The sequence below is a fragment of the Nothobranchius furzeri genome, chromosome 5 (genome assembly GCF_043380555.1).
Source record: "Nothobranchius furzeri strain GRZ-AD chromosome 5, NfurGRZ-RIMD1, whole genome shotgun sequence".
Taxonomy (NCBI): domain Eukaryota; kingdom Metazoa; phylum Chordata; class Actinopteri; order Cyprinodontiformes; family Nothobranchiidae; genus Nothobranchius; species Nothobranchius furzeri.
The window spans coordinates 47,361,837-47,433,194 of record NC_091745.1 but is presented as its reverse complement, the minus strand read 5'-3'; the positions used below and the strand labels follow the sequence as shown (position 1 = coordinate 47,433,194).

The 71,358-nt window shown below is 43.3% G+C and overlaps 3 protein-coding genes and 1 long non-coding RNA gene across 7 annotated transcripts; 3 read left to right on the top strand and 1 right to left on the bottom strand.

Annotated features, from left to right (window-relative positions):
• Positions 1 to 3,321: 3,321 nt before the first annotated feature.
• LOC139070114 (nuclear receptor coactivator 7-like) lies at positions 3,322 to 8,251 on the top strand. The gene is made up of 7 exons (XM_070551776.1): positions 3,322 to 3,481; positions 4,650 to 4,833; positions 6,253 to 6,405; positions 6,509 to 6,661; positions 6,745 to 6,840; positions 7,052 to 7,125; positions 7,199 to 8,251. The coding sequence occupies exons 1-7, from the start codon at positions 3,456 to 3,458 to the stop codon at positions 7,335 to 7,337; spliced, it is 825 nt and encodes a 274-aa protein (XP_070407877.1). The 5' UTR covers positions 3,322 to 3,455; the 3' UTR covers positions 7,338 to 8,251.
• Positions 8,252 to 12,377: 4,126 nt separating this feature from the next.
• LOC139070113 (uncharacterized) lies at positions 12,378 to 16,186 on the bottom strand. The gene is made up of 3 exons (XR_011520754.1): positions 15,186 to 16,186; positions 14,910 to 15,078; positions 12,378 to 14,837 (listed from the first exon to the last, which is right to left on the bottom strand). It is a non-coding gene; the product is annotated as an uncharacterized lncRNA (long non-coding RNA).
• A 3,242-nt stretch (positions 16,187 to 19,428) lies between these two features.
• On the top strand, positions 19,429 to 21,950 carry LOC107378795 (nuclear receptor coactivator 7). The gene is made up of 6 exons (XM_015949202.3): positions 19,429 to 19,662; positions 19,766 to 19,918; positions 20,022 to 20,174; positions 20,258 to 20,353; positions 20,565 to 20,638; positions 20,712 to 21,950. Exons 1-6 carry the CDS (start codon positions 19,594 to 19,596, stop codon positions 20,848 to 20,850), a joined length of 684 nt encoding a protein of 227 aa, XP_015804688.3. The 5' UTR covers positions 19,429 to 19,593; the 3' UTR covers positions 20,851 to 21,950.
• Positions 21,951 to 37,918: 15,968 nt separating this feature from the next.
• On the top strand, positions 37,919 to 53,815 carry LOC139069836 (nuclear receptor coactivator 7-like). Of its 4 annotated transcripts, none has more exons than XM_070550830.1 (8): positions 37,919 to 38,089; positions 38,882 to 39,053; positions 41,114 to 41,275; positions 51,925 to 52,077; positions 52,172 to 52,324; positions 52,408 to 52,503; positions 52,715 to 52,788; positions 52,862 to 53,815. In XM_070550830.1, exons 1-8 carry the CDS (start codon positions 38,064 to 38,066, stop codon positions 52,998 to 53,000), a joined length of 975 nt encoding a protein of 324 aa, XP_070406931.1. In that variant the 5' UTR covers positions 37,919 to 38,063; the 3' UTR covers positions 53,001 to 53,815. The 4 variants fall into 4 exon arrangements, with proteins under 4 accessions (XP_070406931.1, XP_070406933.1, XP_070406934.1 ...); XM_070550832.1 differs by having other exon boundaries at positions 37,921 to 38,089; positions 41,210 to 41,275; XM_070550831.1 differs by having other exon boundaries at positions 37,985 to 38,125.
• Positions 53,816 to 71,358: the final 17,543 nt, after the last annotated feature.

Sequence of the window (71,358 nt, the reverse complement as noted above, 5' to 3'; positions counted from 1 at the left end):
TTCACACACATACACCCATACATACATACATACATACAAATATTAAGAGATATAAGTACACTTTAATGCATATAATAATTTGTTTTTTTCCATGATTAGTGTAATGGGTGAATGTAATCTCACGACAGTCAGGGCATATGCAGTGTCGGGGTTTGTGCAATATAATTGATGTGTTTCCGTTATTGTTATCTATGCTGTCCTCTGTGTCCACTTTCCTTGACATTTGTTTGTGTTAGTATAATCGGATGGCTGTTTTTGTCTCTGTCACGTGACTTGTAAATACTATCTCTGTATGTTTCCACTACTTTGTGTCTAACATCAACCTGCCGGAGGGTCTGCAGATGGAAATTAGCCCAAGGCTATAATCTGGCATATTTACATTTATTGAAATGTTCATTAATATGTATTGCCCCTCTTCCTAAAAATAAATAAATAAATAAATAAATAAATGATTGAACTGGTAAAAGATAAAAAAAAACTACTTTTATTTGGGTTTTGAATTCTTTACATATGCATCTGAGTAACAAGACGATGCCGTTCTGAGCAGAATTTGTGATACCATCTTGGTAGTCTAAAGAAAAGTTATTGATCCCTGTCAGTGTGTGTGTGTCTCTCTCCCTCGTAGCGCTGACGCAGAAGCATAAACTAGACTTTAGTGATAGCTGCTAATTATTCTCTTCCATCTCTCTGGAGGATATTCGTCCAACTCTTCTTTACAAAATAGGTTAAGTCATCCATGTTGGAGGGTTGTCCAACATGAACGGCCTGTTTAAGGTCAAGAGTCGGACAGCCACCTTCAGGATTTTCTGCTACAGTCCAGAATTCATGTTTTCATCAGTTCCATCAAGTCAGCGGAACTCACTCCTGGTCCTAAAGAGCCGGTATCCAGCATGTTTTAGTTTTAACCCTGCTTCAACACACCTGATTTCAATCAGCAGGCGATTAACAGGCTTCTGCAGGGCCTGATGAGCTGCTGCACAGGTGATTCAACCACTGAACCAGGGTGTTGGAGCAGAGAAACAATGAAACATGCTGGCCCTCCAGGACCTGGAGTGAGTACCACTGCATCAAGTGGTCCTGATGCATCAAAGCGGTCCCAGACCACCACACTACCACCACCACATCTGACTGTTGGTATGATGTTATTTTTCATAAATACATTTTTTCTCTAGATGTTACGGGACACGCCTACCTGGAACTTATTTTGTTTGCTCAATCCGCAGAATACATTCCCAAAAATCTTGGGGTTCATAAATGTTCTGGCATTTATTTACAGTTGTCTCCTTCTTATTATCATATCAGGAGTTGTGATCTTCAACAGCTGAGGCCCAAAGGGCTCTAGAGGAAGTTCCGAGTGGTCATGAATTAGTTTATGAACAGCAGGATGTGTGTGATCGTTTAGCCCACTTCATTATACTGCTGAAGCGACACTTCATCTCCACAGGTCTGGCAGTAATCAGGTGTGGGTGTGGCTGGTGTAAATGAGCTCTGAATAATGGGACTCATCAAGGAGAACAATCACTTGTGATGTTGTTGCTTTGATTGGCTTTTTTTTCTCCTAATAAATAAAGTTGAAACTGAATTCTGGCTTTACTCGGGTTTTCTGTCCTTTGCACTTTGATTGTGACAAAGTAATTGTAAGAAGGTGTGACAGAGTGGGTGTCCTGCCACTGTATCCCGATTGATCATGCGTCCTGGCTACTTGGCCAAGGGCATGTCCCTTTGGATGACTGGTTGGTGGGCATGACTCTCACCCGGGAGTCTGGGGATTGAATCCCACCTGGGCCCTCTTACCTCCACCCTGCCACCAAGGCAAATGCATTTTTAAAACAACTTATATTAAATTAGAATGTTCTCTTCGCATTATTACAGGAGAACTGCACTTATCACATTTATGTTGGCAACGCTAAAACATCTCAAAATGTCAGCAAACTCAGAGTGAAAAGACACAGATCTTCTTTCAAAAAAGTTCTGTCTCCGTTGGTGAAGTCTTCACCCACCAACTGTACGTGACATCTACATGTTCAGGACGTTTTTGTGTCTTTGTGTGTGTATGTACGTGCATCTTCAATTTATTGATCTGGTCTGTGTGATGGAATAAACTCAGTCTCAAATTGATCTTCTCTCCTTTTCTCTTGTGTAAGAATATCAAGGCTGACTGTTGACCTCTCAGCGGCCTTATTGTATTCCCCAGGTCAGATACAGGTGTACATACATGTGTTCAAGCCCCGATAACATTATCTCAGGCCTGAATACAATCCCAACTTATCGACTCTGACGTCTTATCAACACAACACAGTATTTTATCGATTCGTTCAAAAGGTCTCTGAATTAGCAGAGATGACTTGAACCTAAAGCTGGTTATGAAAAACAAAAAGGACTAATTAAGTTTATCTTTTGTGTCCTAACAGAATAATCCTGTGGTTGAGGGTAAAATGACAAAAATTCAAACTAAGGCTGATTGTGTCTGAGCAGCTGAAACTGATCATTGATCCGTCAAACAGTAATCAGGACTCGGTGTGTTGATTTAATCTTCAGGTTGGAAATGAAAGCTTTTGTCTAGATTCTACCAAAAGCTTCAACAGAGTATTTCTGAGCACAGCAACATCTCGTAGGTTTTTTGTTTCTGTAAATGAGGGAAATTTGATCGTCTTTGGTTCAATCTAAAGTAAATTGGAGAGGAACAGGTCAGAAAAAAGAAAGTAGGTGTGATGGTGCCATGCTGGGTGTTGCTAGAAGGTATGTTTGGTCCCAAATTAGTCCCCGATGTGAGAAAGTCTAGGAATAAGGAGCTGGTCCAGAACCAATCAGCTCTTTCAGATGGCTGTTTGCACTTTGTTATTTCAACTTTCTTCTTCATTTAAAGGATTTTTCTCTCATTTAAAATGAAACTTCTTTAGAAATTATAAAATAGAAAAGTATTTATCTCTATTCAGTCATTGTGGCTGTGAGGTGGAAGGTGCTGAGTAAAGTAAAAACTCCTGTTCTGTCCACGTTTATTCAGTGAGAGAAAATCTTCCAGACTCATCAAGTCTGATGGGACGATGAGCTCCAGCAGACGACCCGTGAGACTGAACCTCCCAGTAAAAAGGACCTGACACACTTCCAGACCTTCATCTTTCTGCCTAGTCACCTTTTTTCTGTCACTCAGCCTTTAGTTTGACACAATTACTGCAGGATCCAAACTGGAGGACAGAGACCCAGAGCAGGTCAAGTTAATATTTGACCAGTTTTAGCTGTCAAACTGCTCCACATGAGCTGGAGAATACGTGTGGGCCGTGTGGAGCTTTCAGCTGAGAGAGGGAGGGCTAACGCTCAGAGAGGCTTATCTCAGCGATTGATCCGCTCTCATAAATACAGGGATGGTAGTCTCTGAGTGGGAAATCTTTCTTCAGCACTGAGCCTGTAAGGTCACAATTAAGTTTTAGCATCAACATTTTGATCTCCAGTCAGTCATGGGAGTCGCCTACAGCGTTGGAGAGTAAGTAAAACGATCATCTTGGCAGATTTAAATAATGTGAGTTTGGTTTTTATACAGACATGATTGTAAGTAAATCCGTTCAGATGAGCATTTAATGCTTTTATGTACCAGAAGGTGTGAGTGAAAAAAACACCAGCAGCGTATAAAATGCATTGTGTGTTGATTACGGCAAATAATACTTGCACTTATGTAGAAATAGGGTTACTCCAATCAAGGTTACAGCTGTAAATTACAAAATCAACATTTTAGTCCAAAGAAACATGTTGTTGTGTAGCTTTGAACACAGAAGAATCTGATATTCACAGAAACAAAAGCAGAACCTAAAAGTGATTTTTTAAGTGGAAAACTCCAGAAGGCAGACATTAAAGCCCAGATCTTCATCCCATGACTTAAATCATCAAAACATCTTGAACCTTTGGTGTTTCATGCACTGGCATAATAGGATGTCTTCATCCAGCCTTGTCCAGGTGGACGAAAACTTTTCTGGAACAAGACTATTCATGGATTTTCTTTGTGTCACAGCCACCCTAGCCTTTACAGTAAGTGCTGTGAGTCCGTTCCGCTGATACAGCCCAGAGGAAACAACGCTGTCTCTGCAGTTCTTTTTATTTTAGTTTTATTCTTCCTATGGAGAAAAAAAGGTGCTTTTTCACATTCAGCTGGTTAAGACCCACTAAAATGTCACAGCTGAATTAAAAGACCAATATATAAAATGCGTTTTATATAAAAAATACCATTTATGTGAGCAGCTGTTCCCACTAAAGTCTGAACTGAGAGTTTAGACGATAAATGATCTAAAGATCCAGGATGACAGATCCCCAGAGGCATGACTAGGTCACAGACCTGATGTTGAGTCAACAGAGAAATCCTCCTCTCTGCAGGAGCTGAAGAGAGAAGGACTATGCATTTGGTGTTTGCTGAGATGGTTTGAAACAGAATAAAAACAAACTGTGTGTCTAAAATAGACAAACATTCTATTTTCAAGTTTTTCACTTTTAAATTCCTCTTTTATTTCACTAAAAAGGTAGAAAAAAGGTTCTTTAAATATTGTGATATGAAATTCTTTAATGATAATCTATAATTTTGGGCCTGTGCTTTGGCTGAATCTCCTTTTGTATTTAAAACAATAATTTATGAGTAATGGAATGTTCAATGTGTTTTCCTGCAGGGTCGATCACCTCTACACCTTCTTTGTGGAATGGTCCCCAGATATGTACGGTAAAGGCAAGAAGAAGCCTTGTAAGTCCTGCTCTCTCAAGAGGAAGAAGAACTGTCTGGTGGACAAAGACGCGGCTGCGGTGAACAAGCTCCACAAGAAGCCCGTCAACCCCCAAAATGCAGCAAAATGGAAGGTGAGTTCAAACGCTAGGGCAAAAACATCAAACGTGTCGTTGATTTGGTAAAACACACAAATTTATGGCAAGTTGTTTTAACATTTATCAAGGAGATGAGAATTCCAGATATCTATGAATCTATAGTTCCTAGTAAAAAAACAACATTCCAGAAATCCAAAGTAACTAACTGTGCAGAGGGAACATTTTGGATGTCTGAAACCGAATTATCCGTCGAACAAATGATGTCACATTTCCTGATCATGTGTATCGGGTTTGCAGCACCTCCTATCCACAAACACATTCCTCCTATCAAGTACACACCTAAATCCTTGCAAGCAAGCATTGTTTTTGTGTTCAAGTAAAGCCTTAGCAACCGATGGCCATTAGGGTCAAAAATTCCTGAGAGCAACCTCCAGCAAAATAACAACAAGCGCATCAGACTCCCTTTCGTCACTGGCGACGAGCAAAGAGGTAAATGTGTAAAACAAAGTTTATTAACGGCGAAAACTTTATAATCGCTTGTTACAAATCAGTAAATGCATTCTGTCCTCACGGCTCCCATAGGAGGAAACATGTTAGCTAATATGGCGTCGCCCAGAGACTTAGACCCACTCCAAGTATTATAGACCCAATTTTTATGGTTATATGTTACAAAGCAGCCACTATTTTTCAACAACCAGTTAATTAATCATTTAATTAATTTTCAACAACATTTTGATGTAAATTTCTAGAGATTAACGGAAAAATCTACACATTGCCTTTTTAATAAATGATCTGTCAGCCATTTTGGGGTTTTGGGGACTTCATTCCCACTGTAGCACTTGTTATTATGGATATCCTTAAATATAACTTCTGCTAGTGTCAACATAGCTGTTGATACATGTCTTCATTTTCAATTTTGATTATGAGTGCAGTTAGCACTAGGATAAATTAAGTTATTACAGAGACGTCAGGTTGCTGATTAAATGTTTAAAAGGCTTGCCCTTTTCCGTTTGCCTAACATGGAACATAGCTGTTCTGGCTCAGTCAAGAGTGCAGCTAGGGTTGTGGGAGACCCCTCTATCCTAATATGGGCATCCTGTTTCCTCCTCTTCTGTAGCTTCAACCATATTATTTGAGTTCAAAACGATGGAAGGAAACCGTAATGGGCGGAGACCTAACAACATGCAGCAACGTGCTCGAGTCTCAGACCAATGAACGTCTCTGAAGTATAAAGGTAGCAGACAGGTCTTAAAGAGCAGAACTAAACTCTGACATCAGGAGCCATGAGGAAAGCACAGGAGAACTTGAGGGTGTTTTATTTTGCCAGCGACTGTGTGGAGCCGTATGTAGAGGTGAGAGGACTCCATGAGCTGTAATTATGATTTAAAAACAGGAAGAGGGAAGATCTTAAACAGAGTTTCTCACCAGTTTGTTGCATCTTGTGTCCTGTTCCAGGTCATAACGGTGAAGGACTCCAAGCGCCGCCTGAGTTTGTGTAGCTCAGTGGAATCCGAGGAAGAGGAGAACGAGGAATACCAGGAGGAGAATGAAGACTCCCCCGTCCTCAGTGATCAGAGTCAGCTGCTGGATGAATACCAGCTTCAAAAAGTAAGTTAAGCACATCTGTGTTTCTCTCTTCTAATCATTGATACCAGCAACAACATTCTTCATATCTAATGCAGGATTTAATCACAAAGTTGTTTCCCAACAGCTCGCTGCTCACATGCCGGCACGGACTCAAGGATATCCGTGGAATCTGGTCTACAGCACAGCCATCCATGGGAGCAGCCTGAAGACGCTTTACAGAAACATGGCTGACCTGGACAGCCCTGTGCTGCTGGTCATCAGAGACATGCACAACAAGGTTTGTGTCTCACGTCTGCAAGACCTTTGACCTAAAACCAGATGTCCACCAGAGACACAGACTAACAAGCTGGTGTCTTCCAGGTGTTTGGAGCTTTTTCCTCTGATCCCTTCAAAGTCAGTCAGTATTGTTACGGCACCGGAGAGACCTTCCTGTTCACCTTTCAGCCGGACTTCCAGGTGAGAATCAAATCATCCTTTAGATTTCTGCTTGTCAATCATTTACCTACACGTCCTCACGTTACCTTGTGAATAGACATAAACAATAACATCATCACGCTAAAATGTCACCTAAAAACCCACAAATGTGGTGAGATGTTTATGGAAAATGAATGTTGAAAACGTAGCTCAGCGGTTGACTTGAAATCTTCATGGTTTGTGTTTTCTGTAGCATTACAGGTGGAGCGGAGAGAACTCCTACTTTGTGAGCGGCAACATGGAATCTCTGCAGATCGGTGGAGGAGGGTGAGTTTTAGTCCCACTGAGTTATGGTCATACACGCACAGACCGGAAGTTAACATGGATGTCTGTGTTTTAGGGGCGGCTTTGCCCTGTGGCTGGATGCTGATCTGTACCATGGAGCCAGCTTTTCCTGTCCTACTTTTAATAATCCGCCTCTTTCCACACATCAAGACTTTATCGTACAAGACGTAGAGGTGTGGACGGTTCGAGGCTGAACCACGACACCAGGAACACGAGCTGTCCAATCGTGAAGCAGAACACTGGAAGCAGTTAAGCCTCTGCTTGGTCCCGATGGAGCGTTTGCTCCTGCAGACGACCCCACCTACTGGAGACAGTTTAATGGACTGGTTCTCTGACTGGGATTCCTGCTTGGTTGAACTGTGAGTGTTAAAGATGTGTAGCTGCATCAAGTCCTGAGCTTCAGGTTCCTGCTGATCAGAACTTCTGCTGTCATATTTAAGCTGCTCCTCTGTGATCATGGAGAATATTATGACTCAAAGTTCTTGGTAAAAGTTGGTGAAAGACAAGTTTGTCAACACTGAAAACACATTCCAGGGCAAACATTTGTGTTTATTGAAAAGGCAGACATGTGTGGTGTGTTCATTAATGCATCTATGATGCTAAGCTGTCTGTGTTTGATTCTGTCATGGTTGAATTGTTTTATGGTGATAACACTAGTGTGATAGGACCCCAAGGAAACTACTGAAGCCTGCGGTTGGCTGCAGGTCTGCTTGTACTCACCTTGACCTTCATTGTACTTCCTCTTTTGTTTGTACCCAGTTCAACACGTTTGAATTAATAACGATGAGGTTAAGCCGTGGAAATGTTGACTGAATAATGCACAGTTTAACTCATGGAGCTACTGCCTTAATACTACATGCATGAGTGCATGTCAGGTTGCAAGCATGCATGTGGTAAATACATGGATGGTAACAGTTTTACACCTTGTTTGTACAAAATGTTAACCACTGTGTTTGAAAAACCCTTTGTGCACAATTCAGCAGCTGGGTCTGGGTGGAGGTGTGAGCTGACCAGTACCTGGTTGGGTTTTAATTTCTGACTCCATTTTGAGAGAAAAATCTATTTGAATAATTTGAATCTTTTTCATACTTAAAGAAAATTCCCTTAAGATTTGCTTATTGGTATTTTTTTCAAACAAAATTTGTGACAAGAGCACAAAAACCCTATATTATTACTGTTTGGTGTGTGTGTGTGTGTGTGTTTCTTTTAGTAAATCAGAATTCCTTGGCAGTGCAGGCGCTGCCACTAGTAATTTGATCTATTTTATCTATTTTTGTAAAACAGAATAAAAACATATTTTTCTATGAGAAATTGCTGAATCACAGTTTTATCTTTGACTAATCCTCGCCTTCAGCAAAAGAAGAGAGGAGTTTTAACCCTCATTATTCTTTATGATGTTCAAAGCTTAAAGGAGCAGTATATAATGATTCTACAGTGAAGTCATCACAAAACTGTTTCATGTCTCCATAGTGTTGGAAGGAAGGTCACACTGAAACAGATTTAAATCTCAGCCAGCTGGAGGGTTGTCAGTTGTTTTCCTTTAAAACAAATTCAAGAGGGACGTATAGTTACTGTTTACGATCTGTGAGCCCGTGAGGTTGCCAAATCTGCACTAATCTAATGTTGCAGCACTGGCATTTGTAATGTAACATTTGCAGGCGAAAACTCCAGAGTTGAAAGCTAGCCAACAGGAGCGACCCAGAAGTTAGTCCTTGCAGCCCTAAGCAGCCCTGGCATCCTGTTGTTTTACTTCAATATCAGATGAAGCATGCAAGAGGCTAATGTTGAGCTAACAATGCTAACAATGAATTAGAAGCAAATAGTCAGCTGTTACGTATTCAAATGATCAATTTTGCACCGTCTAATTCACCACAGGAAAACCATTCATTTGCAGACATAAACCCACTATCCAACTGGCCTCCAAATCCAGAAACTTCTGCTAAATTCTTGTTTGCATACAAGAAGACATAAGAAAATTGTCAAGGTCTCCTGCAAAGGTCCTGTTGTCTCTGTTTAAAGCCAGACTGCTCATTCCTCACCCTGAATAAAAATCAAACCTACTTGAAGCTCCTACAGGACTTTACGACTCATAAGCTTAAATAATCATATGTGTTGAATGAACAAGATGTTTAAATCAAATGTTTGAATAATCTGTGCTAAAAGCAATGATGGCTTTAAAAAGAATACTGTTCTTACAATGATTCATTTCAGATCTCATCTACACCAGATCAGTATGTGTTTTATTTAATGAGTTAATCAATATCTACACTCATACACATTACAATAAGATACTTATTAATGGTAATATTTACTTCACATAAGTGTTTTAAAACATTCTCATTCACAAAGAGTTAAACACCTTTGTCTCTGAACAAGGCGTGGCTTCTGAGTGTAGCAGTGTGAGCGTCCTGTCACAGTGTCACAGTGTCCCAATTTATCATGCAACCTGACTACTTGGCCACGGGGATGTCCCTTTGGCTGACTGGTTAGCGCACTACTCTCACCTGGAAGTCTGGGGATCAAATCCCGCCCGGGCCCTCGTTTCTCCACCATGCCACACGAGGAATGTTTGGTAAAGCCCTCAAGACTTGGCACATTCTGATTTACCAGAATGCACCAGACTTTCTAAACAATGAGTTTATTAAAACAAGAATCACTTCCTGATTAGTTCAGTTTCTAGCTGACTCCCGATTCGGCCAAATCGGGAATGAAACAATTTTGAAACCATCTTCTCCTTTGAGCTCCAGTCAAAGCCTCTCTGCAATGCTGTGGCTGATATCAGACAACCGGCTCTTCTGAGCCAAGAAAACATCAAGCTTAGACGCAAATAAGCCTTCCAGCTTCCTGCCATCACCTGGAGAGATCTCAGATTAGATGGGTCCTATCGGAGCTAATCTACAGGTTCCTGATATCAGAGGTTGACTCCACCAGCAGTGACCATCAACACCCTGGATCGCACAAGAATCTCCTCACAAAGGGTGCGTAGACTTGGCACAGATTGCGTCGGATGGTTTTTAACAAACAACCAGTGGCGGCTGGTGAAAAATATTTTTGGTGGGGCTGTGCTATATTTTTTTTAAACAAACTTGTGCTTTCTGAGCTTTGTGCACAACTTCACTATTTCCTGAATTAAGCACAGCTCTTTTATTTCCTGTCTTACATCATTGGACAAACTGATTAATCCAGGTGTGTCTGACTATTGGCACGCTGCCTTGCGGACCAAGGTTGAAAAATACTGCATTAAATTGCACATAAAATAACATGACCATAAATGGTAAATAGGCAATGCAAGAGGCAAGTAACAAAAACATTTTGTTTAATTTCAACATTTGAGTGAACACGAAAAATTATGAGCAGGTCACTGTTACAGTAATGGTAGTAAACACTACTTAGACAAAATGCCAGAAATTTACACTGCTAGGACTTATGGAAAGTGGAAACACTTTCATAGGAAATAATGTCATCAGTATCCTCTTACAAATGTCATATTTCCCACTTTTTGGGACAATAAAACATTGCTGGTTCTCAATGAGATGTTTTTACTTCAAATGTAAAAACATCTAATTGAGAATCAGAAATGTTTTATTGTCCCAAAAGCTGGGAAATTTGTTTGCTGCAGCAGAAGTGTAACAAGTAAAATGGAATCAGATTGATGTATGTACAAATTTACTTGAAATACACATTTACATGATTAAATATGTATAATAAGTATGTGTGTTGAAATTAGTTTTTACAGTTATTGCACATTAAACAATGTACATGTTATTAAACAAATGTCCCAGTTTGTGGGACAACCAAGGATTTCTGATTCTGATTACAGAAATGTAATGTACAGCTTACCTCTGCACCCAGCTGCTGTTCTCCCTGTCCAAACGTCCTCCGTTTCTTTGTTGGCTGCTGCACTGATGCGCTGCATTCCTCAGTCAGAGAATGAATGGGGTCCCCAATGAGACACAAGTTCCACATCCACCTTCTGTGGATCCCAGCCGTTTTGAATAACAAACACAGAAAGCAAAATAACACATTAGCGTGACTGCATCCAGCTAGCCACTGCTTCCTGGTGTACCAATTTTGGGAGAAGCGTCGTGTGTACAGTTTACCCTTCTCCTTGTCCTGCTGGTTTATCTTTACATCGGGCTGATCTGGTCCAAGCTCTTTGACATTAAGTTTTTCCACCATAGTTCTCCTCTAGAACGGATACTGGAGAAGAGACCGAACTGAATTCAGTGGCTGCTGAGATCCGGTATCCATGTTGTAGGCGCACTGGCATCCATGTCTACGTCTGCGTCATGACCGTCACGAGTTACGACCAAAAACGTGCTGGAGTCGAGACTCTCCGAGTTCTACCGAACACCAACGAAAGCCTTGGCGGTAGCTCTATCGCCCATCATGCTTCTGAAACGTTCTGAAACAACGTCGACGCTGATTGGATACATTCCCATTCCTACCCTTTGATTTTCTTGTCAGCAATTGGACAACTGGTCCCGTCTTGTTTGGGCGATTGAAAAACAGCACACAGCCTCCACCGCTCGGCAGAGACCGGCAGAGATCGGCAGAGACCGGCAGAGACCAATATATATATATATATATATATATATATATATATATATATATATATATATATATATATGATTTATTTTTGTTACAAAACACACAATTAACTTAGAATATGTGATTATTGTTAATTTTATTTATTTATTTTTTAAAATAAAAATTAAAAACACAAGGGAAACTGGGAGGGCGGCGCCCTATCGCCCTCTACTGGCCAGCCGCCACTGCAAACAACTCTCTAGTTTATAATCAAACAAGAAATTCTTTTACAACCCAGACTTCACAAACTCTCTCAGATACAAAGAACGGTTTTGCTACAACATGTAGCTTCCATTACAACATTCCACACATCACATAAATCCACTTTATAAACGTATAAACTTACTGTGTATGACTTGTCTTCACCTGTCATCCAGAATCTTCTGGCGCTGATCCGTAACTAACAACAGCCATGAATGTCACAGAATGAGTGAGGGAGGGATTGTTTGTTTAGAAAAAAGCACGATAGAAACCACATTTTACCACAGGATGTCATTCTTGCATCCTTATTACATATTGCACATTTAAGAGTTAAACTGCCTACAGACATGTTTTACAAATACACAAGACAAACAATTAAAATGTCCTTAATATGATTAACTATATTAACATTGTAATTTATAAGTGAGTTTAACAGAAGCTCAAAATACGCTTTTTTTATTCTCAGTCATCAAGAGGACTGCGACAGAAGTTTAAACACAATTCAGACCTCGCTAATCTGCAAAATTCTAAAATTGGAATTAGGCTTTGAAACGTTATTTAAAAAGGTGAATTTACTCACTTTGCAACATTTTGGAGTAATCACGAGGTTTTGGTCGTTGAGAATGAAGAGATCTCAGGAGAAACTTCCACCCTCCCTAACCCACAAAGACTCACCGCTGTGTAGATAATCTAGATAAATCTGTCCTTTATGACTTTGGGAATTATTTACTGATGCCTCAGCACAACTTATATTTGATTAAAGAAGCTAACCACTAAAACGTCCTGATGTTTACTTCAAAGCACTGATTAAACAAAAGAGCTTTCAGACTCTGGTTCCAATGTTACCATGGCAGCAGCAGTAACTATGGTTTCAGAGCAGCTGAGAACATCCTTCTGTCCTACTGGACTACCAGACCTGAAAAAGCACACACATCTGGACTGGTTCATGTTCCAGGATTAGATTCTGTTCTAAAGATGAACGGAATCAGAAGAACTAATGAATCGGATGTCATCCGTCCAAACACCATACCGTACCATTTTATTTGTATAGCACAATTTTATACACAACATGAGAGCTGACCAAAGTGCTTCACAGGCAAATACAGCAACTTAAAATCACTAAAATAGCGATTAAAAAAAGTGCACAAATAGGATCCCAATTCAAAACACATTAATAGATTAAAACACTAAAAGCACAGTTTAGACAATAAAACAGAGAAACGACCCCACGAGTCAGAAATTAAAAGCTAATCCATAAAAGTGGGTGTTCATGTGAGACTGCCAAAGAGGGAGCCTGCCTTACAGTGATGGGCAATGCATTCTACAGCTGGGGGGCAGCATGGCCAAATGCTCGCTCACACCTCGATTTATAGCACATCTGTGGAATACAGAGCAGGAGGTGATCAGCTGGCCTCAGCCAGCGCGTGGGAACATAAGCAGTTCTGACAGGTATGCTGGTGCTTCACCATGTAGTGCTTTAAAAACAAAAGTCAGCAGCTTGAACGGTACACAGAATGTGACAGGGAGCCAATGAAGGCGTGCAAGGACCGGCGTGATGTGGTTACGTCTGTTTGTAGTCGTTAGGAACCTTGCAGCTGCATTCTGGACAACCTGTAGCTGGTTTAAGACCGAGTTGGGAATGCCAGGGAGGAGCGCGTTTGCAATGTCTAATCGGGAGGTGATAAATGCATGAATAACTGATTCCAAATGCATCCGCTTCAGAATTGGTTTCAGATGAGATAGACAACGAAACTGGTAAAAACACGACCTCACTACAGAATTTACCTGAGAAACCATTGAGAGTTCAGCATCTAATTTTACCCCAAGACACACCGCTTGTGTGTAGAGGTCAAAGGATCAGTAGCAGACTGAGAGCAAGGGGGCCCTCTGCGATCAAAAATGATGGACTCAGTTTTTAGTTGATTTAAGCTAGCCGGTCCTGTATATCTTCCTTGCATGCCGACAGACCAGAGTCCGTCGGCATCCATGGAAGGCTGAAGGCTTCCATGCATGCCTTCAGCCTGTCACTCATTCTGTGACATTCAAGGCCAGACCTAATGTCTAGAATTCTGTTTATAAAAATTTCTGTAACTCTGTATAGAAAGCTACAGTACAAATTATGCCATCAGTTCCAGACAATGACAAGAATTGACTGTACTATATAGTTTAGACTGGTCGGTGCTGTGCAATGATGTTAGAAAAATAGTTATTTGGTGCAGATCTAACAGCTTTCTGACAACAGGAAAGGGCATCAACCAGGAGCTGCTGAGAGCATGGGAGTCTGTCTTTCTTCCACCTTCGCTCCAACACTCTGCACCGTTACATGGAGCTCCGGGTCTAATCATTTAGCCATGGGTCTGAAATAATCCAATTCCTCCTAGGTCTGAGAGGGGCAACGGCATCCAGGGCGGCAGAGCAGGTTGTACTGAACAGATGCAGAAGGCCATCTACATCCATGCAAGAGGCTGAGGGGGGTGGGATGAGAGACTCAATATCCAGAGTCAACAGGAAGTCAGAGGTTATACTAGTATACGCCTAGAGTAACGAGCAACCTGCCTCTGAGCTGGAGGTAGGAGACGTGTGATGTCAAATATATTTGCTGCATGATCAGAAAACCCCACAGAGTCAACAGTCAGGTCACCAAGAGACTCTTTAGTCACAAGAGAGCATGAAGAAACTGATTAAACCTACTCAGAGATAAGACTTTACATAACATGAAGATACATCAATTTTATAAAATGTTCATTTAAAACATGACTGTCATGTTCTGAGAAAGGAGTTTAACCCAAGACATGCAGAATCAACACGACAAAGGTAAGTTGAAAGAAAACATTTATTATGCAAAACGGGAACTAAAGGTGCACCGGGACGTCCGGTGAGAGCGTAGCGGGTCAGGAGGGAGTCTGAGGAGAAGAGAGGCAGGTGAGTGCTGGGAGGTGACACAGCTTGGTGGGTTTGGATAGTTCAGGACTTACAGGAGGCGAGACCTTGTGAGCGTGGGAAAGGCAGCGAGCCGAGGTTCAGAGTCCAACTAGAGGGGTGGGAGAGCGGAGAGAGAGAACGGGTTGGTCAGTGGAAGAGGAAGAGACGGGGTCCAGAGGGATCCAGAGGTTTATGGTAGCTTTGGAGTGTTGTTGAAGGTGCCTGAAGTGACGAGAGGGAACCGTCAAAAATTTGGCGAGATATCGAGACAAATAATCACAGACAAAACAAGTGTAATCCTAGAGACGAGTACTAGTGACTGGAACTACCCAAACAGTAACAATCATCCAGCGAGGTGTGGTGTCCTCATCCTCCTTTTAGACCTGACCCCATCAGTGATGATTAGATCCAGCTGGTGCCTCTTCGTCTCTCCCACCTGAAAGAAGGCTGAAAGATTGTCTATGGACAGGTGGTTCACCTCGGCTCATGACACTAACTGCAGTAAACTGATTTTCTCCAACAGTGACAATCTCGGTTGTTTTTCTCAAAAACATATTATAGAACAGCCATTATATGGGATAAACTTCAACTTAAATTAACATTTGCAAATGTTTATATCTTCAAAGTGGTGGTGCATAATACCATTTTAAAATGCCTGAAAAAACGTAATTTTTTACTAGTAATAAAGCATTATTGTTAGAAGTTTTCCTTCGTGGATCTCCAATAGTCAACCAGTGAGAGCAATCATCCGGGGGTCCATTGTTAAAAGTGCATAAAGTATTACAAAAATGTATGAATTACAAAAGAAGAGAAATAACCGTAAAAATAAATCTATCCATCCTTCCTTCCTCCACTCACCCAGAGTCGGGTCATGGGGGCAGCAGCCTAAGCATGAAGGCCCAGAATTCCCTCTCCCCAGCTAGTTGGACCAGCTCCTCCGGGGGAATCCCAAGGCGTTCCCTGACCAGCCGAGAGACATAGTCTCTCCAGCATGTCCTGTGTCTCCCTTTAGGTCTCCTCCCAGTTGGACGTGCCAAGAAAACCTCACCAGGGAGAAGTCCAGGAGGCATCCTGACTAGATGCCCGAGCCACTTCCACTGGCTCCTCTAGACGTGGAGGAGCAGCCGGTCTACGCTGAGCCCCTCCCGGATGACCGAGCTTCTCACCCTATCTCTTAGGGAGAGCCCAGCCACCCTGCAGAGGAAACAAATTTTGGCCGCTTGTGTCCGTGATCTTGTTCTTTTGGTCACTACTAGCATAGGCGTCATTTTAACCGGGGACGCCGGGGACATGTCCCCGGCAAAATTTGTAATTGGCAGCTGTGTCCCCCCCCCCCCCCCCCCACTTTCAAAAAAGCCTGCTGATGAGGATTTTTGTTTTACCAGCTCAGATCTTATACCAGGGGTCGGCAACCTGTTCCCATCAAAGAGCCATTATTACCCGTTTCCCACAGTAAAGAAAACACCGCAGCAGCCGCGGCATTGTGGGTGGGGCCTACCCTCAGACAGCAGAGAGCTGCTCACAACCAGGTGACAGCAGCAGGTACCATGGGCATCACACCCGTGGGGGATGCAACACCCACACTTTTCCAGCTGTTTTGCTCACCTCCACTCCAGTCTGGTTTCTTCAGGTCGCACTCACTCTGTTTGCCTCATCTCCTTCTTCACCTCCCCTATTCTGACAGCCGATGTCGGGTTCAAGGAGAGCAGGAGATGGAGGGATGGAAGAGGTTGACTGAATTCATAATTTTACATCTTGACATTAGCTGTACAAAGTCTGAGTTTGATCAAGTGAAGAACACCAATCTGCAGAGGTTTATAACAGGCGTGGCGTCAGGTTTTCATTTTTGGATGGGCCACGGTAATTTTGGATGGACCTTAATAAGCAGTGACAAGTGAAGCAGGCAGGTCGCGCTAGAAAATTTAGTTTAAAAAGACGTCATAAATGTGTTCCCCCGTCATTTTTATTTATAAAATATGAAGTAAAAACTCACAATTTAATTTTCATTCATTTGTCATTAATATGTAGTCTACAACCGTGCGTTAAGTGGACCATCTTCCAGTAAAAGCAAAGCATCCGGTCCACCTCTCCAAATGCGTAAAATGTGCATCACAGCCACTAGGCGCACCGCGCGCACCGTCAGCTGTCAGCCCAGACAAGAGCAGAGCAACTAGAGAAAGAATAGAGGATAATTGTCTGGATGTGGATGGAGATTACATTTTACAGCAGTCTGATCATCATTCAAATACATAAACCATCACCTGTCTTCTAGTCCATGCTATCAGCATTATTTTAATTGGTGTGTGTGTGTGTGTGTATTTTCCACTTCAAACACTGGTCTAACCAACCAGACCAGCGTGTCCAGTAACACATTAATGTTACAATTAAACAGTTTCACTTCATGTAGGCTAGGAACATTTCACCTGCCGTAGCCCGACCGCTTCTGCTCCACATGAACTTTGTGCGTGACCAAGTGTCTCTACAGGTGCTTTATGAGCTGAAGAGGCGACTGGATGCATCATGCGTCTCCATATTGGAGACGGGAACAAGCGCTATTCAGCCAAACTTTCATAATTTCATAAAAATAACATTTTCCAAGTGACAGATCCCTCAGAGAGACCGGGTTTCCAGACCGCTTCAGTGGGAGGAAATCAACCAACATCCTTGAGTTTATCCGTCAAAATAAACAGTCAAATGGAAATATCTGTAACCTGTCATTTAACTCTTTTGCCTTCTTGTGAAGATTGTTGCAAAGAGAAACAACTAAACTTGATTAACCCCAGAGCCACGCGCACTGCGCTGCACTGACTGTAAATGAGGGGGAAACGATTTAATGGCATCCTTTTCTTTTCAACATGGTTTAATGTAAAGTTTCATTCAGTACAAACTTTAGTTGCACCAATCTAACGAGACAGAGCCTGGAATTGTATTCTGAACAGTTTAAACATGTTTAAAACGGAGACATGCGTGACGCGTCTAAAATTCGCTCCTGCTCCGCTATTATGGAAATTAAAATAACAAGATGAACATGAAATTATTTTAGGCACAGACAACATCCCCCACACTTTTGAAAAGCTTGCAACGCGCCTGATCGCTCATGTACGTCAAAGTTATCTTTCATAAAAAGATAATCAATAAAACGATTAAATAAAGTGGATCCAGAAGCTGTAGCCCGTCTCTGCCTTCAATATTCACACTGTTGGTGGTTTTACTGAGCAGGTGCCACTTTTGTCCTACGTTTCTTTTTAAAACATGTTTAGACTGTTCAGAATACAAATCCAGGCTCTGTCACGTTTGATTGTTGTAATTAAACTTTGTAGGTGGGGAAGGTCAGAAAGCAGCTCAGAAGCGCCGATATGATTACGCACAAGCGTGACGCGTCAACCCTGTCTCACAGACCGGGTTGGACCTGTTCAGGTTTACGCAGACAATCTTTACATTTAGAATTGGCATACAGATGTAAAATTAATGCAGTAAAATATAAAGCATTTTATTTAAATATCCATTCATTATTTTATAAGCACAGAGAGCGCATCAGATGGATGGAGGAGCCGCATGCGTCTCCAGAGCTGCGGGTTGCCGACCCCTGTGCTAGCCTACTTTATTGTCCCCAGCAATTTTTAAGCCCCACTCAAGTGTATGGTTATTGTCCCCAGCAATTCTGAAAACAAACTGACGCCCTTGGTCACTACCCAAAGCTTGTGACCATAGGTGACAACGTAGATCAACCGGTAAATCAAGAGGTTTGCCTTCTGACTCAGCTCTCTCTTCACCGCTACAACGCTCGCATCACTGCAGATGCAGCACCAATCCACCTGCCAATCTCACTCTCCATCTTTCCCTCACTTATGAACAAGACCCTGAGATACTTAAACTCCTCCACTTGGAGCAGGACCTCATCCCTGACCTGGAGAAGGCATTCTACCCCGTTCCTAGTCAAGACCATGCTCTCAGATTTAGAGGAGCTGATGTTTTGTTGTTTGTGTTGTGGCTGAGTGTTATGAGTGCCTGCTTCACAGCTGTAACTGGGTTTAGTGATGACATTGTTTCCAGGTTTATAGTCACAGTAGTTAAACTATCAGGTTATTTGCTTTGAGACGTCCACATGTAGTCTGTTTGATCAAGAAGTGTTGAATGAAAGAAAAACAAATAACATTCAAATGAAGGGATTTAGGACAAATAGATGCACTAAACAAGACTTTCTTACTTTCTTTGTAAATTTACGGTATGAAAACCAAATAATGCTGTAAGCTTTGCTGTTTGTGCAATTACGTCAGAAAGTTTTGCAGATTTTAAATAAACTTTTACAAAAATGAGAAACGTCTTCACAATAATCAAGATAAAATACTGTTTCCTCGCTCTTGTTATGGAGCATTCCAGTAACTGGTGTTAAACGTTTTCAGTAAATGAAGTATCCTAAGGTTTTCTATATCTGGGACTTGTGTGAACCCAAAAATGCTTCTGCAGAAAACTGTGCCCTTTACAGTCACAAACATAGCAGAAGTCCTGGCATTCCTTATTGCTGTTGTGGGAAACCCATCCCTTCCCACGAATGGCTTTCCCCCTCCTCCTCTGTGACCAGTAGGAAAAGACGCACTTCCACTTAAGGGCAGAAGGAAACAGTAATGGGCGGAGACCTAACAACATGCAGCAACGTGCTCGAGTCTCAGACCAATGAACGTATAAAGGTAGCAGACAGGTCTTAAAGAGCAGAACTAAACTCTGACATCAGGAGCCATGAGGAAAGCACAGGAGAACATAAGGGTGTTTTATTTTGCCAGCGACTGTGTGGAGCCGTATGTAGAGGTGAGAGGACTCCATGTGCTGTAATTATGAATCAAAGACAGGAAGAGGGAAGATCTTAAACAGAGTTTCTCACCAGTTTGTTGCATCTTGTGTCCTGTTCCAGATCATAACGGTGAAGGACTCCAAGTGCCACCTGAGTTTTTGTAGCTCAGTGGAATCTGAAGAAGAGGAGAACGAGGAATACCAGGAGGAGAATGAAGACTTCCCCATCTTCAGTGATCAGAGTCAGCTGCTGGATGAATACCAGCTGCAAAAAGTAAGTTAAGCACATCGGCGTTTCTCTCTTCTGATCATTGATACCAGCAACAACATTCTTCATATCTAATGCAGGATTTAATCACAAAGTTGTTTCCCAACAGCTCGCTGCTCACATGCCGGCACGGACTCAAGGATATCCGTGGAATCTGGTCTACAGCACAGCCATCCATGGGAGCAGCCTGAAGACGCTTTACAGAAACATGGCTGACCTGGACAGCCCTGTGCTGCTGGTCATCAGAGACATGCACAACAAGGTTTGTGTCTCACGTCTGCAAGACCTTTGACCTAAAACCAGATGTCCACCAGAGACACAGACTAACAAGCTGGTGTCTTCCAGGTGTTTGGAGCTTTTTCCTCTGATCCCTTCAAAGTCAGTCAGTATTGTTACGGCACCGGAGAGACCTTCCTGTTCACCTTTCAGCCGGACTTCCAGGTGAGAATCAAATCATCCTTTAGATTTCTGCTTGTCAATCATTTACCTACACGTCCTCACGTTACCTTGTGAATAGACATAAACAATAACATCATCACGCTAAAATGTCACCTAAAAACCCACAAATGTGGTGAGATGTTTATGGAAAATGAATGTTGAAAACGTAGCTCAGCGGTTGACTTGAAATCTTCATGGTTTGTGTTTTCTGTAGCATTACAGGTGGAGCGGAGAGAACTCCTACTTTGTGAGCAGCAACATGGAATCTCTGCACATCGGTGGAGGAGGGTGAGTTTTAGTCCCATTGAGTTATGGTCATACACGCACAGACCGGAAGTTAACATGGATGTCTGTGTTTTAGGGGCGGCTTTGCCCTGTGGCTGGATGCTGATCTGTACCATGGAGCCAGCTTTTCCTGTCCTACTTTTAATAATCCGCCTCTTTCCACACATCAAGACTTTATCGTACAAGATGTAGAGGTGTGGACTGTCTGGGGCTGAACCCTAAAAGGCTGAATGGATGGATGGATACATCATTGCATCAGGAACATGAATTGTCTAATCTGGAGTCCGAACGCAAGAACAATAAGCATTTAAGCCGCTGCTTCATCGAGGTGTGTGGGTGCATGATGTCCTGTGATTCAGGTTCCTGCTGATCAGAACTGCTGCTGTCATATTCAGTCTGGTCATGCTCCTATTATGGAGAGCAGAGGTCACTGAAAAAAGCTAAATGAAAATGTTGCTGTCTTTGTAAGCCTATTCCACGTTTCAACGGTTTCTTTGACTCTGCTGAACGTTAAAAGATGTTTAAAAGTGGAGAGGTTATGGTACATAGCACCCCAAGGAGATCTGAGCCTTTGGTTTAGTTTCTAACAACATTTGAAAACTGCAGCAGGTTGTAAAACAAAAGCCTATCAAGTGGAATGAAGAACAGGGAAACAGATTGCTGTTCAACACCTGGCTGTGTGGGTAAGAACCAGCAGCCGCTGACTTCCTTCTCGAAGGAAATCTCAACATTTTCATTGTTTTTGTTTTAAAGATGAAAAAAAAATTTAAACTGTGTGTGTGTGTGTGTGTGTGTGTGTGTGTGTGTGTGTGTGTGTTTGCTGTGTGTGTGCACGCTCATGCATTTGTGTGTGCAAGCGTGTGTGTGCCTCCACAGCTGCCCTCCTCACTTTTAGTCTTTAAAAGCTGCCTTGAGCTTTAACGCCATGAATTCAGTCCTGTACAGTCATTTGTTATTTGTCAGAATTTACCTTCTGTATTATTTTTTTTCTGTATTTATTCTGTGGCACATTTGCTTTTCTCTATTTAATAAAAGATTTAAAGTCCTTGCGTGGACATTTTGTTGACCTCATTCACATTTAGGGGAGTTTCACCTACTTGAATCAGGAGATCCAGCCCTGACAATCTCTCCTCATGCCCCATGTTAAATTTTCTTGATCCACCAATGTTGCCAAAATGGGAAAGACCCCAGCTACAGCTATCACAGCCTGTGTACTCAGACCCCACCAGACAGCCACTGGGATCAATCAGGCAGACGCCAACAATCTTAAACCCCCTGACCTGCGAACACTCAGGCAGACCAAGGCACCACACTCCACACCAAGTGTTGGGGGGGGGAGGGTAGGTGAAGATGTGTGGCATCACAAGACATCTCAGGAGAGGGGAGGAGTCCAAGACACCACCTGACATATACAGTCATACACAGACACAGTCATTCCCCCCCCCCCCCCCCCCCCCCCCCCCCCCCATGCTCACACATACAACCTAAGACTTACAAAAATGAATGCTAGACACCCACTCATGCTCCCCATACACACCCTACTCACTCTGGTCCCGGTACTGCTGCACAAGGGGTACAACCATCACCGGTTCCCAGGGTTCAACCCTTTCTGCTGGGGTGCTGATGAGCAGGCTCCCCCGCCTTTTTCTTTTTTCTCAAATAAAACACGATTTTAATCATTAAATTTGCATTTAGAGGATTAACTGCAAATTTACTAAAGTGATTAAAGTATTAAAAAATGTAAAAACATTTCTTGATTATACATTTTGATAATCTACCTTTAAAAGGAGGAGCATGCACCATGGAGGCTGGAGGCGGTGGTGAAAGAGCCTTGGAGGAGGAGCTCTGGAGTTGGAGAGCCATGAGGAGACACTGGAGACTGAAACCCACAAAGGAGCTCAGGAGGAAATCCTTCAGGATCCCCTGCTCTTGATGAATATTACATCTGTGATAGTTTCCAGTGAGGTTTTCGTAGAGCTAAAATAAACATAAACAGATGAACATAGAGCTCATTCCACAAAAACAGCTCTTCTAATGACCTTCTGACTCGCAGTGATGCAGGGGACTGTTCTGTTCTGGTCCTGCTGGACCTGACTGCAACCTTTGACACTGCTGACTATCACCTGCTACTGGAGAGGCTGAGAAAATGGGTAGGCCTATGAGGATCTGCTCTGGAGGGACTCTCCTCTTATCTGTCTGAGCACTCCTTCTCTGTGGTCGTCTCCAAGTTTAGGTCCTCCACCACCTCTCTTACCCATGGTGTCCCACAAGGTTCTGTGCTGGGGCCTCTACTCTTCCTTCTCTATCTGCTCCCTCTTCAGCACTTCCTGAGCTCCTTCAAAGGAATCTCCTACCATCTTTATGCAGATGACATCCAACTGTACATCTCCTTTAAGCCCCATGAGATGTCTAAGCTGCAGCTGTTACACACCTGCTTAGACTCTATCAAAACCTGGAAGGTGGGAACTTTCTACAGCTGAATGAAGATAAGACTGAGATCCTCATCTGTGCCCCAGACAAGCTGGTTCCCAAAGTCAGAGACTCTCTTGGTCTGCTTGCTTCTCACACCAAACCTTCTTTCAGGAATCTTGGTGTGACCCTTTGACCCAGCTCTCACCCTGGATTTTCATGTCAGTTGTCTTGATCGCTCTTCCTTCTTCCATCTCAGGAACATTGCAAAGCTGAGTCCCATTCTGTCCCGCTCTGAACTTGAGACAGTTATCCACACCTTCATCTCCTCACGCTTAGACTATTGTAACTCTCTTTTCACGTGTCTGAGCAGAACCTCCCTGAACCGTCTACAGGTGGTTCAGAATGCCTGTGCTCAGCTTCTGACCAAGTCCTCCAAACACACCCACATCACCCCGCTTCTCCTCCAGCTTCACCGGCTGCCAGTCAACTTCAGGGTTCATTTCAAGATCCTGGTTCTGGTCTATAGGGCCTTGCATGGACAAGCACCATCATACTTTGGTGATCTTCTCAGTTCCTACACCCCCAGCAGGCCCTTGAGGTCCAGTGACCAAAGCCTACTGGTTGTGCAACGCACCAGGCTAAAGTCCAAAGGTGACAGATCATTTGCTGCTGTGGCCCCCAGACTCTGGAACTCTCTCTCCCTGAACCTGAGATCAGTGGACTCAGTGGACTAACCTGCTCAGGTTTGGTGTGACCTTTGGCTTTTGACTATGTTATATTGTTATTTCCTCATCAAAAACTGGTTTCTGGCTTCATGCATGCATCGATCTGTTTCAGCTATTACAAATGGCTGGATGAGGCCAGTTTGCGTTAATGTCCCTCCTCCTCATCGAGGAAGTGCCTAACCTGCACACTCCTCTCCTGTATTAAATGATAAATGACCCGCACTTGTATAGCGCTTCTCAGAGTAAGGACTCCAAAGCGTGTTTCATTCATCCATTCACACACACATTCACACACTGATGGTGATGAGCTACGATGTAGCCACAGCTGCCCTGGGGAGCACTGACAGAGGCAAGGCTGCCAAGCACAGGCGTCACCGGTCCCTCAAACCACCACCAGCAGGCAAGATGGGTTACGTGTCTTGCCCGAGGACACAACAGCATCAGAATTCTCTGTCCGGAGCCGGGATTGAACCCACACAACCTGTTGAGCTACTGCTGCCTACTGTAAACACAACCCTCTCTGAGTTGTGAGCAGTGAGTGGATGATTTAATCCCCACAGCCTCCAAAGTAATTATTTTATTATCTAGTCTGCAGTTTTGATAATACCTAGTTCGCTGCAAGAGGTACAGACATTGGTTCAGTCTTCATAAAGGAGTTAATCATCAGAAGTGGTTGGATTTTATCTTAGCCCACAGAAACCGAGCCAGAATGGGACTGCCATTTCACAGATGAACCTTCTCCTGTAGCAGAGTGAATCGTGTTTTTTCAGTTGCTCACTAACACAGAGTAAATAGAGCTTGTTTTCACTTTTTTCTTTCTTATCATCCTCTGCTGCCCGCAGAAAAACAGAGAAGGAAGTGACGCCACCAACATCGGTGGAAGCTCTGACGAAGACGCCAGTGAGTGCAGAAACATGTCAGAAAAACTGTAAAAACAAGCTTTATTTACTCTGTGTGTTAGTGAAGAGCTGAAAAAAACGAAATCAGATAAAAAACGCAGAATGAATGAAACAACGATGACCAGAGTAGATTTTCAGAAACGCAACGTCCAGAATTCAATTCAAATTCAAATTCAAAGATACTTTATTAATCCCAGAGGGAAATTATTGTTTCAGTACACACAATTCAGAGATCAGACATACATGGGCAAGACACATGACAAGAATTGGTGACTGTGGTCATTCGCAACCCTGAGTCGTGCTACCTTAATAGAGATAAGAGGGGTTACATGAGGACTGGTTCAGGTAGAGGGGAAAAAAGTCACTTCAGAGTTACCCTCCACCGGGAGGGCAGCTTTGCTCTGCAAAAAAACACCTCAGACAGATATGCAACAGACTTCAGACAACACAACATAAGTGTCCACTAGGTGGGGTGGTGGGTTGGGACTATCCCCACTTGAGTTCCTGCAGCCACGATGAAGCAGCGCATGTCACCTCAGTGTGGATAGGGGGAGGAGCATTGAGGGTTGGAGGGTTGCAGTGACCCTGGAACATTTCAGCGGCCTTCCCCCAGTCCCGCCCAGGCTGGGAAAGGAGACAGAGTTGAGTTGCCATAGCGACGGCACATTCCACATATCTTCTGAGCGGGGAGTTTTCGCTGGAGCCTTGCTGGCTCAAGGGCGCCAGATTGCGATTAGAAATTGTTTTGGGGCCAGACAGAGATGATTTCCTCTCTGTCTTACAGTTTGTTGGTCCTCAACCTCTCAAAATCCCAATAATGGACATTAAACTATCCCAATCCGTGCTGATTCGTCCACTCTATCATTGATGGCATCCATTTTTTGTGCCAAAGAATGAATCTCCGCCAAAGTCCCAAGCTCACGATTCATCTCAGCAATCATTTGAGTCTGTGAATTCACAGCACGGTGCAAACCATAAGAAATGGTCATTTTTCACCTACATAAGGACCTACATGCCACCGGTCATCTACAGACATAAATTCCATTCTCTAAAGTGGATTTTATATTCTATCTTCCAACAAGCCCAGACGATTCTGCAGCTCTGAACACATGATAACATATTGTCAACAAGCTGTTCCCGTTTCAAGGCCTTAATGCTTCCCTTATCGCTTCTACAGGATTCCTCGTGCCTCTCAATAAAGTGAACATTTTCAGCTCATATGAGTTAATTAATCATGAAATGAAATGAACAATAAGGTTAAATGAAATGTTTTGATTAATCTGTGCCTAAGTTAATAAGGTTGAAATGAATTTTAATATTACAATGGAACATTTTGGTGTTATGATCAGTAATGTTTGGTTTAACAAGTGAATCATTATCTACACTCAGACACAATGTTCATAAGATAAAGTTAAAGTAATGTCACTGCACATAGATGTTTTCTTACCCACAAATAGGAGCATCCTGTATCTGAGAAGGTGTGATGTTCTGAGGTTTGCTGTTAACACCTCTTAACATGGCACGTCCCGATTGGCCAAGTAAATCATAATATGAGAATATTAAAAGAGGATTGCTTGCAGAGCATTCGGGCATTCTGTGAGATTCAGCATTCTGTTAGGTTGAGTAGAACTCCGGACTGGCCACCGGAGGAAACTCTATAACCATAGCATCTCTTGACAAGCTGTCAACAAGCTAAAAGCTGCCTGCAGTGACACAGCATAACACTTCCTTCAGCAATTCAGAAACAGCTGTTCTAGACGCAAACTAGTTCCAACCTGTGAGCCTGGTGACATCTCTGGAATGGTGAAGTCAGTGCTGCGGTTAATCTACTAAACCTCGATGCCCAGAGGTCATCCGACCTCCCTGACCTCCGGATCCGCAAAAAGGGTCTCCAAAGAAAGGGTGAGGTAGACACAGCATGATTGCGTCTGATGCTGTTTTGATAAGAACCAACTTCATAGTTTAATGCAAAACAAATTATTTTCACCCCCAGAACTCAGTTTTTCTAGATACAAGGTTCTGATAATCACACACCATTCAATCACCATACATCACATCCCATCCACTTAGATTCATCCATCACAGAAGTCTTGGTTAACTTGTCAGGTTTTAATTGTTTAGAAAATAAATTCTTGCGTTTTATAAACCTGACTGTCTGAATTGAGACGAAGCGTGTTTGATCCCTGAAAAAGCAAAGAACCCTAGAATCTTCTGAGTAAACATTCGAAGACCAAGCAGGTTAATATTCTATATTTATATAGAATATCACGTCTTATTGGTCATAAGTAAAGGTAATATATTAAGCTTAAAAGCAACTATATTAACCCCCTGCATAAATGTTACTTCTTCAAACCGGTCACTGCTCCTAACCCTAACACCACCCAAGGCCAGAGCGATGAGTAAAATGCTAACTGCTTCCTGAATCTAGCAGTTAGCAGTGATGGGCGAGCATCAGGAAAGGACAGGGACAACACAGATGAAACTCTAAATCCAGCTCAGACTGAGAGACCATCTAAAGGCTCAGGAACCCTCTGCAGGTGTTCTGGAATCATTAGATGATTAAGGTAACACAATGAGTCTAGAATATTGAACCTTTTCACAATATTCTAGTAATCTGAGGTGTTGAATGTGGGGGTTTCATCAACTGTAAGCCATAATCATCACAATTATAACAGATAAAGGCTGAAATATCTGGATTTGCATGGAATGAGTCTATCTCACCGATTAGCAGTCAGGAGGGAGGAGGAGGGCCGTTGGCATGTCTCACCACAGCAGCTTATTATTACTCTTTGTGTGGCAAGGTGGAGAAATGACGGCCTGGGCAGGATTCGATCCCCAGACTCCCGGGTGGATCAGCGCTTTGGGCTTCCTGACAGGGTTGCGGAAGGTGCTTTATAAATAAAGCTTTGATTGATTGATTGGTTGATTGATTGATTGATTGATTGATTGATTGATTGATTGATTGATTGATGATTGATTGATTGGGTGAGAGTCACACGTGCTTACCAGTCAGCCAAAGGGACATCCCCTTGGCCAAGTAGCCAGGGCACATGATCAATTCGGATAGAGGACAGGACGCACACCCTGTCACATTTGGGACTTCATGGAATTCAAGCGTCTCTTTTCCAAGTTGAAAAATGTTTCAGATCAAATGACATCTCCAGAGACAATGCCAAAGGTAATATTTGCTCTGAAGGGTTCATAATAGCCCTTTTAAATTTTTCAATGTGGAGGTGAAGTGGGTTATAAAAAACCCTTCTTTCTCTTTAGGATCGTGGTCCTCCAGCTAGGATAGGAAACTGCCATAGCTGCAGGCTTGAGGGCTGCCACGAAGACTGAAGCTATTGGCCACCACACAGTGATGAAAATTATCGGAGGGTGTACCCAAAATCGAGAGGCTGAGCTGGACTGGAAACCAAATGCTTGGACCATGGATGGAAACACTGGGGCCAGACTCCCCAGGCATAAAAGGAGGCATCTGTGGGATCTCTTGAGGAAGGCAAAGCTCATCATGGCCTCACCTTGCCCTGCTCCCATCTATTTGAATAAAAATGCATAAATTCTTCAATTGTGACTATTAAAATGTGACACACATGGCCAATCAAGATGACATACTGATTTTATATTATCACTGTTACTGTTGTATGTGTCACAGTGACAGTGGAGGCCTGCATCAGCATCACTGGTGCAAATCGGTGTCCACAGGCACTGCTTCTGGAACATGGTCCAATGTCTCCCCCTCCTGCCGAGCAACATTCACGAAGCATCACACCAAGCCGTGACACACAAAACAACTTTTAACTGAACACGAACCTTTAATCTCACAGCACACCCTTATATTTAATGAAAATCAAAACATAGAGTTTGAGTTGTTGTTCAATTCTGAAAACCAGTCAGATGACTTAAAAAATAAGTAACAAACATCAGTACATAAAAAAGAGATGGCACAGATTAATGGGGTTTCCACACGAACATGGTGGTGCACTGCTCTTTTAGCAGCAAATCAGAGCCCCAGGTGAAGCATGGCGGTAGTATGTTTATGATGTGGGAATTTGATGCAGGACCGACCCTGAGGGATTCATGTCCTCCCAGTGTCTTCATCTGGACATGGTCAGTGTAGGACATGATGAGATCATGGATGTTTGGGGCAGGGTTATAACAGGAACTTTCTTTCATGGTGAAGAGGGATTGTTTTTGACCACAGTAGCATTAATCCATAGTAAAGAGGGCCTGCATTTTATAAAAGCAGACACTGCACATGTTAAAAATCATCTTTACGTCATAGAGAGTCTATCATCTGAAAATAAGTCACCCGAAGCCTGTGCGTTGGAGATAAAAAGGCCGTGGGGTAACTCTAAATACAAGACCCAGATCCAGAACAAACCAGATTTTTAGATTTGGAAAGAACTTGTTTTTGTTTAGAAACACTCACTCAAGCACCACCATCCTGGTGTTCATCGACCCACCGGGACAGCCACACTACCTTACCTGATGTTTGTGTAAACCGCACACAGAGCTGCTGAATCGGCTAAAAGTTTAACTCTTATCATTGAGGCACGTGTGCTGTTTACTTCTGCGTCCACAAGCCACGGCTCTAATTTGTGTTCACACTTTTAAAAAGCTGTGTGTGGGACGTGAACATCCATCATTCACTTTGTATGTTTTAGTGATGCCTCCTCATGGATTTAGGGACAACTGAGAATAAAATCCAGCACAGTTTAACTTACGGCTGATGCAGGAAGCTGTTTTTCTTCTCGTTGTCTTGTTTGACTTATTATCTTTTAACCATGTTTTAATGTTGTTGTCTCTGTCTACGCGGTGTGTGTGTGTGTGTGTGTGTGTGTGTGTGTGTGTCTGTGTGTGTGTGTGTGTGTGTGTGTGTGTGTGTGTGTGTGTGTGTGTGTGTGTGTGTGTGTGTGTGTGTGTGTGTGTGTGTGTGTGTGTGTGTGTGTGATGGGATCAACAACATCACAAATTGATGTTTAGGAATATCAAGGCTGATTGTTGACCTCTGACTGTCCTCATTCTATCTGCAGGGCTGATGCAGGAAGATAAAAGTGAGCTCATGAGGGTGGAGCTCAGTATATCTGAGCTGGTTTTGAAGTGAGTTGTCTAGTTGCAGTATCCAGCAGCCATTTCATTGAACCTTCAGGGATCAGGAAGAAGCTGCTTTGGCCATACCATGTCTCAGAGCACAGGTCTGAAACATCCCAAACATTAAGACTAAATATGTACATGCCTGACTGTATTGCTTTCACTGCATCAACTATGCAATGGTTGGCTTTAGTCCATGATGAAGCACTTATACTCTATGGTTAGAAGACGGTTGCCTCACATTCTGTGAAGAAGAGCATGCTGCAACATAGATTTTTGTTCACCTTTGTTTACATAATTATCTGGAAGGATTTCATACAGCAGAGTCCACCAGAGCCATGGTTCCCATATAAGGATAACATCTGGCTCAATGTTCAGGGCAAAGATGCTTTCACCAGCAGCACAAGTCTGGTTGATAAGAACATCATCCACAACCTAAAGGACTAGTATGACTGGACATGACTGGCCTGTGGTGAGTGACGAAAACCTCTGTCAGTGTGAAAGCAGTGTTGTAGAGGAATTCACCTCCAATTATTGCATCAAGTCTCATTCTGGAGAACTCTCTTGGACTTTAACCCTGACCCAAGACAACCCTCTCCAGCATGTTTCAGCTGTGTCCCTGCTCCAACACACGTGATTCAATGGCTGAATTACCAGTTCAGCACGTCAGCTCCACACCTGTTCAATAGAGACAACTACATACCTGTACACTTAAGGCTTCTTTATAAGCTCCGTTCAACCAAACATAAGTGTCTGGGTCCAGAATCAGAAGAATAGGTGTGCTGAAGCTCCATCACACCTGGTTTTATTCAGCAAGGAGTTAAAACACCAACTAAATAGCTCTACACTAAAAGTTCCCTCTACTTTAGCAAACCATTGGTGGTGTGATGAAGTTGTAGTTGAGGCACGGGTAGAAATGGGGAATTGTGGCATCAGCAAGTCATCTCCATGTTCTGCTCAGCAACTGAACCAGGTTGACTGAAATCACCCGGTTTAGTTGCTGAGCAGAAGAAAAACATGGCATGGAGATGACTTGTTATTGCCACAATTCCCCATCTCTGGTTACAGAGTACACAGTTAGGTGTGTCAAGTTAATCTGTTAATCAGGGTAAAATCATTCTAGCCAAATTTCATACACTTTAACCGTGTTGGTCTAATTCTTTACGTTTACTGCATGTTTATGCATGCGGGCTATAGTAGGAAGGGCAAGTGAGGTGAGTTGCAGAAGCGAGACATGAAGATAGATTATGTGAGTGTTGTGCATCCTATAAATGAGAAAGGTTCCGTTTTAAAACATACCATACCATTCCAAGTTTATTTGTATAGCACATTTAAGCACGGCTTGAGAGCCGACCAAAGTGCTGATCAAAAATCAAATCAAATCAAATCAACTTTATTTATAAAGCACTTTCACATGCCCAAAACAGACAAACTAAGTGCTGTACACCAATAACAAGCATGATGTACACCAATAACAAGCACAACAATAAAACAGACATATAACCATTTAAAATACAATAAGAAATCCCGAGTACAAGTTCGCAATCCATATCAGTCCTCTTTCCAGAATCAGATCCAGACACATTCAAAGTGATGCTGCCCACACAATTCCAATGTCAATGTCCAAACGCCAACGAGAACAGATGTGTTTTTAGTCGGCTTTTAAATGTCTCCAGTGATTTGGCCTGCTTTACATCGGCTGGTAGCTCATTCCAAAGACTTGGTCCGAGCACTGAAAAGGCACATCTCCCACGAGACTTCAGGCTGTACCTGGGCACAGTTAATAGTCTCTGGTCAGCTGACCCAAGGGAACGCACCGGGACATGTCGGTGGATGATGTCAGAAAGGTATTTAGGTGCCCCTGAGTTTAACGCCTTAAACACAAACAGGATTACCTTAAACCTGATGCGATAGGAGACAGGGAGCCAATAGGACTGGTTTAACATGTTCAGACCTCCTGGTAGATGTTAACAACCGAGAAGCCGAGTTCTGAACCGCCTGGAGGCGTGCTATTGGAGCTTGCCGAAGCCCTGCATATAGCGAGTTGCAATAATCCAGCCTGCAGGTAACAAAGGCATGGATCACAGTTTCCAAATGACTATGTGACAGAAATGGCTTAATTTTCGCTATACGGCGTAGAAGAAAGAAGCAAGATCTCACGATTCCGTTCACTTGAGCCTCAAATCTGAGCTCTGCATCCAACTTTACCCCTAGGTTAGTGGCCAGCGTCTTCTGATGCGGTGCCAGTGTGGAAAAATCAAGCCCTTGGGTACCTTTGGTGGAGTAAACAGAATTACTTCAGTCTTGTTTTTGTTGAAACACAAGTAGTTCTGAGCCAACCATAGCTTGATGTCCTCTAGGCAGTCCAACAAAGGTTGAATGGTGCATAAACCACCACGCCTAATTGGAAAAATTACCTGGCAATTGTCAGCATATAGATGGAATGACACGTCATGCTTGCGGAATAGGTCACCCAGGGGTAGGAGATATAGGGAGAAAAATAGTGGGGCCAAAATCGATCCCTGGCAGCTCAGCCAGGTCAGAGGAACAGTCCCCCAACCTCACACAAAAACTCCTCCCTGTCAAGTATGATCTTTTCCACTTAAGTGCCTGGCCCGTAATGCCCACAAACCGCTCCAGCCGGTTTATTAGGATGCTATGATCAATGGTATCAAAGGCTGATGTCAAGTCCAAGAACACCAGAACCACAGCATCACCGGAATCATTAGCCAATAAAATGTCGTCAAGGACCTTCAGCAATGCAGATTCAGTGCTATGAAAGGGTTTGAACCCAAACTGAAATACTTCTCCAATTCCCCATTCTTGTAGAGAAGACATCAGTTGGATAAACACAGCCCTCTCTATGATTTTTGAGATGAAAGGGAGTGTAGATACAGGTCTGAAATTAGACAAGATTGTTGGGTCCAATCCTGATTTCTTAAGCAGGGGTTGTACCACCACCTGCTTTATAGGGACATCTCCAGATAGCAAGCTGCTATTTACAATTTGCAGTACATGGTCACCCACTACAGGAAAAACTTCTGTCAGTAGCCTTGCCAGGAGAACATCAGGTACCGCCCCTGTTGGTTTAAGTCAAATGACCAGATCCTCAAGCTCTGAAAGAGTTAATGGTTGAAAACCCTCCAGTGCCCTTGGGACACAGAGATCTGCAGAGGGGGCATGCTTAAGTGGTGGAATTCAATTCAATTCAATTCAAAAATACTTTATTAATCCCAGAGGGAAATTGATTGCTGTATTAGCTCAGAATGATAATAATAATGAAGTCATCAAAGAGTTGTTGTATATTACAGTGGCTGTTGGCAGGCAGGATCTCCAGTAGCGGTCAGTATTGCAGCAAAACTGAAGAAGCCTCTGACTGAAGACACTCTTCCGTTGTCGGACAGTCTTGTGAAGAGAATGCTCAGGGTTGTCCATAATTTTCTTGATTCTCTGGAGAATCCTTCTTTGCATTATCTCCTCCAGTGGTTCCACAGTCGTCCCCAGAACAGAACCCTTTTTTATTAGGCTGTTGAGCCTTTTCAGGTCCCTGCTTCTGATGCTACTACCCCAACAGACGATGGCTGAAGAGATTACACTGTCAACAACAGACGTGTAGAAGATCTGCAGCATCTTGCTACAGACATTGAAGGACCTAAGCGTCCTCAAGAAGTGCAGTCTGCTGTGTCCCTTCTTGTAAATGGCTTCGCTGTTCTTTCTCCAGTCCAGTCTGTTGTCCAGGTGAACTCCAAGGTGTTTGTATTCCTCAACCACCTCCACTTCTTCTCCCATGATGGAAACAGTGTTTGACTCCACCCTGTTTCTTCTGAAGTCTAAAATCATCTCCTTTGTTTTGTTCATGTTCAAGGTCAGTGAAGTGGAGGTGGAGATACCATATAGTACTGAATTAGAGTAGTCGAGACGGGAGGTAATGAAGGCATGGACAACTGAATGGAGACAACGCCTTTTTAAAATGGGCTTAACTTTAGAGAGACGCCTATAGTGGTAAAAACAGGCCTTAGCTACCTGGTTGACATGAATGTCCATTTTTAGGTTAGCATCCATCACGACCCCCAAATTTGAGACACAGGTTTTAAACCCACTTGAAATAAAAGGAAGGGTCTGTTGAGGGCTTGGAGAAGTCTTAGGGCTGAAAATGAAAGCCTCTGTCTTGGCATCATTCAGCAAAAGAAAGTTTTCAGACAGCCAGCTCTTCACATCATTGATGCATTCAACGAGGGGCTGTAAGGACTCACTAGGCTTCACAGAGGCACATAATTGGCAATCGTCTGCATATAAATGGTAGTCAACGTAGTGTTTATTTTTTAAAATGTCACCCGGGGCAAAATATATAAATTAAATAAAAGGGGTCCAAGAATAGAGCCCTGACGTACACCACAAGTCAAAGCTGCAGTTTTAAAACATCACAGTAGAATCCAGCAGAAATGTGGTGATGTGCCTTTTTTTGCAGGTGCGCTGGTATTGCACGGTTGGCAGCAGTGCGCTCTCACCTATAAAACTTTAATTTTCCTATGGTTTGATTAACACTGGATGCATTTTGGTGCATGCCATGGAACGTATGAGCGTTGTGTGATATATCTCTTAAAGGGATGAGGGACTCTCTGGTGAAGACATGAACATTTGATCAGATAGATGGCTCCGGTCAAACAAGCCACTCTTCAACACTTATCCAGGTGTTATGATGTAGCTCTGACCTTCACCAAGGAAGTTTCACAATCATTCACACCTTGAGATGAGACTGAAACTCTTCACTAGTTGGTTTATTTGGAAAACAACTCACAAGTGACAATGGTTTGAATTACTCACATGATGGATGGGTGTTACAGCGAATCATGTGACTACAAATGACCCTTTCATCATGAACACATTAACCCTTTTACAGCTGGAGTGCCCAACCCCTTTTTAGACCTAAAGACTATTTGGATTAAGGAGGAAACAACTTCAAGAAGAAAATAAGTTGATTTGTTTTTTTACTTTGCAGGTAAACAGTTAAGGTTACCTGTGCGTCGCAGGTAAGTCACTGGCTGCCCTTAACTACTCCATAAAATTCTGCCTTGAACCGTCTTCTCTTTGACATCACAAGTCTGAGTGCTGAAACCTTAGCTCTAAAACAGTTGACCGGTATAAAATGTTTTCCTATTATTATTTACAGAAAGTTTCTAAAACTATTAATTTGATTTAAAATTCCATTGAGAAAGGAACCATCGAAAGAAGACTTGCTGTATGTTTAGATGATTTGGATGCATTCAGAAGTTTGGTCAGATCACTGATACTGACGCTTGGCTAAACTTTTACCACAGTTTTCTCTTCTGAGTTAAACTGTCAGGGCTTAAGCTGATCGTATTAAAATTAAGTTAAGATGTGGCAAATAATAAAAGTCCTTTCAATGTGTCCTCTGTTAAACACACACAGGTATTTAGATGCGGTTATTGGTTATCGTGTGAAAAATTAGCATTTTATGTATAGAAACAGAAAACATATCAATGAGCTGGATCCACAAAATGGAACAAATCAGTAAAGTTTGGATGCACATAACTAGTTCATGTATGGATTAATAGGATATTCACCGCGTACCTTCTCACATGACAACTGTTTCACTCAACACAATGTAGGTCGCAGGTCACTAGTTACTCATTTAACACAGACCCTTTGACGTGTGATGTCACATGCTCAAGGTCCTGCTAGCAGCTTCTGGCTGGGGGGGGGGGGGGGCAAGAAGACGATGCAACACCAATGCCCACCTTTGGTGTTATCTGTCAGCTGTCAATAAATTGAGCTAAATTGCAGCAAAATGAAATTAATCATCATAGTAAACACATAGAGCTGTAGGCTGCATGAGTAGACAAAAGAAGGTCAGTAATGTAAAATACGCCAGAGGCAGTGGCTAACAGCCACAGAGAGAGTTTGTCCGAGCCAAGGTCTCATAACAGATTAACAAAGTAAAGTATCTGCCCCACGTGTCCAGACACGAACAGGTTATAGCCATCTAAACCACCAAAAAGTGCCAGAGCCCAGCTGTGTCTGCAGCTCACTGCTCCCCGGGGACGGGACAAATGCAGAGAACAAGTTTCACACACACCAGGGTGTGTCCACTGTGCTCAATGTCTGCTATTGTTTCTTCTGAGAGTGAGACCCCTTCTGTGTGGAGGATCTTCCCTTTCTTTGTCTCCATCTGACCACACTTCTCAAGTCTGAATGGCATTCTGATATCAAAGCTGTAGATGCTGGTGGTGTGGATCAGTGAGTCGATGTCTCACTCATTCTTGGCGTACAGCTTTATGTTATCCATGTAGAGGAGGTGGCTGGTTGTGATTCCCTTCTTGAGTCGGTATCCATAACCAGTCTTGTTGATTATTTGGCCAAGGGGGATCAGACCTATACAGAACAGCAGTGGGGAAAGGGGATGTTGTACATCTCCAAGCATCGAATGATCCATGAATGCAGCATTGGGTCGTTGGCTTTCTTGTAATCAACCCAGGCCGTACACCGTATGTGTATGTATATGTCGATGCCGTACACAGGTTGGTGTGTCGGGCGTTGCAGTTTTGGGTAACTGTTCGGTCTACCAGCAGCGGGTGTGTGAATCCTCTGGTAACTCTGCTGATGCCCTTCTGTGCTGTGCTCATGTATTGATCCATGTGCCCACTTATCATCATCATCATGTTCATCATCTTCATCATTCTTACGATCATCATCATCTTCATCATATTTAACAATCATCATCATCATCATCATCATTATCTTCTTTTTCTTCATTATCATCATATTCGTCATCATCTTCATCATTCTTACCATCAACATCATCATTATCATCATCATCATCATAATTTTCATCTTCATCATTATCATCATAATCATCATCATGTTCTTCATCATCATCATCATCATCATGTTCATCATCTTCATCATTCTTACCATCATCATCGTCTTCATGATAATTAACAATCATCATCATCATTTTCATCTTCTTCTTCATTATCATCATATTCGTCATCATCTTCATCATTCTTACCATCATCATCATCACAATCATCATCATCATTTTCATCTTCATCATTATCATCATAATCATCATCATGTTCATCATCATCATCATCATCATCATCATCATTTTCATTATTATCATCATAATCATCATCATGTTCACCATGTTCATCATCATCATCATCATGTTCATCATGTTCATCATCATCATCATCATGTTTATCATCATGTTCATCATGTTCATCATTCTTACCACCACCACCATCATCATCATCATCATAATTAACAATCATCATCATCATCATCTTCATTTTCATCATGCTTGCCATTATTTTCTTCATCATCATAGTTAACAACCATCATCATCATCATCATCATCATCTTCTTCTTCATTCTTACCATCATCATCATCATCATCATAATAATCATAATCATAATTAACAATCATCATCATCATCTTCATTTTCATCATGCTTGCCATTATTTTCTTCATCATCATAGTTAACAACCATCATCATCATCATCTTCTTCTTCTTCTTCATTCTTACCATCATCATCATCATCGTCATCTTCATCATATTCGTCTCCATCCTCTTCATCATTCTTACCATCATCAGCATCTTCTTCATCATCATCTTCATCATCATCATCATCATCATCAATTAACATTTTATGCTAATTTTACTGCAGCAGTCAAAAATCGCACATAGGGCCTTCTTTGTTATAGTTTAAAAAACTCCTAAACCAACATGTTTTTCTCCCAATTGTTGACATTACTAACTATTCCATTTGTGTTTCCCAACACTTTACTTTGAAGCAATAGACCAACAAACTCCTGCTCAGGAAAAGTTCAATCAATGAAAGAGAATCAAGTCTGATGGGACGATGAGCTCCAGCAGACGACCCGTGAGACTGAACCTCCCAGTAAAAAGGACCTGACACACTTCCAGACCTTCATCTTTCTGCCTAGTCACCTTTTTTCTGTCGCTCAGCCTTTAGTTTGACACAATTACTGCAGGATCCAAACTGGAGGACAGAGACCCAGAGCAGGTCAAGTTAATAATTGACCAGTTTTAGCTGTCAAACTGCTCCACATGAGCTGAAGAATACGTGCGGGCCGTGTGGAGCTTTCAGCTGAGAGAGGGAGGGCTATTGATCAGAGAGGCTTATCTCAGCGATTGATCCGCTCTCATAAATACAGGGATGGTAGTCTCTGAGTGGGAAATCTTTCATCAGCACTGAGCCTGTAAGGTCATAATTAAGTTTTAGCATCAACATTTTGATCTTCAGTCAGTCATGGGAGTCGCCTACAGCGTTGGAGAGTAAGTAAAGCGATCATCATGGCAGGTTTAAATAATGTGAGTTGGGTTTTTATACAGACATGATTGTAAGTAAATCCGTTCAGATGAGCATTTAATGCTTTTATGTACCAGAAGGTAAACACAGCTTTGTTTGAGTTGAGTCTAATTTATGCATGTGAGGGCATCAACACCAGCCAATGTATGAAGAGGTATTTAGGTAATGAGAACTGCAAATAGGATATGTGCAAATGATGCAAAGGGTGATTTTTATTAAATGGAAAATATGTCTGCTGTTGTGCAACTCTGGAGATCACTGAGATTTAACTTGGATGAAGAGAAAAGATATAAAAAACTTGTCTGCTAGTGATTGTTTATGCAGATCTCTGGAAAGTGAAGCAATGAAACCATGAAAATCTTTAATTAGGAGTTCATAAATGTCCACTCATGCTCATGATTCAGCCTTCATGACTAACGTTTCTAACATCTTGCACTTTCCCGTGCACAGGTAGCTTCCCGACATGTCACAGAGGATTCTTGTTGTCACATTCTTTGTATTCAGAGAAAAGAATTATGATAACTAATTGTCCTGTGTTTGGATTTCGTCCGTTCTGTTAATACTCCTTGGTAATGGCAAGTGTGTTTGGCATCATTATGTGATGAGTTCATTTGCAAAACGGAAAACTCAGTTTTGTAAATTTTCAGAAATATCACCCTATTTTTTTCAGTTTCAATCAAGTTTGGAGATTGAGAAGAAATACAATTATGCTTGTTTTGTGTGATGCTAATTGTTGTTCTTTGCCTGTTTCTCTGCAGGGTTGACCATCTCTTCGCCTTCTTTGTAGAATGGTCACCTAACATGTACGGTAAAAGCAAGAAAAAACACTGCAAGTCTTGTAATCACAAGAAAAAGAAAGATCTCAGCGGTTATCTGGTAGACAAAGACATGGATCCAGCAAACCAACCCAAAGCTGCAAAAAACTGGAAGGTAAGCACTGAACACTAGTACCATGACTACAGCTGATTTGGTTTGGAACGCAAGCTCAAAACAGTCTCCAGTTGTTAAAAACACAGAGTACTATTTTACAACTAAAGCATAGTTTTGCCAGTTACTGTACAGGGTTGCATGTTTCTGCTGTCTAAAACAGAAAAGTGTGAAGAACAAATTTAACCAATTCTAAAAGAAACTGGTGGAAAGTGATGAAAAATATGCGTAAATCATAAAAACCATTGATCAGAACTACTGTTTTAGACAAACAAGTAAACCTATATTTGTTCATTTTCAAATTGACAGTTTTATTATGAAGTACATCAAACTGCAATTTTTTATTTAGTATTGTCAAAGACTTGCCTCTGTCAGCACGCCCCCGTGCAGCTGTGGCTACATCATAGCTCAACCCCACCAGCGTGTGAATGACTGATTGTGTTGTGAAGGGCCTTGGGGGGTTGTAGAGCCCTAACAAGAGGCTGTACATATACAGACCATTTACCATATTAAAAATCTAAATCATAATCAACATTATTGTCATTGAACCAGCATCCCGGTACAACAAAATTTGACTTCACACCACAGCCCGACCAAGAAGACACCCCCGCCCACATGCAGACAAAGCATGTTCAGGCAGACTATAGAGCTCCGGGAGTTGACGTCACTTCTCCCGGCATGCAACAGTTCAAATCGAAACGGCGCCATATTGGCATGCAGAAGCCGGCAGCTGGACTATTTGTTATTGTCAGAAAACTCAATCAAACGGGAAAGATGGTAGATTCCTGTTGTGCCCCAGGATGCAGAACAGACACGGACGACATAAGGAATGAGCCATCTACAGGATTCCCCAAGATCCGGAGCGCCGCAAACGTTGGATCATTGTAATAAAATGCGAAAGTGACCGGGCTGAAATGAAGCTGTGCGATCCCGAGAGTAAAGGTTTTCGCTTATGCAGCGACCGCTTCATATCAGGTACTTAAACAACGTTTCCTCAACTGTATATGGTATTTATTTTAAATGCTTTTATTACGATTCTTAGTGGGCTTCCTAAACTTATTTTGGCGTGGCTTTTTCTGTCTTATTACTCATAGCAGCAAGTAAACATCACGTAAAACGTTGCCTCGTGAGTTCTGCGTGCTGCCTTTACGTTTTTTATGATCACAGCAGTTAACCGGCTAAGCTGTATTTAATTTTTAAGCAATGGTTGATCAATTGTCAGATCACACATAAAAAGCTCTTTGGATTGCTATTATCTGTCTCACCGAGACTACTTACGTGTAAATCTGTTATTTGTCCGTCCATCCATCCATTTTCATCCGCCTATCCGGAGTCGGGTTGCGGGGGCAGTAGCGTGACTTCCCTCTCCCCAGCCGCCGGAGCCAGCTCCTCCGGGTAAATCCCAAGGGGTTCCCCGGTTAGGTCCGGTGTTGTGCCGGTAAGAAGCCCGCTCCCTGGCGTCGGAGCGGGCAGTAGAGTCGGGAGTCCCAGACCTTCTCCCCAGCTCCTCCGGCTGGGGGGAATCGGCCGGGGGAATCCCAAGGGGTTCCCCCGGCCAGGTCCGGTGTTGTGCCGGTATGAAGTCTGCTCCGACAGCTTCTGGCGTTTTTAAAAAGTATCCCAGGGGCACGGTAAGGGTCGGAGATGTTTAGTCTATTTAATTTCTGACTATATAAAACGATTTCTTCTGTTTTAAAGTGCGAAGTAAACTCCGACGAAGTAAAATCCAAGCGGATCCCGTTCATGTTCATGGTTACATCCGTGTTTGTTTACCTTTTTTGCATGCCAAAATGGCGTCTACTAACTGAGAGTCACGTGGGGTCCGGAGCTCTATAGAGCAGCCACTCCTGGGAAAGGAGAAAGGGGAGTGACATCGAGGGAGGAGGGGTTGAAGCTACATTCCACACACTCCAGTCTCCACTGTTCCAGGGTGGGGAGGAGTTTCAGGGAACGAGAGAGAGAACTGAATCCAAGGTGGTGTGTGTGCGTGTCTGTCAGACTTGGGAGTGTGTTCATGCATGTAAGTTGCATCAGTAATTAGTGGCTGTGACACTTTTTTGTAGTTGCCTATTTTTCCAACCTGGTGTCCCAGAGCAAAGGGAACCCCAAGGTGCTGTTTAACACCATCAGCAGTATCGTCTCTCCTGCCTCTCCTACAGCCTCCATCCACTCTGTTGCAGACTGAAAACTTTCTGTCTTTCTGGATTGTGGACAAAGTCAGTAAGGTCAGTTCTAGCATCTCTCCCTCAGCCTGATCTCTGCCTCTCTCATCATCCTAGATAGCTTTGCTCCTGTTTCTTTGCCTGAGGTAACCAAACTAGTTAACTCTATGAAGACCTCTGCATGCCCCCTCGACATCTTACCCTCATCTTTGTTTAAAAGTGCTTTTCAGTCCATCAGTACCAGCGTGCTCTCTATAATTAATGCTTCCCTCGTTTCTGGTCAGGTCCCTGCTTACTTTAAGAATGCTGTAATCCACCCGCTTCTTAAAAACCGGGTCTTGACCCCTCTCTCCACAGCAGCTTCAGACCCATCTCTAAACTTCCATTCATCTCCAAGATCTTGGAAAAGGTTGTGGCTAAACAACTCGCTGCTGCTCTTGATGAACATAACATGTATGATAGTTTCCAGTCAGGTTTTCGTAGAGCTCATTCTACTGAAACAGCTCTTCTTAGGGTCTCTAATGACATTCTGACTCACAGTGATGCAGGGGACTGTTCTGTTCTGGTCCTGCTGGACCTGACTGCAGCCTTTGACACTGTTGACCATCACCTGCTACTGGAGAGGCTGAGAGACTGGGTAGGCCTATCAGGATCTGCTCTGGAGTGGTTCTCTTATCTCTCTGAGCGCTCCTTTTCTGTGGCCGTCTCCAAGTTTAGGTCCTCCACCACCTCTCTCACCCATGGTGCCCCACAAGTTCTGTGCTGGGGCCTCTGCTCTTCCTCCTCTATCTGCTTCCTCTTCAGGACATCCTGAGCTCCTTCAAAGGAATCTCCTACCATCTTTATGCAGATGACATCCAACTGTACATCTCCTTTAAGCCCCATGAGATGTCTAAGCTGCAGTTGTTCCACATCTGCTTAGACTCTATTAAAACCTGGATGGTGGGAACTTTCTATAGCTGACTGAAGCTGAGATCCTCATCTGAGCCACAGACAAGCTGGTTCCCAAAGTAAGAGACCCTCTAGGTCAGCTTTCTTCTCTAACCAAACCCTGAAACAACTCATCAGGTACCTTAGGTGGGCTGTCCTCTCGAGGCAAAAACTTTAAAACTCACTGCAGCACTCTCAAACAGACTTGAATTGCACGGAAGGGCCTTAAATGTCTGCTAATGTATGTTTTCTTTTTAATATTTTTGCTTTTTACTCTCTGCTGTTGTGAAAGAGGAGGGAAACCATCTGTGGGTAACCCTGTTGTCTAGTAGCTGCGTTAGGCCACCTGAAAACAATAAGAGCAATTAGGGGCTGTAAACAAGCAGTTTCTCTCCTCCCTGAAACCACTCATCAGGTACTTAGGTCTCAACCAATGCAGTCAGCTAGTGCATTAACAGCTGTTTGCAATTAGGAGCACATCCTCCCTTTGTCCATATTCTCTAGCATGGGCATCACAGGAAAAGCACACCTCTGGTTTGAATCGTACCTGACAGGACGAACATTCAGTGTATCTTGGCAACATCTTGCCATAGGAGTTCCCCAGGGCTCTGTACTAGGACATCTTCTCTTTGCCATATACACCACCTCACTGGGTGAGATCATTCAATCACATGGCTTCTCCTACCACTGCTATGCCGCTGACACCCAGCCCTATCTGTCATTCCTGCTGGACGACCTCACAGTCTCTGCACGAACCTCAGCCTGTCTCTCTGAAATATCAAGATGGATTATATTCAATTCAAGTTTATTTATGTAGCACCAAATCACGACCAGAGTTGTCTCAAGGCACTTCACAAAGTAAACATTCCAATACAGGTCAGGGGCCTCATTTAACAAGCTTGCTTGCGCACAAAACGGGGTCGGAAAACTGCGTAAGCAACTTTCCACGCAAACTTTGGGATTTATGAAAGAAAACTTAGCGGAAAAATGTGTGCAACTTTAAGTTGACTAAGAACCTGGCTTGCGCACATTTTGGACATGGAGAGCACCTGCAGTGCTGCTGCTGAGAAGGATAAAATCATGAAATCCTGAAGCATTATCACTTGTACTGCTTCGTTTTCACACAGAACAAGACCCCCCACACTCACATGCACGCGCGCGCAGACACACACATGCTCGCACACACACCGTCACAGATCTCTCCGAAGAAATCAGCACTGACGGATTCAGCAATGCTGTTCCACTCCGGATTTTCTCTTGTTTGTTTTTCAAAAGCACTTCCTTTAATTTCTCCACCTCACCCATAAGTACCTGAATTTCTGCTTGTGAAATAGCGCTTCCTTGATCTGCGGTCGTGATCGAAATGCTGCAACAAGCCGGCTTATGTATATGCATGAGATCCACAAGGCACTTTGCATTGACTATTTATGGCAGTAAGTGAGCGTGGTGAGGGCGGGATGTGACTAAAAAGCAGCTGAGAAACATTCTCGTTAGTCTCCGATTCATGAAGCGGAGATTGCGTGCAGCTGTGCGTACTCCATGTTTGATAGATCACAAACCTACTTGGCGAGAGTAAATTTTTTTGCTGAGCTTAAGTACGGTTTTAGTAAGTATTCTACGCAATGTTTGATAAATGAGACCCCAGTTCATTAAGCCAATCAGTAAAAAGTTTCCTATATAAGGAACCCAGCAGGTTGCATCGAGTCACTGACTTGTGTCGGAGTCTTTACAGCAATCCTCATACTAAGCAAGCATGCAGCGACAGTGGAGAGGAAAACTCCCTTTTAACAGGAAGAAACATCCAGAGGATCCTGGCTCAGTATAAGCAGCCATCCTGCAGTCTTCATCAGAGCTAGCCGCTGATGGTCGCCATCAATTCCTTCTCCGTTTATCTGCGGGCAGCAGAGGACGGTGCCACCCTCTGCTGCCCGCACTCTCCTCACCGAAGACACAGTCCCACGATCTAATTTGTACTACACCTCATGGTCTCTGTTCATGGTTCCATGCCCACATCTCCTTATTTCTACAGATCATTTTATGCATCTTTTATATATCTGCTGTTCGGTGTTTCTGATCCTTGTGTTGTCCCAGTCCATTATATGGTTTCCTCTTGTGCAGTGATCTGTTACGGCTGACTTCTTTATTGTGCTTTCTGCTTCTTGTTTTGCTGCTCTTGTGTGTCTTCGACTTGTTTCTTTCTCCCACTCCTTTCTAATTTCCATTGTTGGTGTGTTGAGTTGGTGTCCGGTTTCTCCTATGTATGTTTTATTGCGGAGTTTGCACGGGATTCCTACACGACTCCACTCATGTCCTGCTGATATCTTGTCATTTGGGTGTGCTAGTCTGTTTCTAACTGTTGCATGTGGTTTTGTTGTTGCTATTTTTTTTTCTGATATGCATTTGATGCATGGTAGGGTTATCACTGGTTTTGGTTCTTGTCTTTCTGGATTTCTAGTTATTTGTTTTGGGTGTTCTTTTCTTTCTGTTGTTGTGTGTTGTTTTCCTTTGTTTATTGCCAAAGACAACACAAGGATCATAAACACACAAACATAGATATAAAAGATGGATTAAGGAATCCATAGAAATAAGGAGACGTGGGCACAGAACCGGGCATAGAGACGATGGGGTGTACACATTAGATCATGGGACTGTGTCATCGGTGAGGACAGAGTGAGGAGCAGAGGGCGAAACCGTTTTGTTGCCCAATGATAAACAGAGAAGGATGTGATGCCCGCCATTAGTGGCTAGCTCTGATGAAGACAGCAGGGGTGGTCAAAACTCTCAGCAAGGTAAAAAGAAAAAAACATTTCACGTGTCAAAAAAATGCAAGCAAAAGAAATACACATAAGGAATATACAAAAGATGCTGTCACACTTTCTTAAGTACTTAGTCCCTTTGCAGTCATGGATGTAGTTTTTTGGGGGGGACAAGACCCCCCATGGTCATTTTTTGTCCCCTGCAGTTTCTACCATCCCAAAACAATATTACACTACATTAAACAGACACTTGTTGAGCTCTAGGACCAAGCAGAAAACAACAGCTTGTGCTGAAGCCTGCTTCCCTTAGAACCATGCATAAGCTTATCTATTGGCTCTGCTGATCTTGCTAACATGTGATTGGCCATTCCTGCCACCTGTGTACTTGACAGTTCTGCATTCCTGGCATTGCATAAAAGAACCTCTAGGCAGTTTTATGCTAAATTTTGTATACTTACTGTAAAGTACTCCTAAAGTTAAAACTATGTCCATGCTTGCAGTGAAGACAGCAAATATCCTGGAGCTCATTCCTACTATTATGAGAAACGCACTGCACCATATATGGGCATCCTTCCTCCTGCTGCTGTGTCCTGGAACTAAGGTTAACTTCAGAGTTGAGCCACATAGGAAACTGTAGAAGAGCCAACTGAGCAGCCATGTGCTCGACTTCCCGATCAACGAAAGTGAAAGCATCTCTGAGTGTATGAGAGGTGGACCATGTCTTTAGAGAGCAGACATGTGGAGCAGCAGAGAGCTGAAGGTAGCCTCCAAACCAGGAGCTATGAGGAAAATCCAGAAGAAAATAAGAGTGCTTTTTGTAGCCAGTGACTGTGTGGAGCCGTATGTGCAGGTGAGGACTTAATGTGCCGGTGTTTGATGGTGAGCTACAATCATTCAAGCCTCCAGAAAGAGTTGGAATTCAACAAAACCGTTTGTGGGATTAAACAAGAATCATGCGAGTGGGCCGGTGAAGATGGTTGGCTAGAAGACGTGTTTTCACTGTGCTCCCGCTCCCACCTGTATTTTTTACAGTGTTATGCGCGATACTGTCTATATTTTTATCTAAAATATTGACTGAGAGTTATAGGAATACGCAACAGCCATAATTACGCTTTTTGGATGACAAGTAATGTCGAAACAGACGAAGATACAGACTCGAAAGACGACGGCCGCCATGATGAACAACAGTGCTAGCCAAACGGACATGCTAGTAGCAATGGGCGACCAGCCCTCGCCCCCGGTGGACACCGCAGCTCTCATCCGTGAGGTGACTAAAAGCATCAGTGAGGTAATTGATCAAAAACTGTCTACACTGTCCGGGACGCTGGAGAAAATTTCGTGCTCGCTGGAAAGTGTCTCCAAGCGCGTCACGGAGGCAGAGCAGAGAATCTCTGATGTGGAAGATGGGGTGAATGACCTCGCGGGAAGACTGGTTGAAGCTGAGGGGAAGATTAAGATCATGGCAAAAAGCTTGGATGACTTAGAGAACCGCAGCAGGCACGACAACATCCGCATTATTAATCTGAAAGAAGGCGCGGAGGGTGAGAGTCCTGCTCAGTTTTTTGAAACCTGGCTACCTGCTACGCTTGGACTGGGCAACAGCTCCACGGGTAAAGCCCGCATTAAAATTGATAGTGCACACCGGGGCCTCGGCCCGCGGGGTACTCGCCCCAGGCCGGTGATTATTAAGCTCCATAACTCCAGAGACAAACAGCGGATCATGGCAGCAGCGAGAGCGGCGCCAGAACTTCACTACGAGGGACAGCGGATCTTTATACACCAGGACTTTTCCTACGCGATCCGTGAGAAACGACGGGGATTTAATGCTTCTTGTCGTGCGTTGATTGACAAGGGCATTCGCTTTAGAATGCGCTACCCAGCGACGCTCGTGTTGAATCATAATGGCACTGAGCATAAGTTTGATTCGCCTAAAGATGCACAAAGTTTCATCAATGCACTGGATTAAAAGACAACTGATACTTGTCCTGTACAAACTGTGGCACTGTTGGATTTAACTTGGAACATGGCATGGATTCAGCATGCCGCAGGATGCGTAAGTCCAATATGTTTAATGCAGCCTGAGGGAAGAGAGACAGTTTAAAGGGAAAATAGAGGTTTGTTCGTCTTTTGTTCCTAAAATGGCTTTAGGGCCAATATCTAGTATAAAGTATTAATTGTTTACTCAGTCTTCAGTTTTTCTCTTTTTTTTTTTTTCCACAACTGACAGTAACCTGATCTTATTCAGGTTTGGGAAGCGGGGGTGGGGTTCTGTTTTGTTTTTCCCCCCGTGGAGTGAAACTTCTTTTGGCTACACTGGTCTTGTAATACCACCCAGTGGGTGGCTCTTTCGTTCTTGATTTCCTTTTGTGTGTGTGTGTGTGTGTGTGTGTGTGTGTGTGTGTGTGTGTGTGTGTGTGTGTGTTTGTTTTGTGATATTTTGACGTCTATCCTAATTCTTATATTCGTATGCAATTTGTTGTGTGTGTGAAGGTTTCCTTGCCATTCGTTTTCGATGGTTTTGTTCATGTCAGCACGGCCAGTCCAGGTCATGGGTTAAATCTTTTACAGTGTGTTTATTATGATGGTTATTTCTGTTTGCTTTGGGTTGACGATTTTTGTCCAATGACTGACATCTTATACAGTGAGTAACATTAAAATTATGACTCTCAATGTCAAGGGAATTAACCATGTTATTAAGAGACGCAAAATAGTTTCCTCACTCAAAAAAGATAGAGTGCAGATTGCATTACTGCAAGAGACCCACCTCACAGATTCTGAACACTTAAAACTCAAGCGTGATTGGGTGGGACAAATTTATTTTTCTTCTTTCAACTCTAAAAGTAGAGGGGTTGCAATATTGATCCATAAAAATCTACCGTTCACTCTAAATGCTATTGTAAGGGATCCGGACGGACGATTTATTCTGATAACTGGGCTGTTATATGGGGAACAAATTCTATTGGGAAGTGTTTATGCACCAAATACTTTTGATAGATCGTTTTACTCAAACTTTCTGGCGAAAACTTCCTCTGTGTGTCCAAGTCACGTAATAATTGGTGGGGATTTCAACTGCGGTTTGAATCCTGAAACTGATTATAATCCACCAAAATGTCAACCGCCTTCAAAGATGGCAAAGGCTACAATGGACGTCTGCTCAGATCTTGGTCTTTTTGATGCCTGGAGAGTTTGTAATCCGCATGTGAAGGACTTTACATTTTACTCACGCCCCCATTTTTCTTTTTCCAGAATTGATTACATGTTTGTTTCTAGATCTGCCCTTGACAGAACTCGGGGTTGTTTGATCAACACATGCACTCTCTCAGACCACTCATCAGTCTCAATAGAGTTCTTACCACCTTATTATGATCCTTTGTCTAGACACTGGCGGCTAAATCCAGCTCTCCTTAGTGACCCTGAATTTGTTAAATACTTAGAAGATCAGTGGGAACTTTTTCTCTCTACAAATGACTCACCAGGGGTTAGTGCTTCTACTCTATGGGAGGCAGGTAAGGCATTTCTCAGGGGCTCTATTATCTCTTTCACCTCAGCGAAAAAGAAGAGCAACTTAGCCAAACAATTAGTACTTGAACGCGATATTACTAATTTGGAGAGAGAGTTTAAGAAATCCTCGTCTGTTTCTGTGCTTAAAAAATTGGATGCAGTTAGATCAGCCCTGGACCAACTACTAACTCAGAAAGCAGAAACTGCAATGTTTTATGCAAAGCATAGATTATTTGAATCGGGCAACAAACCTGGACGCTTACTTGCCCGACTTGCCCAGGGGAAAAAGGGCTCTTATGCAATACCCTCTCTAAAAGATAAGAATGGTGTTTTACAATTTGAGACTAAGTACATCAGCAAAATAATGAAAGAGTTCTATCAGGACTTATATTCACCTGAGTGTCAAAATACTACAGACGTTAGGAAACCGTTTCTTGATAAAGTTAATCTTCCTGTACTATCAGAGGAAAGTCGATTAGATCTTTGCAGTCCTATTAGGACGCAGGAGGTTTTAGATGCAATCAAATCCTTACAGAGTGGAAAAGCTCCAGGCCCTGATGGGTTTGGGCCAGAGTTTTATAAAAAAATGGCCAAACACATGGTGGGTCCTTTATTGAACATGTATATAGAATCTCTTGAAAGGGGCACACTCCCACCCACCTTAAACCTTGCCCATATATCCCTGATTTTAAAGAAGGATAAACCTGCAGATCTGTGTACATCTTACAGACCTATAAGTTTACTCGGTGTAGATTGCAAGATTTGGTCCAAAATTTTATCTAGACGATTGGAGGAGGTTCTGCCAGTTCTGATAAAGCCTGACCAAACGGGTTTTGTCAAAAATAGATACTCCCGCTCCAATGTACGTCGACTCATAAATATTGTGCAGTTCTCTCAGAACACTAACTATAGGGCTCTTGCAATTTCATTGGATGCTGAAAAAGCATTTGATCGGGTGGAATGGGAGTATCTATTTGATGTTTTGGAAAGATTTGGGTTGGGATCTGAGTTTGTCAAGTGGGTCAAACTGTTGTATGAGGCCCCAGCCGCAAGGGTACTGGTTAACGGCTCGGTTTCAGATGCTTTCCCACTGGGTAGAGGAACGCGTCAGGGATGCCCCCTTTCTCCCTTGCTGTTTGCACTAGCATTGGAGCCGCTGGCAGAGGCTGTAAGAATTGACCCTAAGATCTGTGGGGTAACCTTGTTAAATACTGAATACAGAATTTCCCTTTACGCGGATGACGTGTTGCTCTTTCTCACTAAGCCAGAAACCTCTATTCCTGCACTGACACATATCATTAATCAATTTGGCCTTTTTTCAGGGTACAAAATAAATTATGATAAATCTGAAGCTTTGCCACTGGGTGATGGGGGGAGGTGGGACATTCCTCCTAATTTTCCTTTCAGGTGGTCAACCACAGGTTTTACATATTTAGGTATCAGGGTGTCCGCAGATACAACTGAGCTGTGCAAGTTGAACTTTAAGCCTATTGTGGCTTCAATTAAAAATGACCTCAATAGGTGGTTTGATCTCCCCCTGTCTTGGATGGGTAGAATAAGTTTAATCAAAATGAATGTTTTACCCAGAATATTATATCCCATACAAATGTTGCCTCTCAGGATCAACAGGAAAACATTCTCAGAGATTGAGGGATATCTTTCTAAATTTATATGGCATGGGAAGAAATCTAGACTTAAGATACAGATTTTACAACTACCTACAGATGAGGGGGGGCAGGCACTTCCTAACTTCTTATATTATTACTGGGCTTGCCATGCACAAATAATTTCAGGGTGGTTACACTCCTTTTTGTACCCAGATGAGCCACTAGTGGATACTTGGTGCTGTGACCCTCTATCGCCTCTTAGTCTCTTATCTATTGATCTGGCTGACCTTCCTCTTGGTGTCAGAAATAATTTTATTTTGATGTCTACACTTAAGGTTTGGCATAATATTGCTGCCCACGTCGGAAGAAGAGGTTTTTCTAGTGCACTGCAGCCTCTAATTAGGAATAAAGCTTTCCCCCCAGGTATTGGCATTAGTATATTTGATGTTTGGCACTCTAAAAATATAAGATTTATTTGCGATCTGTTTGATAGGGGTAGTTTTATGGCCTTTAATCAAATTCAAATTAAGTATAATTTACCACATAAACACTTTTTTGGGTTCCTACAAGTAAGACATTTTGTAAATTCCCTTAAATTTCCAGCCAATCAGCCAGTTTTAAATCCTATTGAAAGCTTTCTTCTTAAATTTAATGAGGAAATAATCACAAAAAAGAAATTTATCTCTCTTTGTTATGGGAAATTATTGTCTTTGAATTCTGTGACCACTGATAAGGCCAGGGTTCGGTGGGAGACCGACTTCAAGGTTCAGCTTAGTACAGAAGCATGGTCCAAAACTTTTAGATCTGCCAAGAAATTGTTTTCCTGTAACAGACTCCAGGAAAGCCATTACAGAATTTTACATAGACTCCAGCGAACGCCAGAGTTTCTAAATAAAATTCATCCTCAGATTTCTCCTCTTTGTGTAAAGTGCAATACGGGTGTGGGGACATATTATCATTGCATATGGCAATGTCCTTTAATTTTTAGATTTTGGGAAAATATTGCTATAGAGCTTCGCTCCATATTTCATCAAATGATCCCACTGAACCCTGTGCTGTTCGTTCTGGGTCTGTCTATAGAAGGGCTCTCTCTGTCTTCTGTACAGATGCTCTTGTTAGGTAAACTTTTACATTTAGCAAGGCGATGTGTATTGTTTCAATGGATTCGGATACAGCCTCCCACTGTTACACAATGGTACAGAGAAATGTTTAAGGTGATGCCAATGGAGCGCCTCAGTGCCGTCATAAAGGGCAATTGTAATGCATTTTGTAGGACATGGCAGCCGTTGCTTGATCACTTACCTCGTGACCTTGCTGTGTTATTACATAAAGGGGGGTCACATTTTGCTTTTAAACATCATGACTAATGTCTGCATCCCCCCCCCCCCCCCCCGTTACTTTCGCTTGACTTCAAATGTGAAACGCTGTACGTATTTTGACCCAGACATATATATATTTGTAACTCATGTACCTGTATTTGTTTTTCCTTTTCTTATTTGTATCTGGCTGTGCTGATTTGTAGTTATTTGTGTTGTTCTAAAAACTTAATAAATCATTGTTTAAAAAAAAAAAAAAAAACAAGAATCATGCAACTAATTGACAGTTTATTAGGTCAACTGCTCATATAGGTCCTATATCTTTAAAAAGGTGTACTAAATGTCAGTCGAAAACACTTCTAATAAACACGGGGATGCTTGAAATAAAAAGTTTATTTCATTGCATAATTATTACTATTAACATTTAAAATCATCTTTTATATTATTTCATTTCCTCAGATGAATAAACAATAAACAGAAATAATTTCCTTGCTTTTCTTCTCGTGGAAGTAAGACTTCACAGACAAAGGTTGAGATTCTTCTGGAAAGCAGAATGAAACAGATTTTCTCACCGGTTTGTTGCATCTTGTGTCCTGTTCCAGATCATAACGGTGAAGGACTCCAAGCGCCGCCTGAGTTTTTGTAGCTCAGTGGAATCTGAGAAAGAGAACGAGGAATACCAGGAGGAAGATGAAGGAATGCTCCCTGTTCTGAACCAACCGAGTCAGCTGCTGCAAGACCATCACCTGCAAAAAGTAATTTTCACACCACTCCCTCTGCTTTTAGAGAAAGTACTTTTTACAGTCAATGTTAGGGACAGCGTTTAATCACAAAGTTGTTTTCCAACAGCTCGCTGCTCACATGCCGGCACGGACTCAAGGATATCCGTGGAATCTGGTCTACAGCACAGCCATCCATGGGAGCAGCCTGAAGACGCTTTACAGAAACATGGCTGACCTGGACAGCCCTGTGCTGCTGGTCATCAGAGACATGCACAACAAGGTTTGTGTCTCACGTCTGCGAGACCTTTGACCTAAAACCAGATGTCCACCAGAGACACAGACTAACAAGCTGGTGTCTTCCAGGTGTTTGGAGCTTTTTCCTCTGATCCCTTCAAAGTCAGTCAGTATTGTTACGGCACCGGAGAGACCTTCCTGTTCACCTTTCAGCCGGACTTCCAGGTGAGAATCAAATCATTCTTTAGATTTCTGCTTGTCAATCATTTACCTACACACCCTCACGTTAACTTGTGAATAGACATAAACAATAACATCATCACGCTAAAATGTCACCTAAAAACCCACAAATGTGGTGAGATGTTTATGGAAAATGAATGTTGAAAACGTAGCTCAGCGGTTAACTTGAACTCTTCATGGTTTGTGTTTTCTGTAGCATTACAGGTGGAGCGGAGAGAACTCCTACTTTGTGAGCGGCAACATGGAATCTCTGCACATCGGTGCAGGAGGGTGAGTTTTAGTCCCACTGAGTTATGGTCGTACACACACAGACCGGAAGTTAACATGGATGTCTGTGTTTTAGGGGCGGCTTTGCCCTGTGGCTGGATGCTGATCTGTACCATGGAGCCAGCTTTTCCTGTCCTACTTTTAATAATCCGCCTCTTTCCACACATCAAGACTTTATCGTACAAGACGTAGAGGTGTGGACGGTTCGAGGCTGAACCACGACACCAGGAACACGAGCTGTCCAATCGTGAAGCAGAACACTGGAAGCAGTTAAGCCTCTGCTTGGTCCCGATGGAGCGTTTGCTCCTGCAGACGACCCCACCTACTGGAGACAGTTTAATGGACTGGTTCTCTGACTGGGATTCCTGCTTGGTTGAACTGTGAGTGTTAAAGATGTGTAGCTGCATCAAGTCCTGAGCTTCAGGTTCCTGCTGATCAGAACTTCTGACAGCTCATTAATGCCTCCGTGTCATGAAGCCAGAATGTAGCTGGTGGATCTGAGGAGCACGCTGACACAAGGTTCGTCCAAGGACTTTGCTGGTTGAAAACTGCAGATTTAAAATGTTATCTTTTATTTTGGTGGAACAAATATCCGGGATTGTTCCATGGTTTTTAAACTACATGAGACTTTTATGGTTAATGCCTTGTCTGGGTTTTTAGTTAGATCTAAAATCTGCATCAGGTAGTGAAGGCAGGCCTAATGTTACATGTAGTTTTATTATAAACTGTTGACTGTAATGTGAGAGGCAGGCGGTAGAGGTGACCACAAACTGCCTTCTGTGTTTTTCTCTGAGATGGGCGTGTCTGTTATAAATGCTCAGAACAGTTTTAATAGCTATTTTTGATAGTTTATTTTAAATTAATATTTAAAGTTTGTACTTTTTACAGAATCTAACAAGCAAGCTAATGTTGTAGGTCTGTTGTTGGCTGTGCTCACCTTTGGGAGTAATTCTGAGTTGGTCAGACCGTGCTGGAGCGCTGCTATCGTGGTTTTGTAATACTACTGAATAAAAAAAAATTACTGACAATCCTTTCTGACTCAGGAGTTCCCATTTCATTAATCCTCATTTTATTTTCAACGAACTTACATCAGTGTGTCACCACAACATGCCTGCAGTGTCCTCCGCCAGCGCCAGTAACCCAAGGCGGGCGTAATCCATGTTTATGTTTATGTTTACGTATTTAGCAGATGCTTTTGTCCAAAGCGACTTACAAGTGATTATGAAGCCAGCAGGTTGCCCTTGAGGTTAACAGCAAACATTATTCAGTTGATCCTAGGTGGCAGTGAGGCAGCAGAATCAATCATAAAGGGATGTGAACAAGGAGTGGACAGCAGGGTGGGGGACGGGTGCAGGGAGGGTGCAAGTTTAGAAGATGCTCTCTGAAGAGCTGGGTCTTCAGGAGTTTCTTGAAAATTGACAAGGAAGCACCTGTTCTAGTAGTGCTTGGTAGGTCATTCCACATCTGTGGAACGACACATGAATAGAGTCTGGATTGTTCTGAGCATGGTGTAGGCACTGCTAGCCGACGATCCTTGGATGACCAGAGCGGCCGGGCCGAGACGTAAGCCTTTACAAGAGGATTCAGGTAGATGGGAGCCGTACCATCCAGGACTTTGCCTGCTAGTGCCAGCTATTTCAATTTCATGCGTGCAGCTAGCGGCTAGCGGTAGCTAATGGACAGGGCTGCCAACTTTTGAACATTTCAAAGAGTGAGACTGGGTCATGGGGCTGGGAACGGACGTTTAGAGCGGGGGGGGGGGGGGGGGGGGTTGTTATTTATTTATTTTTGCTATCAAGCACAGCTGTTGAAGACTATTGCTTTTGAGACCTTCCATTTGGACTTCAGTAAGTCAAACAAACATATCTCATGTTCAGAATGCACGCTGTCCACTGAGGTGGACATGTAATAAATTATTTGTAAATTATTAAATGCTACAAAAAATGTTTGTTGAAATTTGTTTCATTCACACCTAAAGATGAATGAAAAAAATTCTTAAAAAATCATGGTTGAAGATTTCATAATTCATGCATTTTGTGCTCTACATTTTATTTATTTATTTCTACTTTGTATGGAAGAGGATTAGAGCCACTGACAGGAAAAAATAAGTAAAGAAAGAGAAATTTTACTTTTTTCTCAGAATTCTGATTTTTAATCTCGAAATTCTGGGAAAAAAGTCAGAATTCTCTTTCTTTTCCTTTTTTTTTTAATTTTCAGTGGCCCTAATCCTCTTCCGTACCTCTGACTTTACAGAGGGAACTGACCTTTGTTTAATACAAATTTTCATTTCGCGAAGAAAATTTAACATCCAACTCTCCTGAACTCCTGAACTTTTTCACATTATCTATCTATCTATCTATCTATCTATCTATCTATCTATCTATCTATCTATCTATCTATCTATCTATCATCTATCTATCTATCTATCTATCTATCTATCTATCTATCTATCTATCTATCTATCTATCTATCTATCTATCTATCAGCAGTAAAGAGTTACAGCTACACGTCACAAATGTCACACAAGAACTTGTAATTATAAATAATGTAAATGATTTAAATTCCATCTAGGGGTGGGCAATATCATGTCATTCATAATATTACCAGTTATTATTTGCTGCCAAGAAAAAAAATCTATCATGTTACAGTAAGCTAACTTCATGATGTAATTGCCTCCACTAAACAGAGGATTATGTTCATGTGGGTCATCAGCATGAAGTTATTGAAGTTGTCAAAGCAAACATGGTTGGAATTGGTTTTACTGCAATCTGTTTCTCTAAGTGTGTGCTGCTGTAATGAGTGGATGTCCCCACTGTGGGACTAATAACATCTACTCTATTCTATTATATTACAGTTTTTCTCAGTTGCTTTGGTGCATTTCTCACAACATAACTGATATCTGCACCACTACTAAGGCTCTTCTCAAAACAATTAGTGCAAACTGCAAAACATGGTGGATAACTTGCAAAAGTGAGTCACTTCATCAAAAAGAAAAGTCAGTTGCTCAAAAGAAGTAGTCAATGCTTCAAAAGCAAGTCCCTTAATCAAAACAGATAATATATTCGTCAAAAGCAAGTACTTATATCAGTCAAAGCGTCAGGGCTGTCACAATTACAAGTCACTACACCAGCACCTTTGGTCACAAAATCAAATGGTTTGAACATGTTCTCATTGTGACGGATTTCTTTGTAGGTGCTTCCCAATGACATGTCAAGTCTGGACAGCATGCATGGCATGTTGAAAACCATATATTGTAAAGGAAAATCAAGACACTTCATATACACTCTTGATAATATTTAATTGAATCTGTTCACGGCATTGTGCAACTGGGGAAATACAGTAAAACAAACATGTTACAGCAAACATAAACTCAGACAGTAAACCTTACTGCAGTAGTTATGAAACAAACAAACAAACTGAACAGACACTGCTGCATATCAATCATTGATATCAAGACGCTCCCGTCTGTCTGCCCACATATTTTCATCAACATCACAAAGAATGTCAGCTCTATCGATGCATTGGGGAAAGTATCTTCTGGAGTGTCGAATCCACCCTCTGCGTGACTCTGCTGTGATGTCTTCACTGGTGAAGCGGTGAATTAAAACATTAGGATTCACCAACTAATGTAGGAGAGGGAACATGTGAGTGAGTCACCATGGCTTGCTCTGTGTCTTGTCTGTAGCGTGTGCTTAATAGTTCCGAAGAAAGGAGACAACGCAGCTCATGGAACCTGTGCTGGAAGCCATTTTATTCTCCGCCAACCTCTTTCCCCCAGAGGGCGCTCTAGGCTAGCATGTTATTACAGCCACTACCATAACATCCCCCTTTCTGAGAATGTAACATTACTGCAAAACTGAACTCCGGAAACTATCGCCCGTTACATTGACATATATAAAGCTGTAATAAACCTTATAACCAGTGTTAGGAGTAACGCGTTATTAAGAAACGCGTTACAGTAACTGCGTTATTATTATAGTAATGTCCACAGTAACTAGTTAGTTTGCTGAAATCAGGAATGTGTTTATCTTTGCTGGGATGTAAATAGGGTCGTTATTTGGTACTTTGCAAGCCAAACTACGGACTGCAGTTTCCGTGTTGGACTTTTTTAAACAAACTTTATTGAAAAGGGTTGTACACCGACCACCGACATGCCAGTAAACAAAGTTACGTTTCTGAGAGTTCCAGCAAGATGGCGATTTGAGCAGTTGTGTTTTCCGGAGTTCATCTAACTTAGTCCCAACGTTGTATTTGAAGTTGTTGAAAGTCCACTGTGAGGAGACGTCATGGATGCACAGAAGATAATTACACCAGCTAAACTCAGTGCAGGCTCAAAAGAGAAGAATATCCCGCTGGAAGTTAAAAGGAAAAACGGCGCCTGTGCTACCGAGCATGGCTATGCTATGGACACAGCTCAGCTTAACAAGAGGGACCGTAATGTCGACTCCGCACCAATTACACCAGTTAAAACTCCCACAGGGAAAAAGCCAAAGCCAGCACATGACGGTGAGTGCTATGAAGTTTCCAACAACGCAGTCTCAAAGGCAATACTTGACCTTGAAAAATGAGTGAATGGGAAGCTTGCTGATCTGAAGGAGCAGACAAAACAGAGCAGTGTTATGATCGCCACTTTAGCAGAAGCTGTCCAATTTAATGTGGAGGAGTTGAAAGATTGCAAGAAGAAAGTTGAAGACCTGAAGAAACAAAACGACCAGCTGAGCAAAGATAACAGTGAACTAAAAGACAGAGTGAGAGAGCAAGAGAGACACAGGATGAGGTGGTGTTTACAGATTAAAGGTTTGGCAGAAAAACGAGATGAGAACATCCATGAGCAAGTCACTGAAATCCTCCAGAAAGTCGCACCAGATCTGCAGTCGAAGATAGAGGATGCAGTGGACATCGTCCATAGAACGGGGAGGAAGATGGATAATAAGTTCAGAAATGTTGTCATCTTTTTTGCAAAGAGATGGGTGAAAGAAGAAATATGGCGCCGGACCAAGAACTCGCAGGTCTGCAAAGATAAAGGCATCCGCTTTCCTGAAATGTTACCATGGGGGGCCTGGGAGGAGAGAAGATGCCTGTGGCCGCAAATTGAGCAGGCGAGGCATGCAGGAATAGTGACTTTCTTCAGAGGCCCACATGGATACATGGATGAACATCAGATTGGAGATGACAGGTGAAAAAAATTCAAGATTGTAATAAAGTGGAAACGTGTGTAATAGGACATTTCAATTCTACTAAGGTTTAGGTTTGAATAACTTAGTAGATGGAGTAAACAAGTTTATATTTACTGTTCAGTTATTTTTGTGTGTGTGGTTTTTTATGGTTCATGGGAAATGCTGATATTTCATTTGGTTCATTAAATGTTAGGGGCCTGAAAAACAGTGTAAAAATAAAAGCACTTTTTTGTTTTGTAAAGGGCAAAGATCTCAATGTTTACTTTTGCAACAAGAGACTCGTTCGGCTGATGTGGATGAAGCTTTTTGGACTAATCAATGGGGAGACGAGATCTTTTTAGCCATTGCTCCAGTCGTTCAGCTGTTGTGGCAATATGTTTGAATAAATGCCCCAGAGAAGTTATAACACATAGAGATGATGGAGATGGTCACTGGCTTACAGTGGTTTTGAAGGTAGAAAGTCTGTTTCTTATTATAACAAATATTTATGGAAATAACAAGGATGGACAAAAGAAGATACTCATGGACAGTATAACAAATGTGATATCAGAACTTAGAGTGCTGTACCCCACTAATTATGTTTTAGTTGGAGGAGACTGGAACATGACCCCTGATGAATGGGTGGATAGGATGCCTCCAAGACTCGGTAGACCACGCTGTAATGATGTTGTTAAAAGCTTTATGACAGAAAACAATTTAACTGATATATGGATATGTCTACATCCATGTTTGGAAAGTTATTCATGGTTTAGGTCCAATGGAAGTAACAAGTCCAGAATTGATTTATGGATGGGGTGTGAGGAGATTTTGAGAACTACTTTGCATACTAGTATCTCTAAAGCTCCCTTAACTGATCATTGTTTCATAGATTTAGTTTTAGGACCCACAATGAAAGAAATTAGGAATAAGGGGTATTGGAAATTTAATACCAGATTACTATAAAATGAGGACTATTGTGATCAAATTAGAGAACTGGTAAAAGAAAATGAAAATAATGATTTGTTCCAAAATAATATGAGTAGATGTGAATTTACTAAATTCAAGATCAGACAATTTTCTATCCAATTTAGCAAAAACCTTAGCAGGAAAAAAAGGGAATATGAAAGCAGCTTACTCCGATAAATACATTTGTGTTGTAGTAAAGCGGAACTAAACTCTCAGGAGAAGACCAAATGAATGGAGTTACAAATTAAATTAGATGAGCTTCATCTTGAGAAAGCTCAATGAGCTTTTATAAGATCAAGGGCAAAATGGATCGAAGCAGGAGAAAAAAATTCTGCATACTTTAGCAATTTGGAAAAAAGCAGACAGTCGAGGAATTCTATTACAAGTCCAATTGTTAATGGAATAGAAAATAAAGAGTTAAGTATAGAAAAAGAGGTTTTCTCATTCTACTCTAAATTATATTCTTCCTCTTATTCTGCAGTAAATTCTGACATCCTTTTGATAAAATTAAGAAGTCTGTCCCTCGTATTGACGACTCCTTTAAAGATCTATAGAGCTCCGAACCCCACATGACTCTCAGTTAGTAGACGCCATATTGGCAGGAAAAAAATGTAAACAAACACGGATTGTAAACATGAACATGAACGGGATCGGCTTGGATTTTACTTCGTCCGAGTTTATTTCATGCGTTAAAACCGAAGAAATTGTTTTATATAGTCAGAAATTAAATAGACCAAACATCTCCGACCCTTAACCGTGCCCCTGGGATACTTTTTTAAAACGCCAGAAGCTGTCGGAGCGGACTTCTTACCGGATCTGGCCGGGGAACCCCTTGGGATTTCCCCGGAGGAGCTGGCTCAGGTGGCTGGGGAGAGGGAAGTCTGGGCCTCTCAACACTACTGCCCCTGCAACCCGACTCCGGATAAGCGGATGAAAATGGATGGATGGATGGATGGACAAATAACAGATTTACATGTAAGTAGTTTAAATAGAGTGTTGTGCTGTTTGAATGTATAAACTGAACTCCAAGAGAAATCACTAGTTTGATTGTTTTCCATGAATAAAATAAATATGTCAGGCAGGAGCGTCTCAGGATCTGTCTGAGATCTGTCTCGGTGAGACAGATAATAGCAATCCAAAATGCTTTTTATGTGGGATCTGACAATTGATCAACCATTGCTTAAAAATTAAATACAGCTTAGCCAGTTAATTGTTGTGATCATAAAACACGTAAACGGCAGCACGCAGAACTCACGAGGCAACGTTTTACGTGATGTTTACTTGCTGCTATGAGTAATAAGACAGAAAAAGCCACGCCAACATAAGTTTAGGAAGCCCACTAAGAATCGTAATAAAAGCATTTAAAATAAACACCATACACAGTTGAGGAAACGTTGGTTTAAGTACCTGATATGAAGCGGTCGCTGCATAAGCGAAAACCTTTACTCTCGGGGTCCCACAGTTTCATTTCAGCCCAGTCACTAGCGCGTTTTATTACAATGATCCAACATTTGCAGCGCTCCGGATCTTGGGGAATCCTGTAGATGGCTCATTCCTTATGTTGTCCGTGTCTGTTCTGCATCCTGGGGCACAACAGGAATCTACCATATTTCCTGTCTGAGTTTTCTGACAGTAACAAATAGTCCAGCTGCCGGCTTCTGCATGCCAATATGGCGCCGTTTCGATTTGAATTGTTGCATGCCGGAAGAAGTGACGTCAACTCCCGGAGCTCTATATGAGCTGGATTTCACTATTGAGGACCTGGACTCAGTTATTTCTAAGATGGTCTTAAACAAATCCCCAGGGACATATGGACTTACTACAAATTTTTATCAATTCCGCTGGAAGGATGTAAGAGGTTTAGTGTTTAGAGCGCTAAAGGAATGTATAGAAAAAGAAAGAAACTACTGCCGACTATGAAACAGGGATTAATTACCTTGCTTCCAAAACTTGGGAAAGACAAAAGGATTTTAGATAACCTTAGACCAATTACTCTACTTAACACAGATTATAAAATTCTTTCAGGAATGATTGCAGCAAGACTGAAAGAAGGCATTACACCATCAGCGAAACTCAATCTGGGTTTTTTGAAAGGACGGACTATTCATAATAATATTAGACTTGTATTGGATTTACTTGATCATAACCAGATAGTTCAAGAAAAGGGTTTTATTTTATTTTTAGATTTTTATAAAGGTTTTGATTCTGTTGAACAATCTTTCATCTTAAAAACTTTATTTCATTTTGGTTTTGGAAAAAATATTATAGCTATGAGTGGAATGTTATATACCGGCATTACTAGCTCTGTAGCATTGGGACATGGCACTTGCTCTAGATTTGAGATTAGAAGGTGAATTCGACAGGGTTGTGGCTGCTCACTACTATTGTTCATAATGGTTGCAGAAATGTTATCTATTCTAATCAAAACCAGTCAAATCAAAGGGTTTAACATAATGGGCACGCAAATTATAGTAAGTCAGCTAGCAGACGACACAACGCTATTCTTAAAGAATGAAGAGCAAATTCCCCTTGCTCTGCACTCTACAGTATAAATACATTTTCAAAAGCATCAGGATTGCAGCTGAATAGGAATAAATGTGAAATTCTGGCATTACATGATTATCATTCGAATACTTTGGCATAAAGACTAAAAATGAGGTTACATATTTAGGTATTATTATCTCTAAAGATAAAACTATAACTGAAAATAGGAATGTTTGCAACAGTGTGGACAAATGCAAGTCAATCCTAAATAGATGGTTGCAAAGAGATGTCTCCATCTTTGGAAGAATGTTATTATCAAAAATGGAAGGTCTATCTAGACTTATTTATCCGTCCTTTTCACTACCCATCTCGACAAGAATGATTACAGAAATCAACGCTGTTAATTTTGAGTTCATATGGAGAAATAAATGTCAATATAAAAGAAAGATTGATAAGATTAAAAGTCATGAAACTAAAGTGGTTAAAGTCTTAACTTACAAATAAGAACTCCTTTTGGTTTACTGTCCCTAATATGATTTTTCTAATAGACTTTCTTCTGCGTTATGACTTTGAGTATAGCTCATTACTAATTAAACTTTCTGCTTTCCATCAGCAAGTTCTTCTCTATTGGAAGTTAACTTATTGCCATAATTTCACACCACACAATACTCCAATCTGGAATAACATGTATATACGGCTCAATAAAAAATCTGTTTATATAGAGGAATGGAGATCCATGGGTGTTGGGGCTGTTGCACATTTTAAGGATGATACTGGAAACATATTACAGCATGACGATTTCTGTGAAAAATACCAACTTCAATGTAAAGTTAAGTATTATGAAAGAATTTTGAAAGCCATACCAAGATCTCTGATATCAATGGTTAGAGAAGATACTCGTTATTCTGGAGTCTCGGGCTTAGACCGCTCTGCATCGATGGGTTGGAGTTTTGTGATCTTAAATGCAATAACAAAGCAATTAGGAGTTTTCTAATTAAAACAATTGTTCTTGACCCAGTAAAAAGATGGTGAATACTTAAAGAGTTTGAAAAGGAAAGAATTAAGAAATTAAGGAAAAATTATATTTCATTTCCTCTCCGTCCTAAAGCAAAAGAGGTTAACTTTTAAATTTTAAATGAAATGTATTCAACAAACACATTTTTGAGGTTGAGATTTAATTTTGACCATAACAATTGTTTCTTTTGTTTGGAGAATATCGAATCATTAGAACACCTGTTCTTTTATTGTGATATTGTGTAAACCTTTTGGAGAAAGAGCTGGCTATTGTTCAGAAGCATTATATTACCTTTGTCTGTCAAGACAATTTTTTTGGTGTTTTTATTGAAAATACAGATGTGGATTTCATCCTTAACTTTCTTTTGCAATTTGGTAAGTTCTTTATTTACAAGTTCTATAAAACCAAAATGATAGAATTATTATTCGTGTTTTCATTTATAATGCCTTATGCTTTTATTATAATTAAAGATTGTTTTCATTTACCATGTTTATGCTTAATGATTTTACCATTTGAATTCTTAAACAGTTGCTGTATTGTAAAGTCCCCTCATGAGACTTTAAGGGTGTTGATATCAGACCTAATGTGTCCCAATGATGACCTGTGGAGATCTGCTGATCTGTCAATTGCTGACTCGTGCAACTGTTTGCCACTCATCGTGTGATTAGACAGTGAAAGTTCTTTGTGTAATAATGAATGCTCTTTGTGTGAAACTTGTAACAATTAAAACTGAGAGCTGTGTTTTCCCCCTCCCTTCAGAATCAGCTCTCAGGCATGTAACTAGGAAGCTCCCAGCTTGTAATAAATAGAGATGCTCGGATTCCAAAGGCCAGAATGGTTTGGAGGAACTGTCAGCCCAGTGGAGACTGAGTTGGTGTGGCCTTATTCCATTCTCCTCGAGTTTAAACGGAATTCTGACTTTTGTGTCTCTTTCCTTGTGTTGTGTTGTTATATGGTGTCTTAGGTGCTTAAACCTGACACAAACCCTCTCTGACTCATTAGGGGATGAGCTAAATCTCCTTAGCAAATCTCTTAAACTGGTTAAAGATAAGAAAGCCCTTAAATTGTATTCCATCCATCCATCCATTTTTATCCACTTATCCGGAGTCGGGTCGCGAGGGCAGTAGCCTAAGGTGAGAGGCCCAGACTTCCCTCTCCCCAGCCACTTGGGCCAGCTCTTCCGAGGGAATTCCAAGGCGTGCCCTGGCCAGGTGAGAGACATAGTCCCTCCACCGTGTCCTGGGTCTACCCTTAGGTTTCCTCCTGGTTGGACGTGCCCGGAAAACCTCACCAAGGAGGCGTCCAGGAAGCATCCTGGCCAGATGCCTGAGCCCCCTCAACTGGCTCCCGTCGATGTGGAGGAGCAGCGGATCTACTCCAAGCCCCTCCCGAATGACCGAGCTTCTCACCCTATCTCTAAGGAAGAGCCCAGCCACTCTTCGGAGAAAACTTTTTTCGGCCGCTTTTATCCGCAATCTCGTTCTTTCGGTCACTACCCAAAGCTCATGACTATAGATGAGGGTAGGAACGTAGATCGATCGGTAAATCGAGAGCTTCGCCTTCTGACTCAGCTCTCTCTTCACCACGACAGACCAATGCAACGCCCGCATCACTGCTGATGCAGCACCAATCCACCTATCGATCTCACGCTCCAGTTTTCCCTCACTCGTGAACAAGACCCCAAGATATTTAAACTCCTCCACTTGGGGCAGGACCTCATCCCTGACCCGGAGAAGGCATTCTACCCTTTTCTGAATCAAGACCATGGACTCAGATTTAGAGGAGCTGATTCTCATCCCAGCTGCTTCACACTTCGCTGTGAACCGCTCCAGCGAAAGCTGAAGATCATGTTCTGATGAAGCCAACAGGACCACATCATCTGCAAAAAGCAGAGACCTGATCCTCAGGCCACCAAAACAGATGCCCTCCACACCTTGGCTGCACCTAGAAATCCTATCCATAAAGGCTATAAACAGAATCAGTGACAAAGGGCAGCCTTGGCGGAGTCCAACTCTCACTGGGAACGAGCCCAACTTACTGCCGGCAATGCGGACCAAGCTCTGACACCGGTCATACAGGGTCCTAACAGCCCATATCAGAGGGCCTGGTACCCCATACTCCCGGAGTACCCCCCACAGGGTCCCCTGAGGGACACGGTCACACGCCTTCTCCAAATCCACAAAACACATGCAGACTGGTTGGGCAAATTTCCACGCACACTCCAGGATCCCCCTAAGGGTATAGAGCTGGTCCAGTGTTCCATGGCCAGGATGGACCCTCCTCTCCAGAACCCTTGAATAGACCTTACCAGGAAGGCTCAAGAGAGTGATCCCCCTGCAGTTGGAGCACACCCTGCGGTCCCCCGTTTTAAATAAGGGGACCACCACCCCGGTCTTCCAGCCCAGTGGGACTGCCCCCGATGCCCACGAGATATTGCAGAGCCACATCAGCCATTACAGCCCCACAACATCCAGAGCCTTAAGGAACTCCGGACGGATCTCTTCCACCCCTGTAGCCTTGCCACAGAGGAGCTTTTAAACCACCTCAGTGAAGTCAGCACCAGAGATTTGAGAGGCCAACCCAAAGTCCCCAGACTCTGCTTCCTTACTGGAAGATGTGTCAGTTGAATTGAGGAGGTCTTCGAAGTATTCTGCCCACCGATCCAAAACGTCCTGAGTAGAGGTCAACAGCACACCGTCCCTACTATAGATAGTGTTGGTAGCACACTGCTCCCCCCCCCCCTCCCCAGGTGCCGGATGGTGGATGAGAATCTCCTCGAAGCCGTACGGAAGTCTTTCTCCATGGTCTCACAGACATCCTCCCATGCCCGGGTTTTTGTCTTGGTGACCACCCAAAGCCGCGTTCCGCTTGGACTACCGGTACCCGTCAGCTGTCTCTGGAGTTCCACAAGCCAAAAAGACCTGATAGGACTCTTTCTTCAGCTTGACAGCATCCCTAACCGTCGGTGTCCACCAGCGGGTTCGGGGGTTGCTGTCTTGTCCTTCAGTGTTTGTTGGGTCATTGTCGTATGTGTTGCAGTGTTCGTTCCCCTCTCGAGTCTGTCAGAGTCCATGCTCAGTTGTGAGCTTTGTTACTTTTCAGTTGTCAAGTTTTTTGAGAGTTAGTCTTATTTTGTGCTTTGGACCTTTTTTGCACACCCTCCTTAAATAAAGGAATTGGTTTTTTTTTCCTTAAAACCTCTCTTGCCTGTGAGTCGTTCTGGGTACTTCTGCATCCTGGGTCCAACCTCCTCTCCTAAACGTGACAATTTGAACATATCTCACAAACTAGCTATGAAGATAGGATAGACTTCCCATTCCTTCAACTGAGTGAGGGGATTATTCTGCCCCAGGCTGGTCACTCAGATGTTCAAGGCTACCTTCTACCAAACAACAAAGTCTTTAAGGTACCTCGGAGGATTCCTCTCTCATGTGGGATACCTCTTCACTGCCTGCTGGTTAGTAGCAGATAAAGGGAGTTTACCACCGACAAGTGAACCAGGAGTAGGGTTGACTTCAGGCAATACGGTAACCAATTTGTCCTCTGAACCAGTCTTAATCCCTTTTAAAGTAACCAGATGGCTCCTGTTCCATCGTAAGACTCCACTTGGCACCTGGACCAGATAAGAACGTGGAGCATTTGCTGTGGTCGTAACAGTCCCACTTTCTCTCGGGTCTGTAATCCCAACCTGGTCCCCTGGATGAAGACCTGCGCTCGATGTCTGTCGTTAAACCATCTCCCCTGTTTCTCTCTCTTTTTCCATTCCCTCTCCCTCAAAGAGCTCCTCCTTGAACCGTCACCTTATCGTGGTGGAGGAGTTTGAGTGCCCTAATGATCCTAGGAGCTATGTTGTCTGGGGCACTTAGTGCCTCTGGTAGGGTCTCCCATGACAAATTGGTCTTAGGTGAAGGGTGAGACAAAGAACGGTTCGAAGGATCTTTCATGGAGGTTAAAACGAAGAGTCGGAGTACCCGGCCCGGAGGGTTACCGGGGTCCCACCCTGGAGCCAGGCCTGGGGTTGGGGCCCGTGAGCGAGCGCCTGGTGGCCGGGCTTTCGCCCATGGGGCCCGGCCGGGCCCAGCCCGAACCGGATACATGGGCTCGTCCAACTGTGGACCCACCACCCGCAGGAGGAACATGAAGGGTCCGGTGCAATGCGAATCGGGAGGCAGACCAAGGCGGGAGCCTTGGCGGTCCAATCCCCGGACAAGAAAACTAGTTTTTGGGACATGGAATGTCACCTCGCTGGCGGGGAAGGAGCCGGAGCTTGTGGCAGAGGTTGAGCGGTACCGGCTAGATATAGTCGGACTCACCTCGACACATTGCATTGGCTCTGGAACCCGAGACCTGGAGAGGGGTTGGACGCTCTACTTTGCTGGAGTTGCTCCGGGTGAGAGGCGGAGGGCTGGGGTTGGCTTTTTGTTAGCCCCGAGACTCTCTGCCTGTGTGTTGGGGTTTACCCCGGGGGACAAGAGGGTAGCTTCCTTGCGCCTTCGGGTCGGGGAACGGGTCCTGACTGTTGTTTGTGCTTATGGGCCAAATATCAGTTCAGAGTACCCACCCTTTTTGGAGTCCCTGGGACGAGTGCTAGACAGTGCTCCATCAGGGGACTCCATTGTCCTGCTGGGGGACTTCAATGCTCACGTGGGCAATGACAGCTTGACCTGGAGGGGTGTGATTGGGAGGAACGGCCCACCTAATCTGAACTCGAGCGGTGTTTTGTTATTGGACTTCTGTGCAAGCCGCAGTTTGGCCATAACGAACACCATGTTCGAACATAAGGAGGCCCACCGGTACACTTGGTACCAGGGCAGCCTAGGTCACAGGTCGATGATAGATTTTGTAGTCGTATCATCTGACCTGCGGCCGTATGTTTTGGACACCCGAGTGAAGAGAGGGGCGGAGCTGTCAACTGATCACCACCTGGTGGTGAGTTGGATCAGATGGCAAGGGAACATGCCGCGTAGACCTGGCAGACCCAAACGCATAGTGAGGGTCTGCTGGGAACGCCTGGCAGAAGAACCTGTCAAGACGGTCTTCAACTCCCACCTCCGGCAGAGCTTTGACCACGTCCCGAGAGCAGTGGGGGACATTGAGTCCGAGTGGGCCTTGTTCCACTCTGCGATTGTCGAGGCGGCTGTTGCTAGCTGTGGTCGTAAGGTGGCCGGTGCCAGTCGTGGTGGCAACCCCCGTACCCGCTGGTGGACACCAGAGGTTCGGGGAGCCGTCAGGCTGAAGAAGGAGGCCTACAGGGCGTAGCTGGTCTGTGGGTCTCCGGAGGCAGCAGACAGGTACCGGATAGCCAAGCGGGGTGCAGCAGTGGCAGTTGCCGAGGCAAAATCTCGGGCGTGGGAGGAGTTTGGTGAGGCCATGGAGAAAGACTATCGATCGGCTCCAAAGAGGTTCTGGCAAACTGTCCGGCGCCTCAGGAGAGGAAGGCAGCAACTCGCTCACACTGTTTACAGTGGGGATGGGGAGCTGCTGACGTCAACTGAGGCTATAGTCGGACGGTGGAAGGAATACTTTGAGGAGCTCCTCAATCCCACCAATGCGCATTCCGAGGAGGAACTAGAGCTGGGAGGCCTGGGGATGGACTGTCCGATCTCGGGGGCAGAAGTTGCTGAGGTAGTCAAACAACTACACAGCGGCGGAGCCCCGGGGGCGGATGAGGTTCGTCCTGGGTATCTCAAGGCTATGGATGTTGTAGGGCTGTCATGGTTGACACGTCTCTACAACATTGCGTGGTCATCGGGGGCAGTTCCTAGGGAGTGGCAGACTGGGGTGGTGGTCCCTCTTTAAGAAGGGTGACCTGAGGGTGTGTTCCAACTATAGGGGGATCACACTCCTCAGCCTCCCTGGAAAGGTCTACTCCAAGGTACTGGAGAGGAGGGTCCGATCGATAGTTGAATCTCAGATAGAGGAGGAGCAATGTGGTTTTCGTCCTGGCCGTGGAACTGTGGACCAGCTCTATACCCTTGCAAGGGTGATGGAGGGGGCATGGGAGTTTGCCCAACCAATCCACATGTGTTTTGTGGATTTGGAGAAGGCTTATGACCATGTCCCCAGGGGCACCCTGTGGGGGACGCTCCAGGAGTATGGGGTGGGTGGCTTTCTGTTAAGGGCCATTCAGTCCCTTTACCAGAGGAGCGTGAGTTTGGTCCGCATAGCCGGTAGTAAGTCGGACCTGTTCCCAGTGAGGGTTGGACTCCGCCAGGGCTGCCCTTTGTCACCGGTTCTGTTCATCACTTTTATGGACAGAATTTCTAGACGCAGCCGTGGTGTGGAGTGTGTCGAGTTTGGTGGCAGGAGAATCTCGTCTCTGCTTTTTGCGGATGATGTGGTCCTCCTAGCTTCATCCAGCTCCGACCTTCAGCTCTTGCTGGGTAGGTTCGCGGCCGAGTGTGAAGCGGCTGGGATGAGGATCAGCACCTCCAAATCTGAGACCATGGTTCTCGACCGGGAAAGGGTGGCTTGCCAACTCCGGGTCAGGGGAGTGGTCCTACCTCAAGTGGAGGAGTTTAAGTATCTCGGGGTCTTGTTCACGAGTGAGGGTAGGAGGGATCGGGAGATCGACAGGCGGATTGGTTCGGCGTCTGCAGTGATGCGGACGCTGAGCCGATCTGTCGTGGGGAAGAGGGAGCTGAGCCAGAAAGCCAGGCTCTCGATTTACCGGTCGATCTACGTCCCAATCCTCACCTATGGTCATGAGCTTTGGGTAATGACCGAAAGAACGAGATCGCGGATACAAGCGGCCGAAATGAGTTTCCTCCGTAGGGTGGCCGGGCTCAGCCTTAGAGATAGGGTGAGGAGCTCGGACATTCGGGAGGGACTCGGAGTAGAACCGCTGCTCCTCCGGATCGAAAGGAGCCAGTTGAGGTGGTTTGGGCATCTGGTCAGGATGCCTCCTGGATGCCTCCCCGGGGAGGTGTTTCGGGCATGTCCTGCCGGCAGAAGGCCCCCGGGGCGACCCAGGACAAGTTGGAGAGGTTACATCTCCAATCTGGTCCGGGAACGCCTTGGGGTCCTGCCGGAGGAGCTGGTGGACAAGGCCGGGGAGAGGACGGCCTGGAGCTCCCTAGTTGGGATGCTGCCCCCGCGACCCGGACCCGGATAAGCGGAGGAAGACGACGACGACGACGACAGATGGCTCCTGTTCCATCGTAAGACTCCACTTGGCACCTGGACCAGATAAGAACGTGGAGCATTTGCTGTGGTCGTAACAGTCCCACTTTCTCTCGGGTCTGTAATCCCAACCTGGTCCCCTGGATGAAGACCTGCGCTCGATGTCTGTCGTTAAACCATCTCCCCTGTTTCTCTCTCTTTTTCCATTCCCTCTCCCTCAAAGAGCTGATGTCAGGCCATCTCGGCCCAAGGCAGGATGGGAGGATTGGCACAGTTGTCCGAAGTTATCTTCCGATCAGGAACTCGGCAGGACTGCGACCACTGGCAAGCGGTGTGGCCCTGTATGCCAAAAGTGCAATGTACGATTCGCTCTCTTTCTGCAGGAGGTTTTTGACTGTCCTCACCGGTCACTCTGCCTCTCCGTTGCTCTGAGGAAATCTTGGACTAGAGGTGATATAGACAAAGCACCACTCAGAAGCAAACCTCTGGAAGCACTGTAAACTGTGTTCCATTGTTACAAAGTACCTCTACTGGAATGCCATGTCTTGCGAACATAGACTTCATATGTTCCACCATTGCGAGAGAAGTAGTGTGTGTGAGCTTAGCTACTTCTATAAATCTACTGAAATAGTCCACCACCAACAGGTGTTGACTATCCTTCCAGTAGAAAAAATCAGCTCCCACCACCTTCCATGGACGTGTTGGGAAAGCTGTGGGCATAAGCATTTCTCTGTGAGGCGGCCTCTCCTTCGCCCACATGTCACATCCTAGCATGAGCTCCTGCAGTTGTGAACTGAGTCCTGGCCACCACACTGACTGCTTAGCTCTTGCCTGGGACTTTGCAATGCCCTGGTGTCTTGTGTGCAGGTTGTCCAAAATGTATTGTTGCCGTGCTTTGGGAATGACTATTCGCCTACCCTTTAGTAACAAGTTATTGTCCACTGTGGGGTCCCCTTCGTGTTGATGATAAGGTAAACACGTTCCTGGAACCTTGCGTCTATACGGCCAGCCGGTCTGACAAAATTCCTTCACCAGTTTCAATGTTTCATCTGCGTCCTAATGTTCCTTGATTTGCTGCAGTCTCTGTTCAGATCATCGACATATATACTGGACAATTCTCCATAGGCTCCAATTATAAATTTTTGTGCCAAAATGGGAGGTGACCACCACTGCCATTTTGACCGTGTCACAGGTTCCGTCAAGCCCAGACAATTCCAAAAAAGGGAAAAGAGGTGGAGCTGAGGGTGGCGCTGTAAGGCTGGGAACAAATGACGACACCCGTCGAACTGAAGCGATGTAGCTACAAGCTAACCCAAAGCTAAGGTGGGAGCTAAGCTAACGGAGGTAGATACCTAGCTACAACAAGAGTTAACTGTGCACAACACTGGAGCTTCTGAGTCAGAGATGCGCCGGGCTGACTGCTAGGTAAAACCGGGTGGAGCACAAAGGTCTCCCGAGAGCTCCATAGTTCAGCAGCCGTGCAGCAGACAGGCACCGGATGAAATGTCAAAACAAAGCCTGTTAAAACAGAATCTCCCAAATGGTGTAATGAACGTCGTTAGTAGTTCAACCAACCCACGACAGAGGACACACCCTGGACTTGGTCATCACGTATGGTCTGTCCACCGGTGTGTCCTCTGTCGTGGATTTAGCGATCTCAGATCATTTCTGTGTGTTTTTTGGTATTACCAGCATAATTCAGCAGGAGACCTCTGTGAGAACTGTAATGAAACGCCATCTAACCCCTGAAGTGGCTGCTGGTTTTCTGGAAACTTTTAAAAAGATCCCTCCTATTAATTCAAATGCCCCCTGTGATTTTATCTTCAATGA

Excerpts from the sequence above, each read along its gene's own strand:
- LOC139069836 (XM_070550830.1), top strand. The coding sequence starts at position 38,064 with ATGGGAGTCGCCTACAGCGTTGGAGA. Across the intron at positions 52,325-52,407 it reads TCAGAGACATGCACAACAAG|GTGTTTGGAGCTTTTTCCTC; the intron begins GTTTGTGTCTCA and ends GGTGTCTTCCAG. Across the intron at positions 52,504-52,714 it reads CCTTTCAGCCGGACTTCCAG|CATTACAGGTGGAGCGGAGA; the intron begins GTGAGAATCAAA and ends TGTTTTCTGTAG.
- LOC139070114 (XM_070551776.1), top strand. The coding sequence starts at position 3,456 with ATGGGAGTCGCCTACAGCGTTGGAGA. Across the intron at positions 6,662-6,744 it reads TCAGAGACATGCACAACAAG|GTGTTTGGAGCTTTTTCCTC; the intron begins GTTTGTGTCTCA and ends GGTGTCTTCCAG. Across the intron at positions 6,841-7,051 it reads CCTTTCAGCCGGACTTCCAG|CATTACAGGTGGAGCGGAGA; the intron begins GTGAGAATCAAA and ends TGTTTTCTGTAG.
- LOC107378795 (XM_015949202.3), top strand. The coding sequence starts at position 19,594 with ATGAGGAAAGCACAGGAGAACATAAGGGTGTTTTATTTTGCCAGCGAC. Across the intron at positions 20,175-20,257 it reads TCAGAGACATGCACAACAAG|GTGTTTGGAGCTTTTTCCTC; the intron begins GTTTGTGTCTCA and ends GGTGTCTTCCAG. Across the intron at positions 20,354-20,564 it reads CCTTTCAGCCGGACTTCCAG|CATTACAGGTGGAGCGGAGA; the intron begins GTGAGAATCAAA and ends TGTTTTCTGTAG.